This window comes from Triticum aestivum, chromosome 1D (assembly GCF_018294505.1).
Source record: "Triticum aestivum cultivar Chinese Spring chromosome 1D, IWGSC CS RefSeq v2.1, whole genome shotgun sequence".
NCBI lineage: Eukaryota > Viridiplantae > Streptophyta > Magnoliopsida > Poales > Poaceae > Triticum > Triticum aestivum.
The window spans coordinates 485,788,344-485,860,158 of NC_057796.1; the positions used below are offsets into that span (position 1 = coordinate 485,788,344).

General features: G+C 47.5%; 3 protein-coding genes, 1 long non-coding RNA gene and 1 pseudogene across 4 annotated transcripts; 2 read left to right on the forward strand and 3 right to left on the reverse strand.

Annotated features, from left to right (window-relative positions):
* Positions 1 to 5,915: 5,915 nt before the first annotated feature.
* On the forward strand, positions 5,916 to 12,969 carry LOC123161296 (uncharacterized; annotated as a pseudogene).
* A 2,547-nt stretch (positions 12,970 to 15,516) lies between these two features.
* Positions 15,517 to 16,372, reverse strand: LOC123183296 (uncharacterized). Its single transcript, XM_044596071.1, has 3 exons — positions 16,167 to 16,372; positions 15,938 to 16,037; positions 15,517 to 15,851 (listed from the first exon to the last, which is right to left on the reverse strand). The coding sequence occupies exons 1-3, from the start codon at positions 16,171 to 16,173 to the stop codon at positions 15,755 to 15,757; spliced, it is 204 nt and encodes a 67-aa protein (XP_044452006.1). The 5' UTR covers positions 16,174 to 16,372; the 3' UTR covers positions 15,517 to 15,754.
* Positions 16,373 to 33,029: 16,657 nt separating this feature from the next.
* Positions 33,030 to 39,434, reverse strand: LOC123178147 (uncharacterized). The gene is made up of 3 exons (XR_006489356.1): positions 37,377 to 39,434; positions 35,864 to 36,029; positions 33,030 to 33,545 (listed from the first exon to the last, which is right to left on the reverse strand). It is a non-coding gene; the product is annotated as an uncharacterized lncRNA (long non-coding RNA).
* Positions 39,435 to 41,419: 1,985 nt separating this feature from the next.
* On the forward strand, positions 41,420 to 43,904 carry LOC123183297 (mitogen-activated protein kinase kinase kinase 7). The gene is made up of 2 exons (XM_044596073.1): positions 41,420 to 43,533; positions 43,612 to 43,904. Exons 1-2 carry the CDS (start codon positions 41,478 to 41,480, stop codon positions 43,788 to 43,790), a joined length of 2,235 nt encoding a protein of 744 aa, XP_044452008.1. The 5' UTR covers positions 41,420 to 41,477; the 3' UTR covers positions 43,791 to 43,904.
* Positions 43,905 to 44,115: 211 nt separating this feature from the next.
* LOC123183298 (mitochondrial adenine nucleotide transporter ADNT1) lies at positions 44,116 to 49,147 on the reverse strand. Its single transcript, XM_044596074.1, has 8 exons — positions 48,807 to 49,147; positions 47,175 to 47,223; positions 46,479 to 46,642; positions 46,221 to 46,258; positions 45,296 to 45,408; positions 45,054 to 45,167; positions 44,620 to 44,958; positions 44,116 to 44,533 (listed from the first exon to the last, which is right to left on the reverse strand). Exons 1-8 carry the CDS (start codon positions 48,971 to 48,973, stop codon positions 44,453 to 44,455), a joined length of 1,065 nt encoding a protein of 354 aa, XP_044452009.1. The 5' UTR covers positions 48,974 to 49,147; the 3' UTR covers positions 44,116 to 44,452.
* Between the last annotated feature and the right edge of the window lie 22,668 nt (positions 49,148 to 71,815).

Consider the following 71,815-nt stretch of genomic DNA (forward strand, 5'->3'; position numbering starts at 1 on the left):
ATGAACTCCTGAGCGGTGGGCGCTCCTCGCCCTGTGTTCTCCTAAGGGAAACGTGCCGTGAAACACGCCTCCAAGTGGTGCCCGAGCGCCTCCCTCGTGATGTTGGCAAGGTCTGAGGCCCTCCAGAAGAGAGCCCTCGATCCCTGCCCGAGAAGGGCGCCGGGCGCGCCTTCCTATGCAATGGAGGGAGGCGCCCCTGGCGCGGGTGCTGATCCTGACGAGGTTCCAGTCGCGACGCCACCCTCTTGAGGTCCTGCACGGCGCAGCTGCTTCTTCTTCTTGGGGGTGGCCTCAGGAGGGCACTCGCCCTTGCTATCGGGGTCGTCGATTGCTGCAGCTTGGAAGGCACGCTCAAGGGACCACACCGCATCTCTTTCTTCGCATGGGACCATGATGATTCCGCCGCTTCCCGGCATCTTGAGGACATTGTAGCCGTGACGGGTCACCGCCATGAACTTGGCCAGGGCTGGATACCCGAGGATGGCATTGTACGGCAGACGGATGTGCGCGACGTCGAAGTCGATGAGTTCGGTGCGGTAGTTTTGCGTTCTCCGAAAGTGACGGGAAGGCGGACCTGCCCGATCGGGGTAGTGGAGACGTCGGTCACTCCTGAGAAAGGCTTGGTGGGCTGAAGCTGGTCATACGGCACTTGGAGGTTGTCGAACGTGTCGACGGACAGGACGTTGAGCCCTGCACCGCCGTCGATGAGGGTCTTGGTGACTTGCATGTTGCTGATGACTGGGGAGCAAAGCATCGGGAGGGTGCCTGCGGTAGCAGCGCACTTGAGTTGATCTGCCGAACTAAAGGTGATGGCGCACTTGGACCACCTGAGCGGGCGTGTGGCCTCGAGCTTGGGGAGGACTGCATTCACTTCACGAGCAAACTGTCTGAAGATACGCTGCGAGGCTGGGGCCTAAGCTTCTCCCAAGATGCAGGCGATAGCACGCGGCTCCTAGAAGCCCCCAGCCCCCTCATCTTGATGGTGGTCGTCGTTCCTTCTTGCCGGCGGAGGTAGTGGGGGAAGACCGGCGTTGCCCTGAGGACGATCCTCGCGAGGCTGGTCCCTCCAGGCGCCCTCGCGAGGCTGATCCTGCCAGCAGTCCTCACGAGGCCGGTCGCGCCACTCCTGGCGCGGGCCACGGTCGTCCCAGCGTCCGCCACCACGTCCTCCTCCTTGGTCATAGCCCCGGTCGTTGCGCTCGGGGTGTCGACCGAAGCGTCCTTCTCAAATGGCTCTGAGCTCTTGACAGTCGCTGGTGTTGTGGGTATGCAGGTTATGGAAAGCGCAGAACGGTCGGCTGCTCTTGGATGACTCGGGCTGGTCTCTGCCGCGCTTGGTGTCCGGCTCTGCCGCGAGCACGGCTGCTCCCTTGCGCTTCACGTCCTTGGCCTTGGCTTTCTTCTCCTCCGGGTCCGCAGCCGGGAGCTCAAGGAGGGAGAGGCGCCCCTCCTCAGCTCTTGCGCACTTGGTCGCCAGGTTGAACAGCTCCAGGGACGTGCATAGCTCCTCCTTCATCTTGACGTCACGGACGCCATCGGAGAACGCGGAGATGATGGCCTCGTCCATCACCTTGGGGATCTTGAGACGAATGTTGTTGAAGCGATGGATGTACTTCTAGAGGGTCTCTCCTGGTTGTTGCTTGACACGATGCAGGTCACCCGCGGCCGGTGGGCGGTCGTGAGTGCCCTGGAAGTTGGCGACGAAGCGGTCGCGCATCTCGTCCCAGGAGGAGATCGAGCCTGGAGGCAGGTTCAGGAGCCACGAACGAGCGCCGTCTTTGAGCGTCATGGGGAACCAGTTCGCCATGACCTTCTCGTCGCCGTTGGCTGCCTCGATGCTCAGCTCGTAGAGCTGCAGGAACACCGCGGGGTCGGGGGTGCCGTCGTAGCGAGGAGGCAGATCCGGCTTGAACTTGCCCGGCCAGGCGATGCTACGCAGCTCGGGAGTGAAGGCGCGGCAGTCGGCCGTGGTCACTGGGGCCCGTCTTGGAGGTGGAGCTTGGTCTTGGCGCCCGCGCGCCGCTACAACAAGCGGCGTGGGGCCTTGCCGCAGAAAACGATCTTGGCGCGGCGGTGCGAGGAGTGGCGGAGCGTTCTCTTGCGTTCGAGGGACTTCTTGACAGCTTCTTTCTTCACGCGCGGGCGCCGGACGCGGTGGGTCGCGCCGTGGAGCCGCGCGCTAGGGCGCCGTCTTGGTGCAGAGGTGGTGGAGGTGCTCCGTGAGCTACGTCGCCCGTAGCTGGCGGAGGGCGAGGCAGTGAGAGGGACGGCACAGGGGAGCCCCCTGCGGCGCTGACAAGCTCGGCGATGCGGTCGAGCCAGTCCTCGTAGAGGTCGTCAACCGAGCGGTAGCGCAGGAGCTCGTGCGCCATGAGGAGTGTGGCCCGTGCGTCCGTGGGAGCGCGACGAGCGTGAGATGATGAACCAGCGGGAGTCATCGATGGAGTGGCGGTGCGGCCATCCTGTCGCACCGAGGGGTGCAACGAGGACGCTTGCTGCTCATTCCCCACCGGGCCGGTGGCGGCGTTGGTGGCAGGCGACTGATACGTCTCCGTCGTATCTATAATTTTTGATTGTTCCATGCCAATATTATACAACTTTCATATACTTTTTGGCAACTTTTTAAACTATTTTTGGGACTAACATATTGATCCAGTGCCCAGTGCCAGTTCCTGTTTGTTGCATGTTTTATGTTTCGCAGAACCCCATATCAAACAGAATCCAAACGGGATAAAAATGGACGGAGAATATTTTTGGAATATTTGGAGAATTCCGGAAGAAGAATCAACGCGAGACGGTGCCCGAGGTGGCCACGAGGCAGGGGGCGCGCCTGCCCCCCTGGGCGCGCCCCTGACCCTCGTGGGCCACCCGTAAGGTGGTTGATGCCCTTCTTCGGCCGCAAGAAAGCTATTTTTTGGAAAAAACATCACGGCGAAGGTTTCAGTCCAATCGGAGTTATGGATCTCCATATATATACGAAACGGTGAAAGAGCACGAGGGCGAGAACGCAGAAACAGAGAGAGATAGAGAGACAGATCCAATCTCGGAGGGGCTCTTGCCCCTCCCACGCCATGGAGACCAAGGACCAGAGGGGAAACCCTTCTCCCATCTAGGGAGGAGGTCAAGGAAGAAGAAGAAGGGGGGCTCTCTCCCCCTTCTCTTCCGGTGGGGCCGGAACGCTGCCGTGGCCATCATCATCACCGCAATCGTCACCAACAACTTCACCGCCATCATCACCAACTCTTCCCCCCTCTATGCAGCGGTGTAACCTCTCTCTTACCCGCTGTAATCTCTACTTAAACATGGTGCTCAACGCTATATATTATTTCCCAATGATGTATGGCTATCCTATGATGTTTGAGTAGATCCGTTTTGTCCTATGGGTTAATTGATGATCGTGATTGGTTTGAGTTGCATGTTTTATTATTGATGCTGTCATATGGTGCTCTCCGTGTCGCGCAAGCGTGAGGGATTCCCGCTGTAGGGTTTGCAATATGTTCATGATTTGCTTATGGTGGGTGGCGTGAGTGACAGAAGCACAGACCCGAGTAAGTAGGTTGTTTGCGTATGGGATAAAGAGGACTTGATGCTTTAATGCTATGGTTGGGTTTTACCTTAATGATCTTTAGTAGTTACGGATGCTTGCTAGAGTTCCAATCATAAGTGCATATGATCCAAGTAGAGAAAGTATGTTAGCTTATGCCTCTCCCTCAAATAAAATTGCAATAATGATTACCGGTCTAGTTATCGATTGCCTAGGGACAAATAACTTTCTCGTGACAAAAAGCTCTCTACTAAAACTAACTTAGTTGTGTCTTAATCTAAACAGCCCCTAGTCTTTATTTACGTGCTCTTTATATTCTTGCAAACCTTTCCAAAAACACCTACAAAGTACTTCTAGTTTCATACTTGTTCTAGGTAAAGCGAACGTCAAGCGTGCGTAGAGTTGTATTGGTGGTCGATAGAACTTGAGGGAATATTTGGTCTACCTTTAGCTCCTCGTTGGGTTCGACACTCTTACTTATCAAAAGAGGCTACAACTGATCCCCTATACTTGTGGGTTATCAGCGACGGAGAACGACGGGATGGCCCGCCGACAGGCGCCGTCTGAGCAATGCGGGTGGCGAGGGCAGCCCGGCGCTCGGCGCGGGCGTGGCGTGCGTCCGCCATGGAGACGATGAAGCGACGGAAGGGAAGCTTCGGCGCACCCCTACCTGGCGCGCCAAATGTCGGATCACGGGTTCCGGCAAAACCCTTAAGGTTCGAACTCTGGGGTGCGCGCGAAGTTCTCCTCCTACCGATCCACGTCCTAGCTTGCTAAGATCTCGAGGGTTAACTCCACGAACTCACGACACAAGAGACACAAGATTTATACTGGTTCAGGCCACCGTTGTGGTGTAATACCCTACTCCAGTGTGGTGGTGGTGGATTGCCTCTTGGGCTACGATGAACAGTACAAGGGGAAGAACAGCCTCCTGAGGTTGAGGTGTTCTTATGCTTGGTGTGCGGCTAAGGCTCAGCTAAAGATCAGATGCCCCCTACGGTGGTGGCTAGTCCTACTTATATAGGCCCTGGTCCTCTCCCCAAATATTGAGCGGGAAGGGAGCCAACCACGGCCAATTTGAAAGGGGACAACTAGTACAGCTTATCCTGACAAAAGCGGTCTTCGCCTGCAAAAGGCTCTTGTGGTGACGCCGCCTTGGGCTCCATGGTGACCTCCGTCTTGCCGTCCTGCTGGTCTTGGTATCGTTGCACCGATATGGAAACCTTTCCATGACGCCTCGGTACTCCGTGCCTGCGCTTGCTTCCTTAGCACCAAAGGGGAAACAAGGACACTGCGCGCGCTGGCGCCCGCCTGGCGCCTGCCTGATCTCGATCGTCATGGCTCACATTATGAGAACCTCGCAAGGTTTGCCTTGCCTTGATCTCTCCGCCCCTCACGAGCCAACCTGGTGAGGCCGCTCCTGAGGAGGTCTTGTGTCGTCCGCCTCGCGAGACTTGGCCCCTCGCGAGGGTCTTGAATGCTTGTTGGTGAAGATGGGCCGTACAGGTCCACACGCAGAGCCACGCCGTGGGCCGCAGGCAGGCAAGTCTGGGGACCCCCGTTCCCAGAACGCCGACAGAGTATTCTTCATCAACCTTGTTGCCTCCATGATGATGTGTGAGTAGTTCTATCATGACCTATGGGTCTGTAGTAGCTAGATGACTCTCTCTCTCTATGGCCCTGTTTGGTTCGGCTGTGGATTTCTAAAAGCAGCTGTGAAAAATCTGTTGTGGAAAAATAGCTGTAGAAAATCTGATGTGAAAAATATGTAGGTCATTTGGCAAACCAGCTGATACAGCTTTTTCAGATTTTGGCCCGCGGCGGAATCAGATTTTGGAAAGCACGTCCTGGGCTGCTTTCGCTTTTGGTTCAGATTTTGGCAGCGGATTTCTGGAATCGGATTCTGCTGGGTTCGCCCTTTGGTTCAGATTCTGCTGCGCGGCAGCGGAATCCGTCGATAAAAGCTGAACCAAACATGGCCTCAATACCATGTTCCCGTGAGCTTTCTCACATCATCAAGATCAATTCGATGTAATCGGCGGTGTGTTTGTTGGGACATGATGAATTGTCACTTTATGACCAGATTGTTCATTGAAATCAGTTGAATCTTTTGAGCTTTTACTTGTTGTATAATTAAATAGCTTTGCATGCTCTCCGATCTATATATCTTTTTTGGTCAAGTTCGATGGGTTTTTCTTTAGAGGGAGTGGTACTTTGTAGTGGATTTAATCTTGTGGTGATCTAGCCCATGCCGTTGCTCTAGCACTCCAATCGCCGCCCAGGCCTTGCCGGACACCCACCTTAGACTACACCACCGTCCACTCCAGATTCGTCCGTAGCCAGGTATCCTCTGCCCCTGGCGACACTGTCCATGGCGGACACCACACCCGGCAAGTTTTTGGCCAAATGTCAATGAGATTTTTTATGTTATTGTTGTTTACTTTCAAGCAAGCACAATGGCTGCGTACTTGATGAGGGAGGATGAGTTGTTGTGGCGATGCTTGGTTGGCTAGAAGTGTAGACTTTGTAGGCCTGGAGCAAGAGGGCATGATATTTGGGGGAAATGTGCATTCTTGGTTTATGAGCAAAAACAGTTTGTGCCCTACAACTTGCACATGATTCGTGAGTGCAATCTGAAATCGCTAACCCATCGATGGTACACCATCTCAAACTCCTTATGAAGTATTGCAGTGCGATCGCATAGATGGAAAGTGGGTGACCATCAGGATCGTCAGACATCGAGATCGTAAGTTCTCTTCTAGTTGCTCTACATGTTGGTCAGTTTAATTAATATTTTTCTGAGAAAAACTTTCAATCTATTCATCAACTATCAAGGTAGTACAAAGAACACTAGAAATAAAGATTACATCCAGGTCCGCCGACCACCTAGCGACGACTACAAGCATTGGAGCGAGCCGAAGGCGCGTCGCCGTCATCGCCTCTCCCTCACCGGAGCCAGGCAAACCTTGTTGCAGTAGACAGTCGAAGAGTCGTCGTGCTAAGGCTCAATAGGACCAACGCACTAGAACATCAACTGCCGCCAATGGAGAGAAGCATAGATTAGAAGGATCTAACCTGTAGACACACGAACAAAGACCGAATCCAGGTGGATCCACCTAAGACAAACGCCGACCGAATCCCGTAAGATCCGTCGGAAACACATCTCCACACGCCCTTCGATGGTGCTAAACGCGTCGCCAAAACAGGGGCTAGGCGGGGAGAACCTTTTTCTATTTTCAGAAAGTCGCCGCCTCCTCGTCTTCCCAAGCAGGACACAATCCCTAAACAAACACACACAAAACCTAAAAACGGAGCAAGAGCCCTTCCGCCGGCAAGGACTCGCCTCGTCTCCATGGCCTTAAGGCCACAAACGGCGAGGTAGATCGGCGGTGCCACCGACGGGAGGCGAGCAAACCCAAGTCTCCCTCACAAGAAGCAGAGGAGGAGGGGTACGTTGGTCAATTTATTAGTTCACTCAATGTCATAACTTGGTGTTCATATTATTATATAGCTCGGACGCGCTATCGTGCTATACCAAACAACGGAGTGGTGGGCCATTCATATTAATGCACTGTTGGATGAAGTTTAAGGGGCACAATGTCTGGATGAACAACACTTTGTCGTGGGATTATTTCGGGCGTAATATTTATTTTGAATTATGGATGAGCAACACTTGGCTCAAGGCGCACTAGAATATTTGCATGCTATTCATGGATTATTTTTGTGGTATTCTTTATGGTTTTGAGTGGTTCGAAGATAGAAAAATACATAAGCGAACTCGTATTGGGTGGCCGACTCCTGTATGTTGTGTCAGTATAAACGTATCCGGACGCTTATGTAGATGATTTACTGTGTCCGATTAAGATACGATGAGTTTTTTTTTTTCTTCTTGCCAAGGCAGCAAACCGATCAGAATCACAATTCACAGATGACAAGACATAGAGACAGACGGGCCGGGCCTATATACAACGGAGAGCGACCGACGAAGAAGAAGCGGATCGATCGAGTCGGCGAGAGCGATGGCGGCGCTCCGGCACGCGGCGAAGGGCTCTGCGAGCGTGCGCTCCAACAGCGAGGAGCGCAGGCGAGCTCTTCGGTCGTGGCGGAGGAACCTCGGCGGCTCTTGCTAAACGGCGCTTCCCCTGGCCGCCGGCTCATGTCCACCTCCTCCATCAGTCGCAAGGTACTTCTTTTCTCCTACCTTCGATCCCTCTCCCTCCCAGATCCGGCGGGTTTGCCGTCGGAGACCTCCGAGGGTACGGCTGCCCTCTCAAGCAGTAGCAGCGCTGCCGGCGTGGGGACCAGATTAGGGTTGTTGCCGATTCGTCCCCAAAAATCTTTGGCAAATCTTGGGACCTGACGACTTGGGCCAAAGAAATTAAATAAAAAATCTTCGATTGCCGGCGATCAGGAGTCACTTGCAGCCATTGATTGATTGCTCTTGAGATCCGGCGATCGATTGCCGGTGATTAAGACCTCAACCTTGTGTGAGAAGTTAAGAATGATGATAGCATTTTGCAAGTTATAAGGCCATGCATAAACATATGTTGATTAGTTCTGAGGACAAGGATATATAAATCGATATTGTAATGTCAAATTTTCTTTCAGCAAACCAGTAATTATATGACAGACACAATTCTGTGAAGGAAACTATGCTAATTAATATTAATTTAATCATGTTGTGTATTTTGTGGCCAGCCAACATCTAGTGCCGAGCTGGAATTGCTGGAAATGCGATTCAAGAAGACGAAGGAAGAGTTGTTTGATTTGCTCGTAGCAGTGAAAAGGGCAGAACTTTACCCACAGTTTTTTTTAAAGCAAAGCAAAGCTTTATAGATTAACGGTGTGCAGGCAAATCGCCCAACACACGAGCAGCCACTAAGGGCGGTACATCATTCTCCCAATGCATACATATATCAGGTAAACACATACGGCCAATTTGGCCCAGCTCATGTGCTACATTGTTCTCACTCCTTTTGCATGCTCGCACACTATGTTTTGCAAACCAGAGCTTTAACTGTAGCTTGATATCTTCAAGGATGACAGCATACGGCGAGGAGTCAGTCTTGTGAACGTCGAGCGCCTCTACCAGCAACTGACTGTCAGTCTCAAAAGTAGCCCGGACTACGCCGATATCAGCTGCAAGGGCGATCGCTCCAGCCATGGCCCGAACTTCCGCTCCAAAGGCATCTGTAGTCTGCTCCTGTCGTCCTGCACGGGCCGCAATAACTTGCCCTTCGGAGCCGCGAACCACAGCGCCCCACCCACAGAAGTTGCTACCCGGCACAAAGGCTCCGTCGATGTTAATTTTGAGCTCATCTGGAGATGGTGGCCGCCATTTCCCCTCTTGTAATTCCTTCTTCTTAGGCACAAATCTGTCTGCATACTCCATGGCACTACATCTCACCCTTCGGATAGTTTCAGTGATCTCCGGCGCCAACTCTCCTTCCCTGATCTTGTTCCTAATGTTCCACCACTGCCACCAGAGTGTGATGATTAGCACTCTTTTAGTTTCAGAGAAATCCCACAGGGCGTCCAGCATGTCATGCACACTGGTGAATGCCTCCAACTTACTTCTTTCCTCCTCCAACCCCAGCTCCCTCCAAGCTTGCTTGACATGCTTACATTTTATGAACAAGTGCGCCCCATCTTCATCAGCTCTACCACAGAAAAAGCATTTTGACTGATCTAGCTTGAGGCCCCTCCTCATCAAGTTTGCACATACAGCCAGCGATTCATGGCGCATTCTCCATACAAACATCTGAAGCTTCCGAGGACACGGCACTTTCCATATCCTTTTCCAAGATTGATCGGTCACCGCATCCAGATTGCCCCCACGTGCTGAGCTCGCTCCCGGTGCCCCATTCTGTTGTTGCTTGTGGAGTTCAACATGCAGCTTATAGGCGCTTTTTAGCGAGTGGTTACCTCTACTATCAAAATGCCAAGCAATGAAATCGTCTACACCTTGCCTTAGGGGAATTTGCAGGATCTGTCGGGCATCTACTTCACAGAAAGTGTCTCGCACTAGTTCTTCATCCCACCGTCCGGTTACCGGGCTTATAAGCTCATCGACCCTAGTCAGCAGGCTCGGCCCCCTTGGTGTAATGACTCGCCTCGACCAGGCCCTTGGCAGCCACGGGTCATTCCAAATATTCACTGAAACTCCATCCCCAATTCGCCAAATATAACCTTGCTTGACCAGATCGAGCCCATGTAAGATGCTACGCCAAGCATATGAGATGCCATCATGAGCTACTGCTTCGAGCGCAGTACTATTCGTAAAGTACCGGGCCTTTAGGATTCTAGCACACAAACTGTCTGGGTTTTGGATCAATCTCCATCCCTGCCTCGATGGCATAGCTATATTGAAGCTGCGCATCTCTCGGAACCCTAAACCTTTCCTCCTAGAGCGGCCAACATGTACCGGGAGCCCGAGGTACTTCTCATTCCAGTTTTCACTCCGTATGTTAAGTGTGTTCTTGATGCTATCCTTAACTCCGTCCTCCGTATTGGGACTAAACATGAGGGCTGATTTCTCTACATTGATACACTGGCCCGAACATTCCTCATACAGCTTGAGTATGTCACGTAGTGCCTCGGCTTCCTGTTGCTTCGCTTTCATCAATAACATGGAGTCGTCCGCAAAAAACAGATGGGATACACATGGTGCTCTCGGGCATTACCTTGATCCCACTGATCCTCCCTCTCTGCTCCGCATCGTTGAGCAGGGCAGACAGACCCTCAGCACATATCACAAACAGGTAAGGTGATGCCGGATCCCCCTGGCGCAGTCCTCTCGATGGGCAAAACTGATGTGTCAACTCCCCGTTCACTTTAACCTGATACCGGACTGTCCTGACACACTTCATGATTAGGTCAACCCACTCCCTCCTAAAACCCATCCTGCACATCATCGCCTCGAGGAAGCACCATTCTACCCGATCGTATGCTTTGCTCATGTCAGCCTTCACCGCCGTGTACCCATCCTTCCCTGACCTCTTATTCATGACATAGTGAGAAAGCTCGTATGCGATTAGCACATTATCCGTTATCAATCTTCCCGGAACAAATGTGCTTTGGTTGTCAGAAATAAGCGATGGAAGGATCATTTTCAGCCTATTGGCTATCACTTTAGAGACTAGCTTGTAGAGAACATTGCATAGACTGATCGGCCGGAGATCCTTTATTCTCTGTGGGTTCTTTACCTTGGGGATGAGGACCACATGGGTATCATTCCACCCCTCGGGCATGTCTCCTCCATTAAGCACTCGCAGCACCTCCTCCACAATCTGATCCCCCATGAAATGCCAGTGTCTTTTGAACACAATCGATGGCATGCCATCCGGTCCCGGGGCCTTCAAGTCTCCAATGTGATCTAGTGCCGCTTTTACCTCCTCGCGAGTGAAATCAGCCAATAAGACATTGTTCATGGCCTCAGTAACCCATGGCTGCACTTTTTCAAGTAGTTCCGGCAACCGTTGAGGATTAGATGAAGCTGAGAATAGTTCCTGAAAAAACGAACAAACATAGTTAGTCATCTCCTCTCCTGCCTCCACCACCGACCCGTCCTCCTTCCTCAACTCCTTTATTCTGTTTGTTTTCTTCCTTGCCGAGGCTACGGACTCCAGATATTTTATGTTCCTATTGTCATCCTTTAGCCACCACATATGGGCCCTTTGTTTCAGCTGAGTATGCTTCTTCTCCTCCAGCTCCTCAACTAGACACCGTAGCCTTGCTTCTTCATTAATTTTATGCTCCGTCACTGCCGTCCTCATGCAACCTTCTAGCTCCTTTTTCACCCTTTTTAACCTGCCTTCCAGCTCCCCGACTACATCTTTGCTCCATGTAGAGATATCTCCCGCCACCTTTTGAAGTGCAACAGCCACTGTAGCATCCCCCATTTCCCTGCTCCTCTCCCAGGCTGCACGTACAACCTCCTCACACCCTTCCTCCTGCAGCCACCGCGCTTCAAACCGAAATCTCCCATCCCCTCTCCTCCATTCCTTATCAGGGCCTTCCGTATCAACAATAATTGGCCGATGGTCTGAGTGTCTAGGAGGGCCATTAACCACTGTATAAGCCGGGAACTGCTCGCACCATTCCTCATTCGAGGTGGCCCTGTCCAATCTCTCACAAATATATGTTCTTAGTTCCTTACTATGGTTCCTCCAAGTGAAAATGTCCCCCTCGAAGCCAATATCACCCAGTTCGCAGATTTGTAGTGCCTCCCTGAAGCCATCCAGGTAGTGTTGTGGCCGGGCTGCCCCTCCTGCTTTCTCCAAACTTGTCAAGATCTCGTTAAAGTCACCAAGGCAAAGCCAAGGCCTTCCACCCTGGTGTTGCTGTTTCAGGAGACGCATCATTCGCCATGTCTCCTTCTTCCTGTCCATCTCCGACTCGCCATAAACTCTAGTAAGCCTCCAGACCAATCCATCATCCCTCCTTACATCAACGTCAATGTGCCTTCTCCCGAACGATCTCAACGTAACATCCACCTCCTTTCTCCAAAACACTGCCACTCCTCTAGTTGTTTGATTTACTCGTAGCAGTGAAAAGGGCAGAACTTTACCCACAGTTGTCCTGGGAAGACATCCAAACTCATCGGCTGATCACTCACCTTGCTGCTCAAGTGGAGCCTAGGCCTCATGACCCCAATTGGTATAAATCTGAAACCTATCATATATAACTATGCTCTGTTTTCGCCTTTTCTTGTCTGAGAGCCTTTTCTGCTCTTGTCACCCCGCAGGCGCATGTTTGGACGAACAAGAAGACTCAACGATTTTAACACTATAACCGTTACTCTGGGATATTTTGGTCTGTTTGCCTACTGCGTGGCAACTAACATGAGAGAAGATGGCGCTACAAGCAAGAATAGTGAAGCCAATTTCGTCTCCGAGCCAGAGAACAATATGAACTAGCTTTATATCAGAAGTCTAGATGGTCTATGATACGAACTACCCCCTCCGTTCCTAAACAAGTGTCGTTTCAAATATGAACTAGCTTTATATTAGAAGTCTAGAAAGTCTCCTGAGCATATGCAATTAGTAATATGACATCTAGTTGTCGTTGTAGGTTTTGCTGGATGCTGGCAACGGTAATGGAATCAGCCTGAAGTTTGAGTGGTGGTGCAAGTCCTTTTAAATTAACTTTTTATGTGACGAAAGAGAACAGAAAATCCAGCGATATCTTTAGGTAACTTGTCGTGTTTATTTCTTGTGAGCAGAAAACCTCAGGGTGGTCCCTCTTGAACTAAGCTACCAAGCATGTCTATATATTGTCATGCCTGTTTATTATATGGAAACATGTGAGCTTTGTTCAAATGTTGAAACCTTCTGAAATTTGATTTCTCTGCTTGTTGTATCATCCTAAATCCCTTCTGGTATCTTAGTTGTTACGTGGAATAAAACTTTTCCATCACTAGAACATATTAACTCCAAAATGTCGGTTATCTTACATGTAATTGGCTATAGATCAAGTATCATCGAATTCTTGCCATGGTTTCTGCAGTCCATCTTTGTGTGACAAGTCTTGCCTTCCATGCCAGATGAACATTTTTTGCGAGCAGGTATACTTCATGCAGTCCTCCGGAGCGATGTTAGCTTGGGATGAAACATCACACCACACATAACTTTCGATAAAAACATAACTTCCAAAATATAACCACAGAAATCACAAGAACAAATATAACCACGGAGCGATGTTAGCTTGGGATAAAGAATTCATAACTTCAGGTTATCCTTTTGGCAATAAGAGTCTTGCAAAACCCTTGGCATCACAAGAACAAATATAGGTTGCAGGAAGACACTAAAATAAAACATAACCACTACGCATGTATATTTCCTTCAGAAGTGCATCAACATAGCTATGAACTAGAGGGTGTTAACTTCACTTCATATTTTGTCCATGTTGGACACACCCCAAAGCTACAGAATTTTAACTGATATCAAAAGTACAGACTTCACATAAGACACCACTGCTTCCTTTTCTGGAAATAGATAAATGGTAACAACAACAACTTCAGTCCCAAACAAGTTGGGGCTAGCTAGAGTTGAAACCCATAAGAAATCGAAATCAAGTCATGGTTCCGCCACGTGGATAGCTTAGTAGATAAATGGTAAGCTAAAGGGTAAAATTGCATGAACATAGCTGTAAGCATATAAGTTACTTATGCCGTCAAAGATGAATGGGATTTGAACAATTGCTATCAAAAGTACAGATTTCGCAGACAGCACTACTGCTTCCTTTATATTGGACAAAAAGGGTGATAGTACCCAGAACAGCTAGAGGACTAAACTAAAGGGACAATTATGCAAACTAGGACACCCCTTGAACTAGAACATGCAACAATGACAGTACAGAGAAGAAACTGGAAATGACTCGTGCACAATGCCCTTTCAGAAAATAGATTCACAACCAATTGGAGAAAATATAACATGCAACACCTCCGGCCATCCAATATATTTACAGTGATTTTTCTGCAGTGATGTTGTCGGTCCAGAATTAAGTTTCGAGTGTACTTGCTCGATACAGCGGGAACGGCATCAAGTCAGCTTCTCAAGTTCTTAACAATGCATGTATGCGTTAAGCAATCGGCAGAACTTAGTGAACTTACATTTTTTTTACCACTCATATTGATCAAATTGACCTGCACAACTAAAACCAAAATGGTAGATCGCATGAAAGCTCGAGTGGATAAAACTCATGAGGTCAATACTGAAAGTACAAATTGGAGCATAATTCAGTACCACAGGTAGAAATATTTTGGCAAAGATAAAGCAGGGTGTCCCAGCAAACCTACAAAGGAAAGAAAATGTTGAATGATTGTATTATACAAGAAAAGTAACAATTTATAGAAGGAACATTAAGCAAATGTGTACCTTCACATGGTTCTCTCTCTCCACTAAGTTGTGCAGGACTTCACATGTGCGGGTGGTGACTGGTGACACTGAAAAAAAATGTTGGGATAACACAAACTAGTTCTAGCTCCCACCAACTGATTACACAACAGATATATGTGACTGGAACACAAATACCTCGACAATGAATCAGACTGCAGAGCAGAGAACATACAGAGAAGCAGTGAAATAAAAATCCAAACCTAGAGAACGGAACTATGCAACTCATATAACTGATTTTTTAGCCTCCATTGTTTCTGTCCTAAAAAATTAGATATTGTTCAAACAGCAGTGAGCATGACAGACCATATGGTGTGCACCAGAACCTAGCTTAACTCAATTGTGAAGCCAAGAAAAAATTGATGAAGTTCTAAAGGAGTGCAGCTTCATAGTAGTAAATAATGTAGCCAGTACCAGATTGAGCCAAGGACCTGGTAGGCTGCTAAGTCCATCTCCCAGTCAAGTTCTAGAGTTTGAGACACAGATGCATATGTTACACATGAGCACAGTCCCAGTAGCCTCTATTCTCAAAGCATAAATAACAATATGCAGCAATGAAATATGCTCAACATCTTCTGCCGTCTGAGACTGTCTATCTAAGAATGATCAACATTGTAGCATCATTTATTTATAGTATGACAATAGCAATACAATAGCATTACAGACAGCCAAAACAGAGTAGAACCGGGTTCAGGACTGCATTACGGCCATTTCCATTTCCCCAATTTCCCAGTGGTTGGTTTAGGGTCCAGAGTACAGTTTTCATTACAATCACAATCTAAGCCTGATAGTATCATATAAAAGGATTCAACAAGTTAGCAAAATAACAATCAAAGTGTGGCAGAAAAACAACGTAGAGTGAGCAAGACACGACGCACAGAACCAACCGGAACAATAGCAACATGATAGCATTAGAACCGGATTCAGGACTGCATTACAGCCATTTCCGTTTCCCCAATCTCACACCGGTTGGTTTAGGGCCTAGAGTACAGCTTACCATAATCGCAATCTTAGCCTGGGCTGCAAGATTCCACAAGCTAGCAAGGCAACAACGAAAGAGAGGCAGTAAGAGATAACTCGAGAGTGAACACTGCTGCTTATTATTATTATCATGGTGACTTGAGGATTTCATCAGAGTACAACAAACTCATGCAACAAAGATTTGCAGCCAACGACAGTTTTAACCAACCATACACGATTAAGGCACAAGGATCCGCAGATGCTGCGAGCAAACAGGGTACAAACGCATGGCAATCGTGGTGGCGCCGGCGTCCCATCCCGGTGGCGGGGGCGGGATCCGGCGGCGCCTCTCCTACTACTTCTTGCCGTCCTTGCCCTTGGCGTCCGTGGAGGTGCTCCCGGAGGCCTGCGCCGCCTTCTTGGCGTTCTTCTCCTCCAGCGCCTTCTTGTCCCTGCGGATCGGCGCCGCGTCAGGTCAGGCCAAGATTGGATCCGATCGGGGAAAGGAAAGGGGAAGGGGAAGGGGAAGGGAACGAACCTCTCGCGGCGCTGCTCCGGGGTGAGGCCGTCGCCGCCGTTCTTGGAGTTGGGCTTCCGCGCCGCCGCGCGCTCGCGGTCGCGCTCCCTCTGGCTGCCCCGTGCCCGCCCGCAGAGAAGAAAGTCAAGGAGGAAACAGATTGAGCTGGAGGAACAAGCAAATCACCACGACACAGATGCAGGCAAAGATGATAATAACAGATCTGAATTGAGATTGATGTGGAGGATATGAGTCATCTTCTTGCTTGATTCCCTTCCGCCGGCGGCGACTCTGTTCTTGTTGGGGGTTCTTTCTCTCCTCTGTCTCCCCCTTCCTCCTGCTTGATTCCCTTCACGCGGATTGGGTTGTAGACCACCGCGGGAGAGAGGCAAGCGGCAGTAGCCGGGCCTGGGCCTGGGCTGGCACCGTGCAACAAACGCGGCCCAGCAGGCAGGAGCATGGGCCCGGGAGGAGGCCGAAGTATTTTTAGACGAAATCACTAGTTATGAGTTAGGACATCTTCGACCCTGTCCGTCCCTCAACCCGCCCGCATCTGTTTGGGCCAAAGTGATCCGGACGTATTTTATCATCCAACATGGGTATCCTATTGGTTCGCAGGCCGGTTCGAAAGTCCGTTTGCCCATAAATCAGAGGCAAAGTTTGGGGGGAGGGGGGAGGGCATTGCAGGACACGCCCAAGTCCTCCTCTCAGTTCACTTTTCTTTCACTCTGCCACTGCCAGCTCTCCCCTTCTTTGCATCTGCACCCTTCTCATTCGATGTCGTCGATGTACCTCTCCGGCCGCCACCCACGCATCGTAGGATATTGACAGCCCCCAGCAACGCGCCTACCTGCCTTGGGCTACATCGATGTCCACCCAGGATCCCTCCGCAGCCAGGTACCTTCCCCTCCCTCGGCAGACGACCTCCATGGCGAACACCAGACCCGACAGGTGTTCGGTCAAATGCCATTCAACTCTTTTGTTGAACTTCTCGTTGTTTTCTAAAGTAATTTGGCGGCGTACTCGATGATGGAGGGTGAGTTTCTATGCTATGTGTGGCTGGTCACATTTTCGGACTTGTAGGCAGGAACTCAAGGGGCTCGCTCTTTTGGCAACGCGTGCATAATTCGTTTCATGAACAAAAGAATTTCGCACCCTGCGACATGCACGTCATCCATGAACGCAATGTGAAGTCGATATCGCATCGATGGTACATCGTCTACAACTCCTCATGAAGTTTTACCTGCGATTCACCGAGTGGACACAATGTGGCCATGGGGCTCGTCAACCATGGAGATTGTAATTTTTCCTTCATGTTGCTCTATATGTTGGTTAATTCATTCATTCACTCAATGGGGCTCTATACATTGTATAGCCTGCTCACGCTGCAGTGATATGATGTACTACAGGACCAAGGACAGGCCATTCACGCACATACAGTGTTGGATGAAGCTCAAGGGGCAGTATGTGTGGGACAACATGTGCCAGCCCTAACTCTACTGTCGTTGAATTTGGAATCAAAGAATTTCGAAGAATTTGAAAAACTTGTTGAACATCCAATTATCTCAGATGTAATATTTACATTTGAACGATATTTACATGTTATTTACGGATGAATTGTGTGAAGGAAATATGCCCTAGAGGCAATAATAAAGTTGTTATTTATATTTCCTTACATCATTATAAATTTTTATTATTCATGCTAGAATTGTATTAACCGGAAACTTAGTACATGTGTGAATACATAGACAAACAGAGTGTCACTAGTATGCCTCTACTTGACTAGCTCGTCAATCAAAGATGGTTAAGTTTCCTAGCCATGGACAAGAGTTGTCATTTGATGAACGGGATCACATCATTAGAGAATGATGTGATTGACTTGACCAATCCGTTAGCTTAGCACGTTGTTCGTTTAGTTTGTTGCTATTGCTTTCTTCATAACTTATACATGTTCCTATGACTATGAGATTATGCAACTCCCGAATACCGGAGGAACACTTAGTGTGCTATCAAACGTCACAACATAACTGGGTGATTATAAAGATGCTCTACAGGTGTCTCCAATGGTGTTTGTTGAGTTGGCATGGATCGAGATTAGGATTTGTCACTCCAATTGTCGGAGAGGTATCTCTGGGCCCTCTCGGTAATGCACATCACTATAAGCCTTGCAAGCAATGTGACTAATGAGTTAGTTACGGGATGATGCATTACGAAACGAGTAAAGAGACTTACCGGTAATGAGATTGAACTAGGTATTGAGATACCGACGATCGAATCTCGGGCAAGTAACATACCGATGACAAAGGGAACAACGTATGTTGTTATGCGGTTTGACCGATAAAAGATCTTCGTATAATATGTAGGAACCAATATGAGCATCCAGGTTCCGCTATTGGTTATTGACTGGAAGTGAGTCTTGGTCATGTCTACATAGTTCTCGAACCCGTAGGGTCCACACGCTTAACGTTCGATGACGATCGATATTATGAGTTTATGTGTTTTGATGTACCGAAGGTTGTTCGGAGTCCCGGATGTGATCACGGACATGACGAGGAGTCTCGAAATGGTCGAGACATAAAGATTGATATATTGGATGACTATATTCGGACACCGGATGAGTTCCGGGGGTCACCGGATATATATTGGAGTGCCGGAAGGGTTATCGGAACCACCGGAAAAGTAATGGGCCTTATTGGGCCTAGGGAGAGAGAGAGGGGCTGCCAAGGGCTGGCCGCCCCCCCCCCCAGGGGCCTAGTCCAAATTGGACTAGGGGGAGGGGCAGCGCCCCCTCCTTCCTTCTCTCTTCCCCTCCTTCCTTCTTCTCCTAGTAGGACTAGGAAAGGGGGGAGTCCTACTCCTACTAGGAGGAGGATTCCTCCCCCCTTGGCGCGCCTATGAGGGCCGACCGGCCTCCCCCTTCCTCCTTTATATACGTGGGGAGGGGGGCACCCTAGAACACACAAGTTAACAGTTGTCTTAGCCGTGTGCGGTGCCCCCCTCCATAGATTTCCACCTCGGTCATATCGTTGTAGTGATTAGGCGAAGCCCTGCGTCGGTAACTTCATCAAAACTGTCACCACGCCGTCGTGCTGACGGAACTCTCCCTCGGTCTCAGCTGGATCAAGAGTACGAGGGACGTCACTGAGCTGAACGTGTGCAGATCGCGGAGGTGTCGTGCGTTCGGTACTTGGATCGGTTGGATCGCGAAGACGGTCGACTACATCAACCGCGTTACTAAACGCTTCCGCTTTCGATCTACGAGGGTACGTGCACAACACTCTCCCCTCTCGTTGCTATGCATCACCTAGATGGATCTTGCGTGTGCATAGGAATTTTTTTGAAATTACTGTGTTCCCCAACAGTGGCATCCGAGCCAGGTCTATGCGTAGATGTTATATGCACGAGTAGAACACAAAGAGTTGTGGGCGATAATAGTCATACTGCTTACCATCATGTCATACTTTGATTCGGCGGTATTATTGGATGAAGCAGTTCAGACCGACATTATGCGTACGCTTACGCGAGACTAGTTCTACCGACTTGCTTCGCACACAGGTGGCTAGTGGGTGTATGTTTCTCCAATTTTAGTTGAATCGAGTGTGACTACGCCCGGTCCTTGTTGAAGGTTAAAACAGCAAACTTGACGAAAAATCGTTGTGGTTTTGATGTGTAGGTAAGAACGGTTCTTGCTAAGCCCGTAGCAGCCACGTAAAACTTGCAACAACAAAGTAGAGGACGTCTAACTTGTTTTTGCAGGGCATGTTGTGATGTGATATGGTCAAGACGTGATTATATAAATTGTTGTATGAGATGATCATGTTTTGTAACACAGTTATCGGCAACTGGAAGGAGCCATATGGTTGTCGCTTTATTGTATGAAATGCAATCGCCATGTAATTGCTTTACTTTATCATTAAGCGGTAGCGATAGTCGTAGAAGTTGGCGAGACGACAACGATGCTTCGTAATCGTTATTGGCTCCCACATATTGGCTCCCACATATTCTACGAAGATCTTTATTGGTCAAACCGCATAACAACATACGTTGTTCCCTTTGTCATCGGTATGTTATTTGCCCTTTACCGGCAAGTCTCTTTACTCGTTCCGTAATGCATCATCCCGCAACTAACTCATTAGTCACAATGCTTGCAAGGCTTATAGCGATGTGCATTACCGAGAGGGCCCAGAGATACCTCTCCGATACACGGAGTGACAAATCCTAATCTCGATCTATGCCAACTCAACAAACACCATCGGAGACACCTGTAGAGCATCTTTATAATCACCTACGTTGTGACGTTTGATAGCACACAAGGTGTTCCTCCGGTATTCGGGAGTTGCATAATCTCATAGTCTGAGGAACATGTATAAGTCATGAAGAAAGCAGTAGCAAGGAAACTGTAATGATCATATTGCTAAGCTAACGAATGGGTCTTGTCCATCACATCATTCTCCTAATGATGTGATCCCATTCATCAAATGACAACACATGGCTATGGTTAGGAAACATAACCATCTTTGATAAACGAGCTAGTCAAGTAGAGGCATAGTAGGGACATTTTGTTTTGTCTATGTATTCACACATGTACTAAGTTTCCGGCTAATACAATTCTAGCATGAATAATAAACATTTATCATGAAATAAGGAAATAAATAATAACTTTATTATTGCCTCTAGGGCATATTTACTTCAGTCTCCCACTTGCACTACAGTCAATAATCTAGTTCACATCGCCATGTGATTTAACACCAATAGTTCACATCAGCATGTGATTAACACCCATAGTTCACATCGCCATGTGTCCAACACTCAAAGGGTTTACTAGAGTCAGTAATCTTAGTTCACATCGCCATGTGATTAACAACCAAAGAGTACTAAGGTGTGATCATGTTTTGCTTGTGAGAGAAGTTTAGTCAACGGGTCTGCCATATTCAGATCCGTTTGTATTTTGCAAATTTCTATGTCAACAATGCCCTGCATGGAGCTACTCTAGATAATTTCTCCCACTTTTAATATGTATCCAGATTGAGAATTAGAGTCATCTGGATCAGTGTCAAAACTTGCATCGACGTAACCCTTTATGACGAACCTTTTGTCACTTCCATAATTGAGAAACATATCCTTATTCCACTAAGGATAATTTTGACCGTTGTCCAGTGATCTATTCCTAGATCACTATTGTACTCCCTTCCCAAACTCAGTGTAGGGTACACAATAGATCTGGTACACAACATGGCATACTTTATAGAACCTATGGCTGAGGCATAGGGAATGACTTTCATTCTCTTTCTATCTTCTGTCGTGGTCGGGCTTTGAGTGTTACTCAATTTCACACCTTGCAATACAGGCAAGAACTCCTTCTTTGATTATTCCATTTTGAACTAATTCAAAAATTTGTCAAGGTATGTACTCATTGAAAAAACTTATCAAGCGTCTTGATCTATCTCTATAGATCTTGATGCTCAATATGTAAGCAGCTTCATCGAGCTCTTTCTTTGAAAAACTCCTTTCAAACACTCCTTTTATGCTTTCCAGAAAATTCTACATCATTTCCGATCAACAATATGTCATTCACATATACTTATCAGAAAGGTTGTAGTGCTCCCACTACTTCCTTGTAAATACAGGCTTCATCGCAAGTCTGTATAAAACTATATGCTTTGATCAACTCATCAAAGCGTATATTACAACTCTGAGATGCTTTGCACCAGTCCATGGATGGATCGTTGGAGCTTGCACATTTTGTTAGCACCTTTAGGATCGACAAAACCTTCTGGTTGCATCATATACAACTCTTCTTTAAGAAATCCATTAAGGAATGTAGTTTTGACATCCATTTGCCAGATTTCATAAAATGTGGCAATTTTCTAACATGATTCGGACAGACTTAAGCATTGCTACGAGTGAGAAAATCTCATCGTAGTCAACACCTTGAACTTTGTCAAAAACCTTTTTCAACAAGTCTAGCTTTGTAGATAGTAACACTACTATCAGCGTACGTGTTCCTCTTGAAGATCCATTTATTTTCTATGGCTTGCTGATCATCGGGCAAGTCAACCAAAGTCCACACTTTGTTCTCCTACATGGATCCCATCTCAGATTTCATGGCCTCAAGCCATTTCGCGAAATCTGGGCTCATCATCGCTTCCTCATAGTTCGTAGGTTCGTCATGGTTAAGTAACATGAACTCCAGAATAGGATTACCGTACCACTTTGGTGCAGAACGTATTCTGGTTGATCTACGAGGTTTGGTAGTGACTTGATCTGAAGTTTCATGATCATCATCATTAACTTCTTCACTAATTAGTGTAGGCATTACTGGAACTGATTTCTGTGATGAACTACTTTCCAATTCGGGAGAAGGTACAATTACCTTATCAAGTTCTACTTTCCTCCCACTCACTTCGTTTGAGAGAAACTCCTTCTCTAGAAAGGATCCATTCTTAGCAACGAATATCTTGCCTTCGGATCTGTGATAGAAGGTGTACCCAACAGTTACTTTTGGGTATCCTATGAAGACGCACTTCTCTGATTTGGGATCGAGCTTATCAGGATGAAACTTTTTCACATAAGCATCGCAACCTCAAACTTTAAGAAACGACAGCTTAGGTTTCTTGCTAAACCACAGTTCATACGGTGTCGTCTCAGCGGATTTAGATGTTGCCCTTTTTAACGTGAATGCAGCTGTCTCTAATGCATAACCCCAAAATGATAGTGGTAAATCAGTAAGAGACATCATAGATCGCACCATATCTAATAAAGTACGGTTATGACGTTCGGACACACCATTACGTTGTGGTGTTCTAGGTGGCGTGAGTTGCGAAACTATTCCACATTGTTTCAAATGAAGACCAAACTCGTAACTCAAATATTCGTCTCCGCGATCAGATCGTAGAAACTTTTTCTTGTTACGATGATTTTCCACTTCACTCTGAAATTCTTTGAACTTTTTAAATGTTTAAGACTTATGTTTCATCAAGTAGATAAATCATCTGTGACGGTCAGAAAATAACGATACCCGCCGCGAGCCTCAAGACTCATCGGACCGCATACATCAATATGTATTATTTCCAATAAGTCAGTTGCTTGCTCCATTGTTCCGGTGAACGGAGTCTTAGTCATCTTGCCCATGAGGCATGGTTCGCAAGCATAGCATGGAGTTTCTTCATGCGCTTCACACCAATATGACCTAAACGGCAGTGCCACAAATAAGTTGCACTATCATTATTAACTTTGAATCTTTTGGCTTCAATATTATGAATATGTGTATCACTACGATCGAGATTCAATAAACCATTTATATTGAGTGTATGACCATAGAAGGTTTTATTCATTTAAATAGAACAACAATTATTCTTTGACTTAAATGAATAACCGTATTGCAATAAACATGATCTAATCATATTCATGCTCAACGCAAACACCAAATAACATTTATTTTAGGTTCAACACTAATCCCGAAGGTAAAAGGAGTGTGCGATGGTGATCTTATCAACCTTGGAATCACTTCCAACACACATCATCACCTCGCTCTTAACTAGTCTCTGTTTATTTTGCAACTCCCGTTTCGAGTTACTACTCTTAGCAACTGAACCAGTATCAAATACCGAGGGGTTTCTATAAACACTAGTAAAGTACACATCAATAACATGTATATCCAATATACCTTTGTTCACTATGCCATCCTTATTATCCGCCAAGTATCTAGGGCAGTTCCACTTCCAGTGACCATTTCCTTTGCAGTAGAAGCACTCAGTTTCAGGCTTGGGTCTAGCTTTGAGCTTCTTCATGGGAGTGGCAACTTGCTTGCCATTCTTCTTGAAGTTCCCTTTCTTTCCCTTGCCCTTTTACTTGAAACTAGTGGTCTTGTTAACCATCAACACTTGATGCTTTTTCTTGATTTCTACCTTCACCGATTTCAGCATCGCGAAGAGCTTGGGAATCGTTTCCGTTATCCCTTGCATATTATAGTTCATCACGAAGTTCTAGTAACTTGGTGATAGTGACTAGAGAACTCTGTCAATCACTATCTTATCGGGAAGATTAACTCCCACTTGATTCAAGTGATTGTAGTACTCAGACATTCTGAGCACATGCTCACTCGTTGAGCTATTTTCCTCCATCTTGTAGGCAAAGTACTGTCAGAGGTCTCATACCTCTCGACACGGGCATGAGTATGAAATACCAATTTCAACTCTTGGAACATCTTATATGCTCCATGGCGTTCAAAACATTTTTTAAGTCCCGGTTCTAAGCCGTAAAGCATGGTGCACTAAACTATCAAGTAGTCATCATACCGAGCTTTGTCAAACGTTCATAACGTCTGTATCTGCTCCTGCAATAGGTCTATCTAGCGGTGCATCAAGGACATAATTCTTCTGTGCAGCAATGAGGATAATCCTCAGATCACGGACCAAGTCCGCATCATTGCTACTATCATCTTTCAACTTAGTTTTCTCTAGGAACATATCATAAATAAACGGGGAGCTACATTGCGAGCTATCGATCTACAACATAGATTTGCAAATACTATGAGGACTAAGTTCATGATATATTAAAGTTCAATAAATCATATTACTTAAGAACTCCCACTTAGATAGACATCCCTCTAATCATCTAAGTGATCACGTGATCCAAATCAACTAAACCATGTACGATCATCACGTGAGATGGAGTAGTTTTCAATGGTGAACATCACTATGTTGATCATATCTACTATAAGATTCACGCTCGACCTTTCGGTCTCAGTGCTTCGAGGCCATATCTGCATATGCTAGGCTCGTCAAGTTTAACCCGAGTATTCTGCGTGTGCAAAACTGGCTTGCACCCGTTGTATGTGAACGTAGAGCTTATCACACCCGATCATCACATGGTGTCTCGGCACGACGAACTGTCGCAACGGTGCATACTTAGGGAGAACACTTATACCTTGAAATTTAGTGAGAGATCATCTTATAATGCTACCGCCAAACTAAGCAAAATAAGATGTATAAAAGCTAAACATCACATGCAATCAAAATATGTGACATGATATGGCCATCATCATCTTGTGCTTTTGATCTCCATCTCCAAAGTACCGTCATGATTTCTATCGTCACTGGCACGACACCATGATCTCTATCATCTTGATCTCTATCAACGTGTCGTCATATGGTCATCTCACCAACTATTGCTATCGCATAGCGATAAAGTAAAGCAATTACATGGCACTTGCATCTTATGCAATAAAGAGACAGCCATAAGGCTCCTGCCAGTTGTTGACAATTTCAAAAACATGATCATCTCATACAACAATTTATATCTCATGTCTTGACCAAATCACATCACAACATGCCCTGCAAAAACAAGTTAGACGTCCTCTACTTTGTTGTTGCAAGTTTTACGTGGCTGCTATGGGCTGAACAAGAACTGTTCTTACCTACGCATCAAAACCACAACGATTTTTCGTCAAGTATGTGTTGTTTTAACCTTCAACAAGGACCGGGCGTACCCACACTTGATTCAACTAAAGTTGGAGAAACTGACACCCGCGAGCCACCTGTGTGCGAAGCACGTCGGTAGAACCAGTCTCGCATAAGCGTACACGTAATGTCGGTCCGGGCCTCTTCATCCAACAATACCGCCGAATCAAAGTATGACATGCTGGTAAGCAGTATGACTATTATCGCCCACAACTCACTTGTGTTCTACTCGTGCATATAACATCTACGCATAGACCTGACTCGGATGCCACTGTTGGGGAACATAGTAATTTCAAAATTTTCCTACGCACACGCAAGATCATGGTGATGCATAGCAACGAGATGGGAGAGTGTTGTCCATGTACCCTCGTAGACCGGAAGCGGAAGCGTTATGACAACGCGGTTGATGTAGTCGTACGTCTTCACGATCCGACCGATCCTAGTACCGAAAGTACGGCACCTCCGCGATCTGCACACGTTCAGCTCGGTGACGTCCCACGAACTCTTGATCCAGCTGAGTGTCGAGGGAGAGCTTCGTCAGCACGACGGCGTGATGACGGTGATGATGAAGCTACCGGTGCAGGGCTTCGCCTAAGCACTGCAACGATATGACCGAGGTGGATTATGGTGGAGGGGGGCACCGCACACGGCTAAGACAAAGTCTATTGTTGTGTTCTAGGGTGCCCCCGTATATAAAGGAGCAAGGGGGGAGGCCGGCCGGCCCTTGGGCGCACCAAGGAGGGGAGGAGTCCTCCTCCTAGTAGGAGTAGGACTCCCCTTTTCCTAGTCCTACTAGGAGGGGGAAGGGGAATGGAAGGAGAGGAAGACAAGGAGGGAAAGAGGGGGCGCCGCCCCCCTCCTTGTCCAATTCGGACTCCTCAATGGGGGGGCGCGGCCAGCCCTAAGCCCCCTCCTCTCTCTCTCTCACACACACAAGGCCCATGTTGGCCCATTAGTTCCCCCGGGGGTTCCGATAACCCCCCGGCACTCTGATAATTATCCGGTGACCCCCGGAACTCATCCGGTGTCCGAATATAGTCATCCAATATATCAATCTTTATGTCTCGACCATTTCAAGACTCCTCGTCATGTCCGTGATCACATCCGGGACTCCAAACTACCTTTGGTACATCAAAACACATAAACTCATAATACCGATCGTCACCGAACGTTAAGCGTGCGGACCTTACGGGTTCGAGAACTATGTAGACATGACCGAGACACGTCTCCGGTCAATAACCAATAGTGGAACCTGGATGTTCATATTGGCTCCCACATATTCTACGAAGATCTTTGTCGGTCAAACCGCATAACAACATACGTTGTTCCCTTTGTCATCGGTATGTTATTTGCCCGAGATTCGATCGTCGGTATCTCAATACCTAGTTCAATCTCGTTACCGGCAAGTCTCTTTACTTATTCCGTAATGCATCATCCCGCAACTAACTCATTAGTCACAATGCTTGCAAGGCTTATAGTGATGTGCATTGCTGAGAGGGCCCAGAGATACCTCTCCGATACACGGAGTGACAAATCCTAATCTCGATCTATGCCAACTCAACAAACACCATCGAAGACACCTGTAGAGCATCTTTATAATCACCCAGTTACGTTGTGACGTTTGATAGCACACAAGGTGTTCCTCCGGTATTCGGGAGTTGCATAATCTCATAGTCTGAGGAACATGTATAAGTCATGAAGAAAGCAGTAGCAATGAAACTGTAACGATCATAATGCTAAGCTAACGAATGGGTCTTGTCCATCACATCATTCTCCTAATGATGTGATCCCGTTCATCAAATGACAACACATGTCTATGGTTAGGAAACATAACCATCTTTGATAAACGAGCTACTCAAGTAGAGGCATACTAGGGACACTTTGTTTTGTCTATGTATTCACACATGTACTAAGTTTTCGGTTAATACAATTCTAGCATGAATAATAAACATTTATCATGAAATAAGGAAATAAATAATAACTTTATTATTGCCTCTAGGGCATATTTCCTTCAGTTTATTGCAATACGGTTATTCATTTAAGTCAAAGAATAATTGTTGTTCTGTTTACATGAATAAAACCTTCTATGGTCATACACTTAATATAAATGGTTTATTGAATCTCGATCGTAATGATGCACATATTCATAATATTGATGCCAAAAAGATGCAAAGTTGATAATGATAGTGCAACATATTTGTGGCACTGCCGTTTAGGTCATATTGGTGTAAAGCGCATGAAGAAACTCCATGCGGATGGCTTTTGGAACCACTTGATTATGAATCACTTGATGCTTGTGAACCATGCCTCATGGGCAAGATGACTAAGACTCCGTTCTCCGGAACAATGGAGCAAGCAACAGACTTTTTGGAAATAATACATACTGATGTATGCGGTTCGATGATTGTTGAGGCTCGCGGCGGGTATCGTTATTTTCTAACCTTCACAGATGATTTGAGCAGATATGGGTATATCTACTTGATGAAACATAAGTCTAAAACATTTGAAAAGTTTAAAGAATTTCAGAGTGAAGCGGAAAATCATCGTAACAAGAAAATAAAGTTTCTACAATCTGATCGTGGAGGCAAATATTTGAGTTACGAGTTTGGTCTTCATTTGAAACAATGTGAAATAGTTTCGCAACTCACGCCACCTGGAACACCACAGCATAATGGTGTGTCCGAACTTCGTAACCATACTTTATTAGATATGGTGCGATCTATGACGATTTACCACTATCGTTTTGGGGTTATGCATTAGAGACAGTTGCTTTCTCGTTAAATAGGGCACCATCTAAATCCGTTGAGACGACACCATATGAACTGTGGTTTGGCAAGAAACCTAAGCTGTCGTTTCTTAAAGTTTGGGGCTGCGATGCTTATGTGAAAAAGCTTCAACCTGATAAGCTCGAACCCAAATCGGAGAAATGCATCTTCATAGGATACCCAAAGGAAACTGTTGGGTACACCTTCTATCACAGATCCGAAGGCAAGATTTTCATTGCTAAGAATGGATCCTTTCTAGAGAAGGAGTTTCTCTCGAAAGAAGTGAGTGGGAGGAAAGTAGAACTTGATGAGGTAATTGTACCTGCTCCCAAATTGGAAACAAGTTCATCACAGTAATCAGTTCTAGTGATGCCTACACCAATTAGTGGGGAAGTTAATGATGATGATCATGAAACTTCAGATCAAGTTACTACCGAACCTCGTAGGTCAGTCAGAGTAAGGTCCGCACCAGAGTGTTACGGTAATCCTGTTCTGGAGGTCATGTTACTTAACCATGACGAACCTACGAACTATGAGGAAGCGATGATGAGCCCAGATTCCGCGAAATGGCTTGAGGCCATGAAATCTGAGATAGGATCCATGTATGAGAACAAAGTGTGGACTTTGGTTGACTTGCCCAATGATCGGCAAGGCATTGAGAATAAATGGATCTTCAAGAGGAAGACGGACGCTGATAGTAGTGTTACTATCTACAAAGCTCGAATTGTCGCAAAAGGTTTTCGACAAGTTCAAGATGTTGACTATGATGAGATTTTCTCACTCGTATCGATGCTTAGAGTCTGTCCGAATCATGTTAGCAATTGCCGCATTTTATGAAATTTGGCAAATGGTCAAAATTGCATTCCTTAATGGATATCTCAAAGAAGAGTTGTATATGATGTAACCAGAAGGTTTTGTCAATCCTAAAGGTGCTAACAAAGTGTGCAAGCTCTAGCGATCCATCTATGGACTGGTGCAAGCATCTCGGAGTTGGAATATACGCTTTGATAGTGTGATCAAAGCATATGGTTTTTTATACAGACTTGTGGTGAAGCCTGTATTTACAAGAAAGTGAGTGGGAGCACTACAGCCTTTCTGATAAGTATATGTGAATGACATATTGTTGATCGGAAATGATGTAGAATTTTCTGGAAAGCATAAAGGAGTGTTTGAAAGGAGTTTTTCAAAGAAAGACCTTGGTGAAGCTGCTTACATATTGAGCATCAAGATCTATAGAGATAGATCAAGACACTTGATAAATTTTTCAATGAGTACATACCTTGACAAGTTTTTGAAGTAGTTCAAAATGGAACAGTCAAAGAAGGAGTTCTTGCCTGTGTTGCAAGGTACGAAGTTGAGTAAAGACTCAAAGCCCGACCATGACAGAAAATAGAAAGAGAATGAAAATTCATTCCCTATGCCTCAGTCATAGGTTCTATGAAGTATGCTATGCTGTGTACCAAACCTATTGTGAACCTCACTATGAGTTTGGCAAGAGGGTACAATAGTGATCCAGGAGTGGATCACTGGACAGCAGTCAAAATTATCCTTAGTGGAATAAGTAAATGTTTCTCGGTTATGGAGGTGATAAAGAGTTCGTCGTAAAGAGTTACGTCGATGCAAGCTTTGACACCGATCTGGATGACTCCGAGTCTCGATTTAGATAAATATTTAAAGTGGGAGCAATTAGCTAGAGTAGCTACGTGCAGAGCATTGTAGACATAGAAATTTGCAAAATACATACGGCTCTGAATGTGACAGACCCGTTGACTAAACTTCTCTCACAAGCAAAACATGATCACACCTTAGTACTCTTTGGGTGTTCATCACATAGCGATGTGAACTAGATTATTGACTCTAGTAAACCTTTTTGGTGTTAGTCACATGGCGATGTGTACTAATCACATAAAGATGTGAACTATTGATGTTAAATCACATGACGATGTGAACTAGATTATTGACTCTAGTGCAACTGGGAGATTGAAGGAAATATACCCTAGATGCAATAATAAAGTTGTTATTTATATTTCCTTACATCATGATAAATGTTTATTATTCATGCTAGAACTATATTAACCGGAAACTTGGTACATGTGTGAATACATAGACAAACAGAGTGTCACTAGTATGCCTCTACTTGAGTAGCTCGTTAATCAAAGATGGTTAATTTTCCTAGCCATGGACAAGAGTTGTCATTTGATGAACGGGATCACATCATTAGAGAATGATGTGATTGACTTGACCCATCCGTTAGCTTAGCATGATGTTCGTTTAGTTTTTTGCTATTGCTTTCTTCATAACTTATACATGTTTCTATGACTATGAGATTATGCAACTCCCGAATACCGGAGGAACACTTAGTGTGCTATCAAACGTCACAACGTAACTGGGTGATTATAAAGATGCTCTACAGGTGTCTCCGATGGTGTTTGTTGAATTGGCATAGATCGAGAATAGGATTTGTCACTCCGATTGTCGGAGAGGTATCTCTGGGCCCTCTCGGTAATGCACATCACTATAAGACTTGCAAGCAATGTGACTAATGAGTTAGTTACAGGATGATGCATTATGAAATGATTAAAAGACTTACCGGTAATGAGATTGAACTAGGTATTGAGATACCGACGATCGAATCTCGGGCAAGTAACATACCGATGACAAAGGGAACAACGTATGTTGTTATGCGGTTTGACCGATAAGAGATCTTCGTAGAATATGTAGGAACCAATATGAGCATCCAGGTTCCGCTATTGGTTATTGACCAGAAGTGAGTCTCGGTCATGTCTACATAGTTCTCGAACCCGTAGGGTCCGCACGCTTAACGTTCGATGACGATCGATATTATGAGTTTATATTTTTTGATGTACCGAAGGTTGTTGGAGTCCCGGATGTGATCACGAACATGACAAGGAGTCTCGAAATGGTCGAGACATAAAGATTGATATATTGGATGACTATATTCGGACACCAGATGAGTTCCGGGGGTCACCGGATATATATCAGAGTGCTGGAAGGGTTATCGGAACCACCGGACAAGTAATGGGCCTTATTGGGCCTAGGGGAGAGAGAGGGGCTGCCAAGGGCTGGCCGCGCGCCCCCCATGGGCCTAGTCTGAGTTGGACTATGGGGAGGGGTGGCGCCCCCTCCTTCCTTCTCTCTTCCCCTCCTTCCTTCTTCTCCTAGTAGGACTAGGAAAGGGGGGAGTCCTACTCCTACTAGGAGGAGGATTCCTCCCCCCTTGGCGCGCCTATGAGGGCCGGCCGGCCTCCCCCTCCCTCCTTTATATACGTGGTGAGGGGGGCACCCTAGAACACACAAGTTGACAGTTGTCTTAGCCGTGTGTGGTGCCCCCCTCCACAGATTTCCACCTCGGTCATATCGTTGTAGTGCTTAGGCGAAGCCCTGCGTCGGTAACTTCATCAACACCGTCACCACGCCATCATGCTGACGGAACTCTCCCTCGGCCTCAGCTGGATCAAGAGTACGAGGGACGTCACCGAGCTGAACGTGTGCAGATCGCGGAGGTGCCGTGCATTCGGTACTTGGATCGGTTGGATCGCGAAGACGTTCGACTACATCAACCGCGTTACTAAACACTTCCGCTTTCGGTCTACAAGGGTACATGGACAACACTCTCCCCTCTCGTTGTTATGCATCACCTAGATGAATCTTGCGTGTGCGTAGGAATTTTTTTGAAATTACTGTGTTCCCCAACATTGTGTTATTTCTATAATTGTCGGATCAGCGTGGCTATCAAATCAGGCTCAAAAGAGTTCCTCTTATTTTCCTCCCCAAACTCTCCCCTCCGGGCTTCACTGGTGAGGCCATGGATTCACCTTCCCTCTGCATGTCGCTTCGGCAAACGGTGGCGGGGTGGGGAATCGCGATGACTTTGCTCTGGTTAGTAGTTTAGGTTAGGGTTTTTTAGTCCTCACAAATCCGGCGTTCGGGTGGATGGTAGCGCTTCTTCTTCGAGTTTGTCTTTTGGGCTCCGATCCTCCTTGAGTTCGTCTGTCTGGACATAGTCCACGGAGCTCTGACATAGATTCCTAACGTCTCCTTAGGGCGGTGAGGTTAGGGTTTCTCGTTGTGTAGCGAGATTTGGTCCAGATCTATACAAGGCTCCAGGGCGCTAGTCCTTAGGGGCACATTTATGAAGACTTCCCAGCTCATTCTGGCGGCAGTAGTGGTTGTTCGGTGATCTTGGAATCTCAATGTAAATTTTGTTATGTTTGAGATGCTTTGTACTCCCTCCGATCCATATTACTTGTTTTAAATTTGTCTAGATACGGATGTGTCTAACATGTCTAGGTACATCTGTATCTAGACAAATCTAAGACAAGCAATATGGATCGACCGGAGTACCATATTATAATAGATTTGTTCCTTTTCAAAGAAAAAAAAGCATGGCTTCCAATCGAAGGATCTTGTTGGTCGCGAGATCTTATAGGTTTCACCTCTAGCCTACCTCAACTTGTTTGGTACTTGGCTTTGTTGTTGTTGTTGTTGTTGTTTTGTTGTTGTTGTTCCAATCGAAGGATCTTCTCCATCGAGCACACGTGGATTCATTTAGAGCATCTTCAAGAGCTTCCCAATAAATATCCCCCAGTAAGTCCCTAATAACTACAACGCTCAGGAGATTTTCTAGACTTCTAATATAAAGCTAGTTCATATCATTGTTTGGGTCAGAGACGATATTCGCTTCATAGTTCTTGCCTTTAGCGCCATCTTCTTTCATGTCAGATACCACGTAGTAGGAGAGCAGACCAAAAAATCCCAGAGTGGTGTATATACTGGTAAAATCATTGAGTCTTCTTGTTCCTCGAAACCTACGCCTGCAAGGGTGATAACAACCAAAAAAGCTCTAAGACAAGAAAAAGGGGGAAATAGAGCATTTTTTAGAGGAAAAGGGCTCGAGAGCCCCGGCTCCATTGCATTGATCAATGAAACCAGACCAAATTCAGTTTTACACCATCCTCAAGTCTCAACTAGGCAGCACTAAAAGAGGCTACCCTTCTACACCACTCCTCTAAAGCAGAACTAAAACAGCAGAAAGAACCCAAAAGCCGCACACTCACGGCCTGGCAAGTTGATACGCCTAAAATTACACAAATTTATCGCACCATTTGAGGTGTTACATCATCTCCTTCAGGCTCACTGGCCATGCAGTGCAGGCCTCCAGGGGTGGAAGAGAAAGTTCACCGCGTTCATCTTCCCCACCAGGCGTAGTGATCATCACATTGCAACATCTTTGTCCTACCCAGGGTCCGGCCACATGAGCAGAGGAGGCTCTCTTATCTTTTGTTCCAGCCTTGCAACCAGCCAACGCACTCTGTCATTGACAAGCCCTGAGTATAGGATCTCCCATGCAGATAGCATAGCTGCCATCTTTCTCCACACACCCTGCATATTAGACCACATAGCGCGACCAAAATACATGTCATTGCGAAGTTTCCACAAGGCCCACATAGCTGCAGCCTGGTAAATCTTAAGAGAAGTATTCGAGTTGCTATGCCACCACTCTAGCATGGAAGCAATATTAGTAATATTAGCCATATCTGCTAAATCATTAATATCTCTCCAGATCTCCTTCGCAACCACACACTCAAAAAACAGATGTCTCCCCGTTTCATGCTCTGCACAAAACAGACAGGATAGATCATCCACATGTTGTCTCTTACTGAGATTGTCTCTAGTAAGCAGCTTATTATTAAAAGCAAGCCAAATAAAAATCTGAACCCTAGGTGGAATTTTAACTTCCCACACTTTGGGTCCTTTCCCAGGGATAGCCCCTCTAAAATTAACTATCTTATATAAAGAACTAACTGAGTAAATACCATTAGCCTCATAATTCCACACTAAAGTATCAGCATCACTCAACAGACGAACATTTTTAATGCATTCAAACAAAGCATTCCAGGACTGCATCATGTCCTGAGAGAAACATCTCCTGAAATTAATCTTCAGGTTAGTTCCATCAACACACTTGCAACAGTCACATTATGCTCCTTGGCGATATTGTAAGATCCCAGAACTGAGTGGCCAGACTACTTTGACCACACCATTTATCTTCCCAGAATCTAATAGATTCACCATTACCCACTTTCCAGGGGTACCCAATATTGGCTGCTTTAGCAACCCAAATAACATTCTTCCAGAATGGGGAAGCCCCATCCGTGGTACAACTAAAAATATTGGGATTATGAGTATCATACTTATCATCAACAATTTGTTTCCAAATCTTACCATCCCCCAAGGCATATCTTTTGACCCAGGAGGCTAGCATACAAAGATTAAAATCAGCTAGGTTGGTTATGCCCAAGCCCCCATACTCCCTCCTAAGAGCAACAGCTCCCCAAGCAGCCAAGTGATACTTGTGGTGTCCCTCATAGTTATCCCAAAAGCAATGGGATAGTTGGGAGTTAATCATATTTAAAGCCCATTTAGGGAATTTAATAATCCCCATTAAATAAGAGGGGATACTGGCTAAACAGGCTTGCACTAGTATAAGCCTCTTGCCATAAGAAAGCAATCTCCCTCTCCACCCAGCTCCTCTCTTAATGATCTTATCAATCACAGGCTGTAGGTCCTCTCTTCTAATTTTGGAGTGGTGTAGGGGGATCCTAAATATTTAATAGGGAAGGCCCCAATTTTACAGCCAAAACACTGGGCAAGTTTAACAGCCTCATCATGGTCTATGTTAATAGGGACCAAATCACATTTATGAAAATTAGTCCTCATCCCCGACATCTGCTCAAAGCACGACAAAAACCACTTGAGGTGCTTAGCATTCTCTAGATTATTATCCAGAAACAACAGTGTGTCATCAGCATATTGCATGCTGATCACTCCAGCAGGTGTATTAGGAGAAAAAATACCAGAAATATAATTATTATCACCTGCCTTAACTAGTATTCTAGTAAAGACATCTGCAACTATATTAAACAATAAAGGGCAGGTTGGATCACCCTGCCTAACCCCTTTACCAACCAGAAAATAATCACTGTTGGTGTCATTTATCCTGACCCCAACAGAACCTTTATTAAATAGAGACTTGATCTTGTTTATCCACTTAGAGCTAAAGCCCCTATTGTGCATAACCTCAATCAAAAATTCTCTATTAATTTTGTCATAAGCTTTCTCATAGTCTAGCTTAAACACAAAGCCTGGTTTATTATTCTTAGCAGCCGAATGAATAATTTCATGAGCAGCTACTATGCTCTCCGCAATAAACCTGCCTTTAATAAAAGCAGTTTGGTTCTGGGCAATAATATCATTACACATAGGACCAAATCTGTCACTAGTGCATTTAGAAAAAAAATTGAAGCTACAGTTAGTCATGGCTAGAGGTCTGAATTTTTCTAACCTCACAGCCTCATTTTCTTTAGGAACTGGAGTGAGGAGGGAGAAATTCAATATGTAAAGATCCAATTCCCCCTTCTCCCAGTCTCTAAATAAAGAGAAAAGATCCTCCTTAATGACCTCCCAGAATTGTTGATAAAACAAAAAAGGAAAATCATCAGGACCCGGAGCACCTTCAGCATAAGAGCCAAAAACAGCTTCCTTAATTTCTTTTTCAGAGAAAGGAGCATCTAGCCTAGCATTATGAGCATCTGTAACTTTGCTACTATGGTCCCAGAAATCATCACTTAGATTAATATCTAGTTTATCCTAGAAACCAAAAAGCTTGCAGTAAAAATCTACAGCAGTTTTCAAAATACCTGGAGTGTCTGTGACCATTCCATCTTCACTTTCCAGCATTAGTATCTGCTTCTTTCTTCTTTTTTGATTAGCCACCGCTTGAAAATACTGTGTGTTCTGCTCTCCTTCTAGAATATCTCTGTCTGGATTTAATCTCTTCCCTCCTCTAGATTTCATTTAGTTCACCTGAAATACATTTTATCCTTTGTTTAGAACTAGGACAAAGAGGGTTAGTTTCTGTAGAAATATCTAAACAATTGTATTCAGCCACCAAGGCTTGCTTCTGTCTATTCTGGGCAGCCTCATAATTAAGCATCCAGCCTTTAATAGCTTTCCTGGTAACTCTAATTTTAAATTGCCAAACATCAATGGCTGGTGTTACATTTAGTATTCCAGGCTTTGCAGACCATATCTCTGAAACCCTTCACTTCTAAACACCACTTTTCAAATCTAAACATTTTACTCTTAGGAACAGGAATAACTTTAGTGTCAACCACCATGGGGGTGTGATCACTGCCCACTCTAGGCAAAGCTTTAAGTTGGGTAGCAGGAAACATAGCATCCCATCCAACAGACATAAAAACTCTGTCAATGGTAGCCATGATCATGTTGTCTTGGTTATTACCCCATGTATATTTTCTGCCAGAATTCTTAAGTTCAATCAGGCCAAATTTTTTCACCCAATCATTGAACATATCAGCCCAATGATGGTTAATCTGGCCAGTACTTTTATCCCCAGCTTCTCTAATGAGATTGAAGTCCCCACCTATAATAGTAGGACCATCCCAACCAGCTAGGATATTATGCAATTCATTAATAAAATCCAGCTTAAGAGCATCATAAGTAGACCCATACACAGACAGCAGCCTCCATTCTTTTTGATCTTGCTTATTCTTCAAGGACATGGAGATACAAAAAGTATGAATATTACAGAAGCTAATATCAAACAAGTCTTCTTTCACTCCTATCAAGAGCCCCCCTGCTGTGTTATCCGCAGGGAGCCACTTCCATAGGAAACCACATCTATTGTTAATGGCTTCCAATTGTAAGGTAGCGAAAGTTTCTTTCTTAGTTTCAGAAAAAACAAATAATATCAGGGCATTAAGTCCTAATCAACTCTTGCACTCTTAGAATTTTTCCAGGGCTATTTAAGCCTATGACATTCCAAAAGATGACTATCATTTAATATTAAATTCAACTTTCCTCCTACTTCTACTTTTCTTACTACTAACCACCTCAGTCCAAGAGTTGTCAAGGTCCTGGTCCACTTCTATTTGTGCACCAGGGGAATCCCCTGATCTACTCTCACCTCTTGGTGGATACATATTAAACTCCTCTCCAGTGATATCAATATCCGGAGGGAGAAACATATCTGGATTTTTTCATGGAAAATACCTAACCTCTCTCTCTCCACCTCTTTAATGATAGCTACATTGTGAGAGGCAGAAGATGTATTTCCCAGATTTATTCCAGATCTATTTGCAATATTAATTAAATGCTCATTATCTAAGCAAGCAAAAGAGTTAGCCATACCTTTATCCTGCTTGTATTTGGGTATTTCCAAATCCCTCATTCTCTTTAGTTCTTGAGCTTTTTGCAGGGCAGGTTTGCAATCTCTCTTCACCCTATCACTCATTCTGGTAGCTACTACAGGGCCCCATTTTCCTTTTTTATCCTTTGTAGCAGCATCAGATTTTTGTCCATTAGTATCACTTCTCCCTTCAACAGCTTCAAACTGAGGCAAGAGATGGACACCAATGTTCTCCACAGGTTTCTTCTTCACTATTTCCACATAACTCTTGGCTATAGGAGCCTCTTGTAGTTTAGCAAACACTGTTTTCTCTAGGCTTGATTTTACCTCATCAGCGCATACAGTATTGCTCTTTGACTTGTGTCTGGGAGTAGCAGAAGGCATGGGGGGTATGATTTGTCTTGCTGACATTATTATCATGACTAGTATCCATATCTTCCCCTAGGAGATCATCATTTTCAAATTCATCCTATTCTCCCTGATCAGTCCCTTTATCTCCCTTCTTTGGATCAGATGGGTCATCAGTACTTTGTCCAGCCACTGCTTCCTCCTCCATAGTAAACTTCAGTAAATACAGTTCATGGTTTATTTCAACTACTCTATCAGTAGGAATTTTCTTGGGATATCTGACAGCCACCTGAATTCTCACTTTTTCATAGAAGCTTCTGAAAATTAGGTGCCAGTCCACATTAACCAGAATCCCCAGAATGGTGGCTATTTGCACAAAGGTGTTCCAGCTAAACTATTTAGGAGGCAGTCCCTCAATCACCACCCAGGTCTCTGTTAATGAATCATATGATGGTAGATCTCCTAGCCAGTCTTCAAAGGAAATTGTAACCCCTTTCTTCTTCAGGTTGATTGAGTCATACTCCACCAATTTTGCAATCCTTTTGTTTGGAGGAAATCTCACAAGGAACTTACTTTTGTTGAATGGCCTTATCTGCCAAGGCCAGTTAGTCTTCCACATATCTGAAAAACATCGCCCCAGCTCCTCAGCAGTGATAGCTCCCTCTTCAACTATAACCAACCCCACATTACCAATATTCAACCAATCATTGTCATTTGTTTCCCCTGTTTCCACATGAAAGAAACCCAGCCCTGTATTGGCACTCCCCCAATACTGAGCAGCAGGGTAGGTCTTGTACCAAGCAGGTCAGACATCCATGTGATGTCCAGGAGTTTTACACATGAAGCAAACTTTAGGAACAGGGCACATACCAACAAAGTGACCTAGTACCCCACAGTTGTAGCAGATAGCCCCAATGAACTTAGAATCCACCTGATAGCTACCTGCCTCATCAACAGTGTCAGAAGTTTGATTTATCCCAGCGCCAGCTTCTTGATTTTTCAGAGTCTTAGCCTTCTGCTTCTTCTTGGACTTACTAGTTCCAGGTTGCCCCAACTACACAGGCTGCATGCTCCCCCAATCTGCCCACTGCTGCTCCTCGCAGGCTGCTGTTGGTAATTGATTGGAGGACCAACAGGCGGTGGGATATACTGGTACGAAAACTGCATCTGTTGTGGCCACTGCGGCATCTGATTGTAGTGGTTGCCCCAGCCCCCTCCATGGTAACCAGGGAACATGTGGCCGGGAGGAACCATATTCGGTCCAGGCATCAGCGGCGCAATCGGTGGTCTGGAGAAGATATTCACAGGGGGGCCTGAATTTTGCGCACGGGGCCTAGCTGGAGGAACAGTGGGGACGGTCGTTGGAGCTGTAGGTCTCCCCAACTCATTCCTCCCCCTTCCTGCCGCATATTTTCCTCCTCCCCTTGAATTTTCTCGACCTCCTCCGCCAGCCATCTTCTTAACAACCTCCGCAAACGCAATTCGCCCAGTCTGCCTAGACCACAGATCTCTCAAAAAACTGAATTGCTTTGGTGGTGGTAGCCGATCTGATCTCCCTATAGGGTGGCAGTCATCGGCAGAGAACTCGCCCTTCTCTACCAACTCCTTCCTGATCCAGACCAGGTTTCGGTTAGAGGCCCTCTGGCGGCGAACCCTAGCATGGGGGGATTTATTGGCCTCTCGAGAATTTCCACTGGAAGGCGTATTATCATTATGCGCCTGCTTCGTCACCCCACTAGCATCGGCGGTCACCACTGCGCCACGTGGCCCCTTCTCGCCCCGTCCGATTTCACCTCTCCCAAGCAGAAGAGCCCTCCTAGCTTTGCCGTTGACTATTCTACTCGGCGAGGTCATCACCAACGGCGGCGGCGAGACCCGCCTACTGGCCGGCGAGGCCCTTTTCCCCTGACTTGCAGATCCTGGCGGCGTGGAACGCACCGTATGGGCAGCCGAGCTCAATCCCGACTGGACGCCGGTGGCCAGGATGAGATTTGCAGCGGCGCACCTGATGCTATCACTCCCAGCAAGCACTCCCATCGCAGCGCCCTCCGGGGATCCTCTGACTTTGCCTCCGCCCTCGCCCACATCACGAACGCGGCCGACGAGGAGTGAGGAAAGGCAAGCATCCTCATCCTCTCCTCCGCCGTGGCCTCGTCGTAGATCTGCTTCGCCAGGATCCTCTGCTCTCCCTCTGCTCTCGTCTGGCAAACCTCTGCATACCTGGCCGCCGCGGCTCGTGTGTCCAGATCCCTCGCCGCCGCCACCGCCTGATCTGCCACCTTCCACTCCTGAACATGCCGAATCCACGCCGCAGCGGCGTCGCGAATCCTGGTCGCACGCTCCACCCACCCCTGAGCCCCAGTCGCCATGAGTACCCCCTTCGGAACCGGTGAAATCAACCTCACCATCTCCGCGAAGGCTTCGTGGATGTGGGGAGGGAATCGAGAGGGGGAAGGGGGAGGGGGAGGGGGAGCGGCCTCGGCCGCCGTCCTCAGGCCTCGCCGCCGTGGAGGCATGCCGCGAGGTCGGAGCGGCTAGATCTGCGGTGGGGGCAATGGCGAGCGGGAGGCGTGGAGTCGCCGTGGTTGCGCGAGTGTGGGAGCGTGTAAGCGCGTGAGCGTGAGCCCTCAGGGGAAATAGAGCATAGTTATGCATATGTTTGAGATTATACCAAATGGGGTCATGAGGCCTAGGCTCCACTTGAGCAGCAAGTTGAGTGATCAGGCAATGAATTTGGATGTCTTTCCAGGACAACTGGCGGTAAAGTTCTGCCATTTTCACCTCTGTGAGCAAATCAAACAACTCTTCTTTCTTCTTGTCAAATTCCCTTTCCAGCTCGCCGCGAGGCCTTGCACCAGATGTCGGCTGGCCACACAACATGATCGGATTCATATTAGTATGGTTTCCTTGATAGAAATGTATGCCATACTATGAGATATATTGTCAGAAAATTATATAAAAACAAACCCTGTCATACATAGTTCAGAATTGGTCACACCTGGAATCAATTAGCGGCATGGATATTAACCTTTTAGGAGAAAAAAATAAAAATTTCCCAAAAATACCCACACACACAGAAAGAAAGTAGGAAGGGGAAGGCTTGGTCACACCTGGTAATGGGCTTCGGTCCACTAAGGAATTGACTGACAAAATATGTGGTCAGTATATTTAACACAGCAAAGACAGAGAACAAACCCCAAAAAAAAGAATGTAGCTAGGTCCCGGTCTACTAGGACTGAACCAAATATCAATCGAGTAACATAACATGTAAGAAAAAAAGACAAATAATTGATTTTTTTTCCTTTTGCACGGATCTCATGTAAGATTTGACTAATATAATATCGACTGCCAAGACTGAAAAAGAATAACAGATGAGTCGTAAAGCAAGATCATTAACACACAGCACGGACTGACACAAAATAAAATTCCAGACAACATACATGCAGCTAAATGAATAAAATAGCAAAGACCTTCTATATACTTCCTCTGTAATGAAATATAAGAGTGTTTAGATCACTCACTGTTTTAGTAATTTAAACGCTCTTATATATCCTTATATCCTCTGAGGCAGTACTTAAAGAAAAAGTAAGCAAGCTTGTGTAATACGATTTTTTTTCCCACCGTGCGGGAGAGAAGAAAAAACAACGAATGCATGCATGCATGGCTGCATTCGTATCCGTCCACCACCCATCTTTCTTCTCGTTCATACGAGCCGAGCGAGCGAGCGGGCGAGGCCCCAAATTAAGGATCCGTCCATGGAGCAGCTCCGGCAGGTGGGCGAGGCCCTCGGCGGCATCGCCGCCCTCATGGCCTTCCACCACGAGCTCCGCGTCAACCCGCGCCAGTGCCGCCTCCTCGCCGACGCCTGCGAGCTGGCCTTCGACGCCGTCGCCGCCGAGGTGCGCGCCTGCCTCCGCTTCGACGACCGCCTCGCCGGCAGGTGGAAGCCCCTCGAGTCCCCGCTGCGCGAGCTCTGCCGCGCCGTCCGCGACGCCGAGCACTACATCCGCCTCTGCTTCGGGGACCTGCACGGCGGCGGCGGCGGCAGCTGGTGGGCGCGGGCGGCCGCGCTCACGCACGGGGTCGAGTGCGTCCAGCTGCACCTCCACGGCCTCCTCTGGTGCGTCTCCGTCGTGCTGGAGTCCGTCGAGGTCGTCGCCGAGGCCACCGCGGCGCTCAACCCCGACGAGCTCGCGCGGCGGCGGGTGCTCTTCGCCCGGGACTACGACAAGGACCTCCTCGATCCGGCGCTGTTCCGGCGAAGCAGGGTGGGCAGGGCGTACCTGGCCACGCAGGAGCTCGCCGCCCGGATGGACACGGCGTGGGCGGAGGACAGGTGGCTCCTCTCGCAGCTGCTCGACGAGATGAGATCCAAGCCCTTATCGCGGCAGGAGCACCGGATCGCCGACCTCCTGGCCGCGCCGCGCGGGGAGCCGCACCCGGCGTCCGCGCTCCTCCTCGGCGACTTCCACATGCGACGGCGCCTCGGGGGCAGCCTGAAGGAGGTGCAGTGGATGGGGGAGGCCTTCGCCGTGAAGCACTACGTCGGGGTGGACGCCGACGACGCCGCGGTCGGCGCGGAGGCCGCGCTGCTGACGTCGGTGGCGCACCCGAACGTGGCGCACTGCCGGTACTGCTTCCACGACGAGGAGAAGCGGGAGGCGTACCTCGTCATGGACCAGATCATGAGCAAGGACCTCGGGAGCTTCTTCAAGGAGGCGAGCGGCAGCGCCAAGCGGCCGCGCGCGCAGCTCCCACTCGTCGTCGTCGTCGACGCCATGCTGCAGATCGCGCGCGGCATGGAGCACCTCCACTCCAAGAAGATCTACCACGGCGAGCTCAACCCGTCCAACGTGCTCGTCAAGACGCGGGGCGGCGCCGCCGACGCGTACCTGGTCGTCAAGGTCGCCGGGTTCGCCGGTGACCCCGCCGCAGCGGCCGTGACCAGCCCCGGCCGGAAGGCGTCGCACGCCGCCGCCGCCGGCGCAAACGCAAACGCCAATGCGAGTGGCAATGGCAGCGTCAACCCCTGCATCTGGTACGCGCCGGAGGTGCTGGAGAACGACGAGCCCGGGCAGGCGGCGGCGAGGCGCACGGAGAAGGCCGACGTGTACAGCTTCGGCATGATCAGCTTCGAGCTGCTGACCGGCAAGATCCCGTTCGAGGACAACCACCTGCAGGGGGACAACATGAGCAAGAACATCCGCGCCGGCGAGAGGCCGCTCTTCCCGTTCCAGGCGCCCAAGTACCTGACCGGCCTCACCAGGCGCTGCTGGCACGGCGACCCGGCGCAGCGGCCGCCGTTCAGCTCCATCTGCCGCGTCCTCCGCTACGTGAAGCGGTTCCTGGTCATGAACCCGGAGCAGCACGGCGGCCAGGGCGACGCGTCGACGCCAGCGCAGCCGCCAACGGCGATGCCAACACCGCCGGTGGACTACCTGGACATCGAGGCGCTGCTGCTGAGGAAGCTCCCGGCGTGGCAGAAGCAGGCGGACGCGGCGCCGCGCGTGGCCGACGTGCCGTTCGAAATGTACGCGTACAGGGTGGTGGAGAGGGAGAGGGGCAAGGCGGCGATGCTGCACATCGGCAGGGGCTCCGACTCCGGCAGCGAGGCCAACTCGCTGTGCGGCGACGAGGGCGTGCACAGCGGCGCGACGGTGCCGGAGGTCGTGGAAGCGGCCCCGACGTCGAGCCCGCGCGCCAAGGCGTGGTCGCGGTCGCCGTCCTCCAAGAGCACCGGCAGCAGCAGGTTGGCGCCGTCGGCGTCGTCGCCGCGCAAGCCGGCCGGCAGGGTCGCCGCCGCCAAAGCAGGCAAGTGTCTGTAGCTGCGTCCTTCTTGGAGCTCGCCGTTGAGCATGATGATAATGGCGTGCGTGCGTCTCTATGCAGGGTCGCCGCAGAAGTCGAGGTCAATGGGGGTGGTCCGGCAGGTGGCGCCGCCTCAGCAGGTCGGAGCCCTACGACGGACACCGAGGATAATGTCCGACGGGCAGCTGCAGGCCGCCGTGATCCCACAGTCCCGGCGGCGCGTGGCCGGGGGTCACGCTTCAGACTCAGAACTAGGCTAGAAACGCAATATTTTTTGATGATACTCAGTAGAAAACGCATCTTAGACAGAAGAAGATTTTACATAAATTCAGAAGCAGATTTTACATAAATTCGGTACGTGCATCAGAAACTCTAATTGCTCGTCATATGGAAACTACTGATACACGTAGTAGATGGAAACAATGGGTCATCAATTGCAAATAAATAGACTAGGAAATGCAAATGCATGTTCAGATAGCAGCATTGATGTCAAAGAGTTTTATTCAGACACATATAAGCAGCAACACTCAACAAATGAGACATGCCAGTCACAAAAGGGATAGAAATGAGACGTGCAACAAAGAGTGAAGAAAAGAAGAGAATCATGAAAATCAACTATTAGCAGCACACAGCATGCAGCTTATGTTTCAATCAATCTCAATACAAGGTTCCTCACTGAATAAGACTTTATGAGTCAGGCAAATGCTTTAATGCTTTACAGCCAACTTATTACTTTCCGAATCGAGAGCAATTAGGGTTCCGGAGCCAGTAGTAGGATATATCGACAAGGGCTGAGAGGGCCTTATGCTGAATGGAGCCTCGGGTCCTATTGTCCTTCTACTCGCCCTGCCTAACAAAAAAAGGGAACTCGACACCTACAAAAATAGAAGTTGATAACACGGACAGCGCTAGGTCCGATTCTTCAGTCTATCCTCATCTCTACTCCTAGAACATCCTTCACGGCCTCGTACGTGACAAACGCAATGGCGATGGAAGGCACCACCTGAAGAGCCAAAATACAGGGGCAGTGAATTAGAGAAGAACAATATTGAGATATCCGGGAAGCTTATTGCTCATTAGAAGCATTACCTTCACCGAGTTGGGCACAAGACCCTTGTACAGAGCACCAAACCCTTCGTGGCGAACAGTTTTCCTGAATGCATCAATCATACCATTGTACTGGAGTGCCTCTTTGCCCTCTCCAGTAACAATAGAAGCAGCGTGACTCCAGCCAACCATCTGCATCCTTCTCCTGACAACATCAAGAGGGTATGCCACAGTCTGGCCGATGGTTCCAGCCACAGCTCCGCATCCAAGCCTTGTTACTACGTGCAGCTCATTGTCCTTTGCAAGATCAAATGCATTTGACTGGAGGAGCCAGTCCTTCAGAGACTCGTACACAGCAAAGTTAAGGCCAACATAAGGGACCTGCAAGAAGAAGAAAACAAAGCATTGAGAGGTAAGTGCCCATCAGCAAGACGCATCACACAAATAGATTACAGTACTAGGTAAGAGGAACCTACAACTCCAATCACTGATGGAAGCCAGCCTCTGTATAAAGCACGGAAGCCTTCTTCACGGTACACTGTGCCCAATGCATGAAACATACCACGGTACTGGTAGGGAGATTTCTCTGTCTGCAGAAGTGATATTATTGTCCATTCAAATAGCATATGGAATGAAATTTAAGCATGTAATAACTTGTATTAAACTATTGATGTTCACAGTATCATGATGACAGAAAGCAATGAAATCTAGACGGTACCTGAACAGTAATCCTACCCCTGACCATATCCATGGGATAAGTAGCAGACATGGCTATGATACCAGCTGTGGCTCCAGCTCCAAGGCGCAAGATTGGACTAAGCTGAGCATTCTCTGTTCACAATAATTAACATGTGACCAAGTGTTAAATCCACAGGACTTCCAGCAATTTATATCTATATGTGAGACAACAATTCCTAAAACAAAAATGTATGAAAAGACAGTCAAACATGAATTCTTTAAGTAGTTGAGCAAAATCAGTCTGATATGTATGACAGAGATCTTGAACTATATGTAACCACTAACAGAAGGGTATTCAACTCGGGGACTTCTTTATTCCACATTAACCTATGGATTATAAATTAATAAAAATACAATTTCACGTTCAATTTGGTGAGCAGCAACCTTTATAATGCTTAGGCCTCGAGCAGTGACCGGAGTTGGATTAAAGCAACATGTGACTAAGGAGTAAATGCCATATAGGTCAAGAAACAAATGTTATGATAAAATAAACACTACTAGGACACACAGTTCATGCAGAAATGATACTTCCATTTCTTGCATCGCAATAATTATTATTTTAAAGCAACGAATACAATATAGTGGTTGGATTCAGATTCAATGAAGTGCCTGTCAAATTAGATTAAATAATAAGAACCTAAACAATTTCATGACTTCTAGTTAATGATAGACAGGCCGCCAATGCCATGAGGTGGAGAATCTGAGTACACCAATTAAATTTCTCTTTTAATTATTTCCACAAAATGGCAGAGCAAGTACAGCTGCGATTGTAGACATGACCAAACACTAGAATCATGTGTACAGCTGCAATTGTAACATGAGGTATGTTTTCACTTCTAAAGAGACGAAGATGCCAAACTCAGGAAAACTAATTTATGCAGTAAGGACAAGGGAAAACGGCATACCATCCCCAGTCTGTTGCCGGTACAGATACAAAATACCCCTGTAAGAATGGTACAGAAGGAAATAACATATCAAATAGAGCTTGCATGAAACAAGAACATGTCAATACATGGTAATAAGAAATGCTCCTAACCAATTTCAGGTCAAAACTGTCTCATCGTGCAACAGAGATAAGTTCTGCAAATTGCAAACTACAAATAACTAGGTGGTGGAACGCAAGTGGTTATGTAAGGCAAGAGTAATTGCAACCAAAAACCCACCTTGATGCTTGCTCATAGCTGAAGAATTTCACAGCAGAATTTGGGACAATCCTTGCACAGTTAGTTCCATTGCCCTTAAACAGTCCACGAAGGCCTTCTGTTCTCCATATATACTTAAGCCCTTGAACGGTACCATTGTACTTGATACTGTGAGGATTTTGAACCTGCAAGGAAGGTGATATAAGAAAAGGTCCACACAGTGAATTTAACAAAACATTTCCTTTTCAATTTTAGTAACAAAAGTATTGGGATCCGGTAACAAGGGTGAACGGAATATTATTAGCATTATTTTCTCATGATGTCTCAGAACTGAAAACGTGAGCAATTAATGTGCACTCAAAGAAGTTTAGTTTGAGTGGCCACCACAAATTAGAAATGGTTCCATGACTGCAACAAATGTTAATAACTAGCTATAAGACAAAACATGGCTTGAATTATAATAGACAGACCATATCTAACACACTGATATGGTGGATATGTACATTGCATCACATTCACATCAATGTTAGCTGATATCATTAATAGAAGAAACTTTTGAAATAATCAAAGAATATAATATTGCTATTAATTTAGTCATCTGATGTCTTAGTACATGGTAAACAGAACAACTTAGGCAAAGACAATTCCATCAATTTATCATTCAACCAACATGAACAACAACATGCCACAAGATAAAAGCAAAATGATGATCTACACCTGAAGCAGGATCTTCAATCGCTCAAGCGGAGCAACAGCAGTCCTCGATCTGTGCAAAACAACAAAATAAACAAAACTCATAAGCATACACACCTACCATATCATTGACACGCAGTAATCGGTAAGTATTTTTTAAAAGATAAAACAATTATGCATAACATAATCACGTAAATAGCTTGTAACCTTTCATGTGTGTTTCGAGTATGTTTGCAATGTTCTTAATGGCCAGCACAACAGAAGAAGAGGAATTCAAGCTTTGACTTCAGCGAATTATAACAACATTTTCTAGCTAGAGTACTAACTAAGGAAGAAAAGATCAACCTGCCATAGTCTTGTACCCAACAAATATACTATAACATCACATCATGTAACCACAGATAGGCAATCAGGGGCTTGGCTTTACAATCATGACATCATGGAGAATCACATGCTTGCAAGTGCACCACTGATTAACACATCGAATTAAGAATGCACCAGTAATTAACATTCAATCCAGATTCTTAAAGCCTGTGGTTAATCGATACTTCTGTGTGTGTTGGAGTGGGTGTAGTTTAGCAACTTGTTCTCAAGAACGCAATGTTTCCAAGTGGCTAAAAAGCAAAGCAAAAGGCAAAGCCAGCTTTGACTCCAGCAACTATAACAACGTTGATAGCTAGAGTCCCAACCAAGGAAGACAAGATCAACTAGCCATATTCCTGTACCAACCAAATATATAGTACTACATCAAGTAGGCACTTAGATGCTCAGCTTTAGATAATGGGATTTCATGACATCATGAAGAACCACATACTGAAGAAGGCGCCAATAAAGAATGCACCAATAATTGACACCTCAAATAAAGAATGCGCCAGTAATTAAGATCCACAGATCATAAAGCCTGGTGGATCGACTTATTTGGGGGGTTTAGCAACTTGATACACTAATCTTGGATATAAAATGTCCAGCCCCAAAGTAGCTCCAATTAAAGGAACTCATTGTGCAGAATATTAGAGATAGCAACTTAATAACAATGAAAAACAACAGCATACAAATTTGACATTGAATTGACGGTAACAGGATGGGGAGAAATTCTAATATAACCCCATCCAATGTTTTTCACCTCAGACTCAAGGTCTATCGCTAGGGTTTAAGCGTCAGCAAACTGATCCAAACAAAACAATTAGCATTAGTCAAAATGCTCGACAGCAGATTCTGCCTGACGTACTAGAGATCACGAAGCGGTCATGTGTGCACAGGGAAATGGTATAGATCATAGACGAAATTAATCAATCAGATGCGAAACTAATCGAGACCAACAACTCTACCAACCGAGATCTGAGCGGCGCGCGGCAAGGGTTTAAGCGTTCCGAATCCCAGCATCGCAGATCGCCCTCGCCCCCACCTAACTACATGCATCGACTCGCATGCCAGGCGAATCACGCGCATACCACGAGACCAATCGCGTCCACTTAGAAACCTCAATTGCCCCGGGGGAACACGCGATTCCGACACGGGCCAAACGCCAATCTAATTACAGAAATCGCCACGAAATTGCGCCGAATCTGGGAGTTGCATCCCGTTGCGAGAGACCTCGTGGAGGGGAGCGAATCGAGGAAGGGGAGAGAGGGGAAGGAGGAGGAAGGGGGGACTCACAGGCCCCCGGCGACGCCGCCGGCGAAGAGGGACTTGCAGACGGTGAGGACCTGGTGGCCGGGCCCCTTGACGCCCTCGCGCGCGAGCTTGGCCTCCTCGGCCAGGTTGACGATGGTGTTGACGGCCGTGTCGCCCCTGCTCTTCCCCACCACGTCCTCCGATGCCATCTCCTCTCCCGCGCCCGCCTCCCCTCTCGCCCTCCCGGATCGCGCGCGGCGGCGACGACCTCCCCTCGCCGCGCCTCGGAGGAAGATGCCTGCCCGGGGTTTTTGCGGCGGCGGCGGCGCGAGGAGGGAGGGGGCGCGTGCGTGGGCGTGCGGTGGGGAGAGGCGCTGGTGGCTGGCTGGCTCCCTCCCTCTATTAACCCATTCCCGGCGTCTCGTTGCGCTATTAGCGCCGCTGCTGTTACGTGCACCCCACTCACCACCAGCTCATCTCCCACTGCGAGTGGGACCGACAGGGCCTCCGGTCCCGCATGGCATGGAGGTAACCGTCAATCTCGCGTGTGCGTGCTGCGTTTCTGCGTGGCTCGCTGGTTTGTGGGAGGTGGCGGGCGGGGTGATCCTCGCCGTCCATGCTTATCCCCCGAAAGCGTCGGCCTCGGGATCAGCGACTGGGGCCCAGCTGTCGGTCACTGAGATGGAATAGTGTATTGGCGAGACAGAGGGGAAAAGTGAGAGAGAGAGAGAGAGAGAGCGGGTTAACGGAAACCTAGATCCGTCGCGATGGGGAGGGAGGGGGGGAGCTGCTGCGGCTGCTTTTTCCCGCGGCCTGCTGCTGCTGGGCTCCGATCCCATCGCGCATGTCCATCTGGTGGCCCTCTAAAGACACCATCCAAAAAAACTGGCCCTATAAGGGTACAATGGTGGCATATGGATACATATGCCCCATGACAAAAGGTAATTTAAGGCACCTATATTTATTTTTTCTCCCCAATGCAAGCTATCATTAGTGGGCCTCATTAAGAAATAAAAAATAAAGACTCTAGTACACATGCATCTCTATTTTTCACTTCAACCTTTTCAGTTTTTGTCACCGGACCACAATTTTTCTTTTCAAGCACCCGCCTCCTGGAGAGGATCCCGCTTCCCTATCCGAACCTACTTTACGTCATATCCGATCCTACATGGCATACGAGGCATTACCTTGAGGCTATGCATTGTGCATGCCCTAAACGCTTTAAAAGAAATTATTTGGTGTTTACTCCCTCCATTTTTATTTAGTTTGCATATTATATTTGACTAAAGTCAAACTTTGCAAAATTTGACCAAGTTTAGAGAAAATAATAATAAACATTTATCATATAACAAATTTATATGATGTGAAAGAACATTTAATAATGAATCTAATTATTTTGATTTGTTAGTGTATATGTTAATATTTTTCTCTTTAAACTTTGTTAAAGTTTACAAAGCTTGACTTTGACCAAAACTAATACGCGAAGTAAATAAAAACAGAGAAAGTATTAGAGCAACTCCAACGGGCCGACCCAAACGGACGGCGCATTTGTCCGCTTTTTGTCCGTTTGGGTCGGCCGCCCGCCCGTCGTCCGCCCAGTTTTTCATTTGGGTCGGCAGTGCGCCCAACGCGCCGACCCATTTCATGACCGCGGGCGCTGTAGATCATGCCAGCGGCCATGTCGTCGCCCTGATTTTGGCGCTCCAGCGCGCAGGAAAGGTTCGCGCGCGCGGGCGAAAATCGGGCTAGAGCGCGCTGGTTTTGGCGCTCCAGCACGCGGGAAAAGTTCGCGCGCGCGCCGCGGTCGACCCTCGTTATAAGAAGGCGCTCCCTCCACACTCTGTCCGCCGCAAACTCGTCTCGCCCCCTCTCACTAGCCTCGCCGCCTCTGCGCGACCATGTCGATTCGCCGCCTGGGCGCTTCGGATTTCCGCGGAGTCTGCGAGCGCCGCTCCGGCGCCTTCTCCTCCGAGATATGTTTTGGCGAGAAACGCCTCATCCTCGGCACCTTCGACACCGCAGAGGAGGAGGCCCGCGCGCACGACGCGGCGGCCTGGCGGCTCCTGAGGCCTCGTGGGGAGATGAATTTTCCCGACGTGTCGAGCCAGCGGGCGCAGGATCTAGCGCCTCTCCCGCGGCTTTTCACCGACGAGGATCGCCGTGTCCACCGGAGGCGGCAGCGTCGCCTCGCCATCGCCGAGATGGACATGGAAGCCATGATGGTGTGGCGCGACCGCTTCCGGCAAGACATCGTCGACGAGCGCCGGTTCTACAAGCAAACGAGGACGGAGCGAGCCGCCTATCGGAAGGACAAGCATGCGCGGAAGCAGGCCGCTCAATTGAAACTGAAGCTACGAGAAACGTCGGGTGGTACTTCGAAGACGAGCAGTATGCCGACGCCTACATTCAGACATCGGAGGAGGACATTACCGAGTCAGAGTTGGAAAGCGACGACGAGTAGTTGGTCTTTTTTCTTTTATCTGTATACGCTAGAACTATCTATGTATGTATTCTAGTTCTATCTAAAAAAATGGCCGGCAGCGTCGGCGACGAAGCAGGCGGCGACGGTGTGCTGTTGGATGTGGAGAGGCCAATATGCCACCGACCAGCAGGCCCGGGAAGGAGAGAGTGCGAGTGCGCGCGTGTCCACCTTGTGTCCGCGCCGACACAAATCCGGCTCAAAATGGGCCGGAAATGGGTCGGCACGTGTCCGTTTTGGTCGGCGCGTTGGGCCTGCTTTTGTGTCCACGCCGACCCAAACGGACGGCGGCGGACGAAATGGGTCATCACATTGAAGTTGCTCCAGGCTAGTCATTTCGACCTTGCTTGGGTCGAAAGGCACGGGAGTTTGGTGCCCGATCATTCATTCATCGCACGCTTTTTTTAAAAAAATCCCTCAACCATAATAATGGCCGTGTACTACTGGGAACAGCGCGCGGTGATGGCGAAGAATGGTTAGTCTGGTTTGGTTCGTGTGGCCGGTCCGGCCGGTGCGTTTGTACTGCGCCCGGAAAACTGTGGACAGGAGCTTCGGATCAAGATGAGATCAGGCGCCCTCCGATGGATGTGGACTGTTTGTTTGGCCTTTCCTGCACGCGTCGGGCCAATGCGCTCGCTCGTGCAACCTCGTTCACGTATCTCAGGTCGTGGCTGGCGACAGTGAAGCTTTTGTTGGACCACCGGCGCAACCTCCCTCCGGAGGTGCAACCGCGATCACACAAACAGGGCGTCGCTCTGCAAGATAAATGCGGCCGGGGAGGAAAAGGAGTGGATGTTGGATCGTGGCCGTGGATACGGTTTATTCGCCGGGCAGATAATTCGGGGCGCATCTTTCGCGGCAAGGGAGAAACGGACGTGCTTGTTTTGGCGACAAGAAATATGTGTTGGTGACTTGGGGTAGGTCCAAAGCGGCGTGGCGATGTGGCGGCCGTGGAGCGGGTCGATCGACCGGACGTTGCTCTCGGTTTCCTTCCACGACTCCGGCGCCACCAGGCACCGGGTGGCGTGGACGCGAGCCGTGCCTGGGATGCGGCTTCAGATAAGGGCGCTGCAGTTATCAGATAAGGAGGAGGCCTACGGTGCACGACAGCTACGCGTTTCTTTTTCTTTTCTTCGTTTTTCTTTTGATTTGAGGGGCTTTACTTAGTCTCTAGTAGAGGGACTGTTTTCGCAACTCTTGCCGGCGAGCCCGATCCGGGGGCGAGCGTTGTAGACAAAGTATTGGATCATGTCAAAATACAGAAACTAGATGAACACATAGACATAAAGGGGAGCCTTTTTCCTTTATTATAACAATTATTGAATTGTATGTATAAAAAAGTAATTACTGAATTGTGTACAATTATTGTTCCTCATCTAAATATACAAGGGTCAAGGGATAAGTACCCACTTAACATAAAGTCTGGAACAGGGACGGCTAGGCGGTGCGCCCACGCCATACCTCTAATGGGCCTAGTTTCCCAACACTCCATTTTGGGTACTTAGCCGTATATTCATGTCTCAAAACTCCTAAAACCCCAGTTGAAATATGTACGAAGAAATAGTGCACAGTATGCGTTGTTGTATTGCACGAATTGCCTCGTCAAAAACCTCGTGTGAGAAACATCAAGATAACTGATTCAAGAAAAAAGAAGTACAATTCACTCAACCATCCAGTTGGGTACTCGATCATCGAGATAGAGATTATAACAACGAGTTTGTGAAGTTTCTTTTCCTGAACCTTGCATCTTCCTAGTCTTATCATGCCGATTCCACGCACTTATCTCTCGAAGGATGATGCCCATAATGATTTACTAGTTAACAAATCGGCAAAATTTTCACAAGACTTGAGCTCCGTTCAGAACCTCGCTGGCTTCAAGCTAGCCAGCTTCATGAGAAGCCAGCGCTAGCAAGCTTCACGAGGAAGCCAGAAGCTTTTGGCAGCTTCGGCTGCATGGGTTGGCTGCCAAGGAAGGCAGCCTGAAGCCCATTCGGGTGGGCTGTGAGGTGGCCCAAATCCGTGGGGAAGGCAGGATGGGCTGGAAAGAGAGCTACATGCCAGATTTTGAAGCTCTTGTATTTTTTCTATGTAGTTTTCTGCGATTTTGGTTGTACAAATAGTTAAAGAATCACAAGTGCAAATAGGTGCAGTTTTGGGTTGTCCAAGTGCAAATAGTGAAACGGACATGTATATTTTTGAATTTCATCAAGTTTAGATAAAAGAATCACAAGGTTTGACATATGTCCTACGACAAAAGCTTCATCAAATTTGCATATGTCTGCAAATCAAAAAGGGGGCACATATCTATGCAACACAAGCATGACTTCACCAACATAGGCATAAATATTTGCATATACGCCCCCGTTCTCCCAATGTACCTCATTTTCTGAGGCCCTTCAGGAATAGAAGCTCTTAGATGAGTCCCATCAATTGCACCAATGCAATCTTTCAGATGTGGATAAGCCCTTCTATCTGTCTTAATGATATCATGCACAAGGTGGAAGTTTGGGTCTTGTGGCTTAAGGTAGGAGTGAGATGCCATGTTGACCACACATAGTAGAACCTCATGGAATTTATGATTGGTTGTATCCGCTGAATGTTTGAAGCGGTTTTGAGTTCTTCTATTTGATTCACAACCTCCCAATGTCCACAAGAACATAGTAAGAGACTCGTAAGTGCTAACAAAGCTTGTCTCTTTTAGACCATAATTGCATACCGACAAGTCATGACACTACAAAAAAAAAGACACATCCGTGACATTTTGGGCCGAACGAATTTTTTTCCTGTCATACTTATGACACTTCTATGACGATAATTATGACAAAACCCGGTATCATCATAGATGTGGTGGGGTCCTACTTCTATGACAAAAAGTCATGACAGAAAATGGGATTTTCGTCCTGGGCGGGCCGGAGACGCAGCTGCATGACATTCTTTGGGTCGTCCATGACGGAAAAAACCGTGGTAGAAGCGAGGGCGCGGAAAATATCGGGGAGTCCCCGGTTACGGTGGGTGGTCGGGGGCCGAGCGATGCGCGTTTCTCTCGTACGTACGCGCGTGTGTGCGAGGCGTTGGGCTCTAACTGAACCCGAGTGAGGCGTTGGGCTCTAACTGAACTCGAGCGATTGCACTGCAGGCTACGCGTTACTGAACCCGAGCGATCGATCGATGGCTGTTAACTGAACCCGATCGAGCGATTCCTTCGCTACTGCTGCTAACTGAAGCCGATCGATGCTGCCTCTGGATGAACAGTGAGCGTTGCTGGGGGGGTTGGATGAACAATTCCCGGTCGGGGTGGATGAACAGGACCCCGTGGCGTTGCCTCTGGATGAACAGTGAGCGTTGCTGGGGGGTTTGGACAAACAGTTCCCGGTGGGGTGGATGAACAGGACCCCGATCGTTCGAGCCGGTTGGGGCTGGATGAACAGGACCCCGTGGAGGGCGGGATGAACAGGACCACCCCGTGGAGGGCAGGATGAACAGTAGGCGGTGGAGGGCTGGATGAACAGTAGCCCGTGGAGGGGTGGTTGAACAGGAGCCCGTGGAGAGGGCTGGTTGAACAGTAGCCGGTGGAGTAGCGCGCGGTGGAGGCTGGATGAACAGGAGCCCGTGGATGAATAGTGCAGGTGGAGGCTGGAGGAGGTCGACGGTGGATGAACAGTAGCCCGTGGAGGCTGGAGGGGGTCGACGGTGGAGATGAACAGTATCCCGTGGAGTCCCGTTTTGCAGTACGCCACACCCCTCCCGATGAACAGGACCCTGTTTCGACCGTCGCGCTCCGACACAAGTCCGTTTCCTCCGTTTTGCGGTACGCCACACCCCTCCCGATCAACAGGACCCCCGTTTCGACCGTAGGAGGTCCGTTTCCTCCGTTTTGCGGTACGCCAGACCCCTCCCAATGAACAGGATCCCGTTTCGAACGTGGCCGGTCGAACACAAGGCCGTTTCCTCCGTTCTGCGGTACGCCAGGCCTCGTTTCCATCGGCTGTTCCGTCCAAGCCGTTTGGCTCACACGCGTTCCGTTGCCTCCCGATGAACACGACGCATTCCGTTGCCTCCCCATGAACACGACGACGACGCTGTTTCTCCATTCCGACCCAGCCATGTACACGAGCCATGGCCGTACGTACGCGTGAGTAGGCGTTCGAGACCCCGCCCGTATGTATGTACGTGGACGTATTTACTTTCTTGCACCCTGGCCGCTGTACGTACGTGTACATGCTACGTGCGCGCCTTTACTACGACACGTGCGCGCCTCTACATCGACCAGTATGTACGTACACGTTCGCGACCAGAATAACAACGCTACGTACGCTTCGATCAGGTGGGTCCCGACTGTCAGGCACTTTCTTGCCTGCGAAGATGTAGCTGGTGGGTCCCAGCAGTCAGGGGGGCGAATCGTTTTTTTTCCCGGACGCACTTCCTTGCGTGCGAAGATGTAGCTGGTGGGTCCCAGCAGTCAGGGGGAAATGTTTTTTCATGAAATACGGTGGCCCGTCCGGTGGGTCCCCGCTGTCAGATGGAGGAATAATTATTTTGCGCGCAATAAGGGGGCACTTCCTTGCTGCGGCCATGGACCCAGTTGTCAGCCTCTCCACGTACAGTCCACGTCCAATGGAAGCCGTTCCTTGACCACGTTGACGACGCCGCGCCGAGAGCACCAGGGCGGTGGACGACGGCGAGGCCTAGGAAGGGGACGACGCGGAGCCGGGGAAGACGTGCCAGTGGATGCCCACGCGTAGAGGAGTACGAGGGTTCATTAGTTCGCTGCGGTGTGAGGCTGTCGTCGCCGCAGAATAACAGGGGGTGTGGGTGAGTAGAGGGATGGCTTGGCCAGCGGTGAGAGTAGTAGGGGGCGGTGAGGCCTCCGCCGCATCACAGCCGGCCACGGGAGGCAGGAGCACGAGGCACGACCGGCGCTGGTTTGGGCGGCTGGAGCAAGAAGACCAGAGGTTGAAGAAGCACTACGGCCGTTGGATGGACATCGTATGGTCACTGGAGCTAGAATCCTGCATATTGACTAAGTTGACAAAGCCCTCCGTCCCCGTCAACTTAGTAGGCCCACAAGTCAGCCTGCCACTATACTGGGTCCCAGCTAACAGGGGGAGTATTCATTTTTTTGTGCGTAATAAGGAGGCACTTCCTTGCGTGCGAAGATATAGCTAGTGGGTCCGAGCTGTCAGCGGCGGTAACATTTTTTTCGCGAAATACAGAGGCCCTTTCGGTGGGTCCCTGATGTCAGGTGAAGGAATCATTATTTTGCGCGTAATAAGGAGGCATTTCCTTGCGTGCAGCCGTGGACCCAGCTGTCAGCCTCTCCACGTACAGTCCACTTCAAATGCATGTCGGTCGTTGACCACGTTGAGCAGGCCGCGCCGAGAGCACCAGGGCGGTGGACGACGGCGAGGCCTTGGAAGGGAACGACACGGAGGCAGGGAAGACTCGGCAGTTGTTTCCCACGCGGAGGGGAGTACGACTGTACGAGGGTTTACTGGTTCGTCTGCCGTCGCCGGAGAATAACAGCAGGTGTGGGTGAGTAGAGGGATGGCTAGGCTAGCGATGGGAGTACGGTGGGGCGGTGAGGCCTGCGCGGCAGCACAGCCGGCCGCGGGGAGGAGGGAGCGGGCAGTCCCGCCGGCGCTTGTTTGAGCGGCTGGAGCAGGAAGAGCAGAGATTGAAGAAGCACGACGGCCGTTGGATGGACATCCAATAGTCACTGCTTGTGCGTCAACCTTTTTTTAGGAAAGCCCCAAATCTGTGGAAAACAGCATACAGCCCATCTGCCATTATTTCTAATAATTTACAGCCCATTTGCTAATTCTTAAGGTCTTTTTGAGCCCATATTCTTTTTGTTAGCATTACAGCCCATATTGTGGCCACGGTTAAAAATTATACGAAATTTTGCATATTTCGGTGCGGTCCGAACTATTTTTAATCCCGAAATTTCGAGCCACATTCAAACTGATTTAAAAAAAAATGTATATCAATATAAAATCCAACAAATTGTCCACGCATAAAAATTAATGTAATTTAAAATTTCGAAATGGAAAAAAGAAATTTGAAACTAATTGCCGGTTTGATGTGTTTTAAAAATGTACAACCCATTTCTCATTACTGATACGCCATTTTTTCGGCCAGCCGAATGAAAGCTCTACTCGTCTTGAAAGATTTGCAGCCCAACAGGCCTGACAAAGCGACTTACTTGGCAAATCACAAAAAACTGGATTGTGACCGTGGACCCAGCTGTCAGCCTCTCCACGTACAGTACTCTTCCGATGGAAGTCGGTCGTTGACCACATTGACCACGCCGCGCCGAGAGCACCAAGGCGGTGGACGACGGCGAGGCCTAGGAAGGGGACGACGCGAAGCCGGGGAAGATGTGGCAGTGGATGCCCACGCGGAGAGGAGTACGAGGGTTCACTGGTTCGGCTGCGGTGTGAGGCTGCCGTCGCCGCAGGGCCTGGCTAGCGGTGGGAGTAGTAGGGGGCGATGAGGCCTCAATGGCAGCACAGCCGGCCACTGGAGGCAGGAGCAGGCGGTCTCGCCGGCACTGGTTTGGGCGGCTGGTGCAAGAAGAGCAGCGATTGAAGAAGCAGCAGGACCGTTCGATTCAAATCCAACGGTTACTGCTGCTAGAATCGTTTGTTGACTAAGTTGACAAGCCATGCGTACGCGTCAACTTAGTAGGCCCACAGGTCAGCCTCCCAACCGGTGCGCCCCAGATGTCAGTGGGAGGAATCATTTGTTTTCGCGTAATAAGGAGGCAGTTGATGCGTGCGGCCAGGCCAGCGGAGGGAGTAGGGTGGGCCGGGGAAGCCTAGGCGGCATCACAGCGGGCCACAAGAGGAGGGAGCAGGCAGTCCCGCCGGCGCTAGTTTAGGCGGCTGGAGCAGGAAGATCAGAGATTGAAGAAGCACGTCAGCCGTTGGATAGACATCCAACAGTCACTGCTGCTAAAATCGTGTGTTGACTGACAAAGCCTTGCGTAAACAAGTCAGCCTCGAAATTTGCGGCGTGTACAGCCCTTTTGCTATTATTTTTATAATTTTTACTCATTTTCTAATTCATATGGAATTTATTGCAGCCCGTTTTCCATTTTTAGAATTGCTGCCCATTTTCTGGTCAGTACCAGGGTTAAAAAATTAACTAAATATGTGGGAAATTTTGAAAATTCGCAAATTTTTGCTGGGGAACAAAATATATTCTTAATCCAAAAATTAGTAGCCATACTAAAATAAATTTAAAAATAAGTTAGTACTATGTCATGTTGAATCCAATAAAATACGTATAAGATATCAGTGAAGAACAAAAACAAAAAAAGAAACTAATATCCCATTTGCTATAATTTTTTGGAATTTTCAACCCATTTTGATATTACTTTTAACAGACACTGACCATACTCTTTGGCTAGGCCGGAATGCATCCCTCCTCGTCTTGAAAAATTTGCAGCCCAGTAAGTCGGAGAAAACAAATAGGCCTAGCTTGGGTATTCTTCAAAAAGAAGTACTGGGCTACCTATTTTCCCAAAGAAAAAACTGCTGGGCTGGTCATGTTGTTAGACGGGCCACAGAGACCGCACAACCCAGTTTATAGCCTGCTCCTCCGAATTACTACTAAAAAAAGTTGTGCAATTCTGTCGTTAATTGACTATACGTTAAAAATGATGTGGGTCCCAGATATCAGCAGGGTGGATTAGAGTAAAAAACGAGGGGTTCATCTGAGTAGTAAAAGAGGCGCTTGCTTGTGTTCGGGAGTGGACCTGGTGGGTCCGTACTGTCATACTCACAACTACAGTCCTCTCCCGATTCACTATGTTGACAGGGACCGTTTCAAAAAAAAACTATGTTGACAGGGCCGGACGGCGGCACCGCGGCGAGCGCACCAAGGCGGAGGATAAAGTGTTGTCGCCAATGTGCTGGGCTGGGTTGGACATTCTTATTGAAAAATAAAAATGGACCGGATCTATTTACGACGTTGACTATGATTTGCATGGGTCCACTGGTTGCAGGAAGAAAATGCTGGGAGAAAGAAGACTGGTCGCTATCTTTGCCGAAGAATAATATCGACTGAATGTAATGACACTATCATAGGAAATAATATCCTCCTGTTAAATCGTGAATTTAAAGAACTGGTGCATGAGCATTTAGCTTTATTTATTTACTTATTTATGTTTAGGGGACCATGAGCATGTACCTGGGCCGGATTCATGTGAGAGCCTCCCTTCCAGTTAATTATGGGCTTCTCTATTGGGCCTTCATCAGTGGGCTGCATGTTATCAACAAGTGGAAAATGTGTTTCGTACGAAAAATAGTATGCGCTACGTACGGTACGAGGCACTAAAGGATCGAACCGTGCAACGACTTCCAAAACATTGTGTTTGTCGTTCTAACAACACATTTATTCAACCAACAGACAAAATATACTACTGATTGTACATTGAAAACAGCAGCAGCAGCAACCAGGGCTGGGGGTGCAACAGAAGCAGTAAGCATGCCAGAAGAGTGAAGACGCATTTCTCTCTTCCAAACCAAACATCAGCCATCATTACAAAAGGGCTACCAAAAAAGAACAAGTGTATGCATCAAACTAAATAAAGGTCCTACTACACCAAGTGTACGCATCTAACTAACTGGCTCAGTTAGACGTTACTATTTATTAAGCTGTGGAGATTGGCTGACGGCTTGAACCAGATGGGTGCCTGACGGGGGAAACTCCAGCCAGCAGGTCAAAGTCTGATACTTGCGACCCTCTCTCCTACTTTGGGCTGCAGAGCGTGGCGGCACATATCAGGGTATGGTGCATGCAGAGACGCATGGTACGCTGTGTACACACAGTTTTGCCTGATGAACGAAACCGTGCTGCCATCATGATCCTTGCCGTTGGTTATCTCCTGGTTAATCGGATAATTCAGTCCGACAAACAGAGAGCGTGTACCAAGGCTACTTACCAACCTCCAGTCAAAAATTCCTGAAGGCCCAGAGAAGCTAGGATCCTGCTCAAAGACCTTGCAGTGACTGTGATTGTATTATGCGAAACAACACGTCCGGTACATGCGAACGATCATCAATCGTTCGCCGTCGTCTGATCGAGCCAGGAACCACCTGCAACTGCCATGCCGCTTTTCTTTGAAAGGTTCTGGGATTAGGAAGGGTAGGGACACCAGGCGGCCTACAACATCATATCAAGTTGGAGTCAAATAACCCTCAAAAAAAAGTTGGAGTCAAATGAAAAAGGGCTCTTGATGTAGTCAATCTTAAGAACAACATGTTATGAGCATGAATATTTTTTCAGTAAATGTTGACAGAAATATAAGCAAGCCATCATGATATCATAGGAAAGTAACATACTGTTGTAACAGCCGTTTGTAGCGATGAATGGAGTAGGCCAGCAATACGTCCAGCCATAGAAGGAGTCGACAGCGTAATTGAAGCCCTTGTGTTCAATGGCATCAGAGAACCATGGAGGATGTATGATCCTGCGATGGACGTGCAGATTTATCCACTTACCGCAGTGACCTGTCAGATAGGCGAGACCGCGGTTGAAGAACGCAATTAGCCTGAAGTCTTTATAATTCGCAGATCTTGTGGGCACTTGGCAGATTACAACCTTGAGCAAATCAAACTTGGTATCATGTTGGCTACTGTAAGACCCCGAGTATTCTGGGCCGCGGTGCCAAAGCAGTGCAGTGTTAATCAAAGGAAGGGGGATCATTTGCTGGGTGTAGACCTCCACGAGCATCCAGCTGCCGCGACCGTCGACGAGCACCGTCCAAGACGTGTTCATGCCGACCCAGTACATACCGTTAATGTAGTTGAGGGTGACGGGGATCGGATCGCAGTCAAGGGGGTTGATGCTCGCCACCCTACGATCGTTATGCTGCGTGACACACCGTTTCTGAAGATCAAGCGGCATCAGCAAGCAAGGAGCTGGCTTAAAAAGCTCCGGCCTGATGGCTTTGAGTAAATGGTACAGCCCCAACGTGCACGCGACGAGCGGCATGGTACTGAGATTGTCCACACGCGAAACAATGAGCTTGATTACCCCTATGGGGAGCGAATTCCAGCCACTCTTTCGGCGGACGCTACTCGGTTCTGCCATCGTTCGTGCTTGGGTTTCGGACAAGGGGGGACGCGCCTTAGCGGGGATGGAAGATTGGACGAGGGGGGGAGACGCCTTAGCGGGGATGGAAGAGCGGACAAAGATGGAGAAGTGAATATGTGCTGCGGGAAGTGGACAGGTGATGATGACTACAACACGCCACTTGACTTACAAGACACATACCAGCAGCGTAGGGTCATATCGAAGTCACAACTTGCTTGAGTGATCACAGTACTGGTACTCCCTACAGTACCTGCTACTATGCCCTAACTTGCTTGAGTAGAGTAGTAGTGGAGTAGGACTCTGCTCTACTACTAGCACCGGAGGAGTAGTATGTTCTAATCTAAAATAGTTACAAACTTCAATGCCCGAGCGTGGAACGACTACGAACTGCCATCGGTGCTAACTCCAATCCTGCAAGTCATGGATTTGTTTCTTTTTAACTTTCGGTACGAATCTGTAGCCAGCCTGCAAGTCATGTACACTGTACTGACAGTGGAACCCACAGAGTACTTAGAATACAAGATTAAGGATGCAATTAACTTTTTATAGAGGGAGAATCATACACGCAATTAACTCAAATGGATTGGACGTGACTCTATTATTCTCCAACGACAACCGGCAAATTTCCTCCCGCGGGCCGGAGTAGGTTTCTCGGTTTGCATGCGGGTTTAACGGAGGGGTTTGATGGAGGCGAGGAGGCGTGTTCAGCCGGGCGTGCAGTGGACGGCGCAGTACTATTCGATTTGACAACTACAACTAGTATATTATAAAAAACAAAGAAGAGTACTAGAGATAGATATAAGAATAGAGACTAGGGAGGAGCACCATCTACTGCTTCGTGGGCTACTCCTGCGCTCCATTCGGCGGCCGCAACGTCCCCTACAACCACTCCCTCCTGCGCTCCATTCGGCGGGCACTGTTGAAATTTGGGGAGCGCACTCTCGCGACTGCTAGCAGCGACGACTTCACCGACAATGACTTCTTCCCCGACCTCGGCAACCTCTTCCTCAACGACATGGGCGACAACCTCAACGCCAATGGTGCTGCTCCCGTTGCACCGTATGTGTTTCTGTCCTTCCTGTTCGAAATCGTGGTAGAATTCATGTTTCTAGTCTGTGTCCTAGATTTGATCTGTTCATCTACTATGCTAGTCCGCATGATTAGTTTAATCTCTGTTATAGCCGTCATGATTTATTTTGTGCTTATTCAGACTAAATCTCGTAGTAACTTGCTCATATATTCAACTGGCGGACCGTCCCCTACAGCCACTCCCGTTTCATGGACGGCCTGGTCGATGCCTCCAAGGAGCCCTTCGTCTACTGCTATGAGTGCCCGGTGCCGTTTTGGGGCTCGCCGGCGGACATCGTGCATCACCTGACGCAGGCGTGCGGTAATCACTACTGGCCCTTGGCGAAGAACATCAAGTACGAGACGTGCTACCCGTTCACCATGCCGGAGTCGCTGGAGGATCAGTGCGGCCTGCTAGTCTCGGAGGAGGACGGTAGCGTCTTCCTCTTGACCGTGGCCACCGGCGAGGCCCGCGTAGGCCGCCGCCACATCTCTGTAGTGTGCGTCAGGGGCGACGCCGCTGACGCTGACACTGACACGAGGCCGATGTACGGGTGCGTGCTCACTATTACTACCCCTCGGAGGTACGTGGGCGGCGACACTGGCTACGCCAAGCATACTTGGACTCTGCCGAGCTGGGACTTTCCCGCCGATGTGGACATGGAAGACGCACGGTATTATTTGACCCCCAACAATGTGCATGGGGACTCCAAGGAGGTTCACCTGGACATCTGCATTTTCAAGTTAAATGTTGATCATTAGTCTTCGCTCAATGTAATCCGCTGTCTAAGCATGTGGAGACTTCCATGCATGATCTTGCTCTATTGGAGTATCGCGCATGAATAAAAGTGTATCCATTTATGGTTTAGTCTAGAATCTTCCATGTACGAATTTTTACTACAGTACTGGTGAAAGACTTATGATGAACCATTTCTTACATATCCTCTGCCCCCTTCCAAGTCATCCTGATTTAATCCCTCCGTCTAGGTGTATAAGGGCATGGTTAATACTTAAATAGTATAGCCAACTGTTGACTATAAGAAAGTGCCATGTCATCTGTAGCCAACATGTATAACAATGGATACTCAAAAACTAATTCTTGAAGATCATTTCCTGCAAAGCACAATAAGAGTTATTTCTTCACAAGTTTTGGATGCACGTTGAACAGCTGAACGCTTTTGTTTGCAAAAGATACTTTTTTATCTATTTCACCTGGATGTTTGTGAGCTCTAGAGATGAAATAATATCCGAACAAACCTATCGATACCCGTTACACATGAGATGACCCCCACATCCTTTGTCAAAATAAACAACTCCCCGATCAATGCATTTCACTCTTCCGTGCAACGCACGGGCACCTTACTATATATATTAGTACGACCAAAAATTGAACTAACATTATATATAGTACGATAAATGATGATGCATGTCACCTAAAATTATATCATTGAAAACTATGTTCAAATACGAATCCAACGATATTGTTTTTGTTTACATGCACTAACATTTTGTCAGTTAAATCTTCAGTCAAATTCAATGGGGGATAAACCACGACCGATGTAGTAGTACTAGTGTAGAGGGCGGCGCTGCACGGGAGTCTCACCCCGCTCGTGGCACGGAAGTAAAGCCGTCATATCACAAAACCCAACCACTCCCAGTAATAAGTGGCTTGGTAAAATAAACGGACAAGCAACTATCACATCCCTCCGTCTTTTTTGCATTTTATCTCTCTGCATTTACTTTCTCTGGTTCATCTCGCACACTCGATCCCTAGCTACTACTCCTAGTATCCCTAGCTACTACTCCTAGGGCCAGTTCTTTTGGCGGCTTCCCTAGCTTTTCCCATAAGACTAGTCATAGTGGAGAGTAACATTAAGGCGCCTCACCCATTTATTTGGGCTTCTAAACTACTACTAGTAGTACCTCCGTCCTAGTTTATTCCTCACCATTGTAATTTGTGCTAAATTTTGATCAAAGATTTAACTGATAAAATGTTAGTGCATGTGACATGCGCTAACATTTCATTAGTTAAATTTATGATCAAAATTTGACACAGATTACAATGGGGACCAATAAACCAGGACGGAGGTAGTAGTTATGGGATTACTAATCTAGAAGCCTAAAAGAACTGGCCCCTGGTACTCCTACTAGTAGTAGTCCTCAAGTTGGAATTCCAATTGCACGGCACAACTTGTTAGGCAAAAAATTCGATATAGGGTGTAGGAAGCGGTTTGGGAATTTGCATGCCTTTCCAACCAGTGAGATACTCCGTACAAAGTACGACAGAGAAATAACCACAGAGAAGGAAGCTAAAAGTAAACAATCAAACGAGCATTTTTGCATTTGTTTTGCATTGAATCGTTTCACAAGCTTGACTACTGCTGTTTTTCTACTTTTACAAAAACCACATCGTAATGTTAAAACGTGCATTTGCACGTACATAAGTGTTGGGAATCTAGCATAATTTTAAAATTTTCCTACGCTCACCAAGATGCATCTATGGAGTCTACTAGCAAGGAGGGGAAGGGAGTGCATCTACATACCGTTGTAGATCGCGAGCGGAAGCGTTCCAATGAACGTGGATGACGGAGTCGTACTCGCCGTGATCCAAATCACCGATGACCGAGTGCCGAACGTACAGCACCTCCGCGTTCAACACACGTATGGTGCAGAGACGTCTCCTCCTTTCTTGATCCAGCAAGGGGGAAGGAGAGGTTGATGGAGATCCAACAGCACGACGGCGTGGGGTTGGATGTAGCGGTTCTCCGGCAGGGCTTCGCCGAGCTTCTGCGAGAGAGAGAGAGAGGTGTTGCAGGGGAGGAGGGAGGCGCCCAAGGCTGTGGTGTGCTGCCCTCCCTCCCCCCTTTATATAGGCCCCCTGGGGGGTGCGCAGCCCTAGGAGATGGGATCTCCAAGGGGGGCGGCGGCCAAGGGGGGAAGGGTTGCCTTGCCCCCCAAGGCAAGGGGGAACTCCCCCCTAGGGTTCCCAACCCTAGGCGCATGGGGGGGGAGGCCCAAGGAGGCGCCCCAGCCCACTAGGGGCTGGTTCCCCTCCATTTTCAGCCCACGGGGCCCTCCGGGACAGGTGGCCCCACCCGGTGGACCCCCGGGACCCTTCCGGTGGTCCCGGTACAATACCGATAACCCCCGAAACTTTCCCGGTGGCCGAAACTGGACTTCCTATATATAATTCTTCACCTCCGGACCATTCCGGAACCTCTCGTGACGTCCGGGATCTCATCCGGGACTCCGAACAACTTTCGGGTTTCCGCATACATATATCTCTACAACCCTAGCGTCACCGGACCTTAAGTGTGTAGACCCTACGGGTTCGGGAGACATGCAGACATGACCGAGACGCCTCTCCAGTCAATAACCAACAGCGGGATCTGGATACCCATGTTGGCTCCCACATGTTCCACGATGATATCATCGGGTGAACCACGGTGTCGAGGATTCAATCAATCCGTATGCAATTCCCTTTGTCAATCGGTATGTTACTTGCCCGAGATTCGATCGTCGGTATCCCAATACCTAGTTCAATCTCGTTACCGGCAAGTCTCTTTACTCGTACCGCAATGCATGATCCTGTGACTAACGCCTTAGTCACATTGAGCTCATTATGATGATGCATTACCGAGTGGGCCCAGAGATACCTCTCCGTTTACACGGAGTGACAAATCCCAGTCTCGATCCGTGCCAACCCAACAGACACTTTCGGAGATACCCGTAATGCACCTTTATAGTCACCCAGTTACGTTGTGACGTTTGGCACACCCAAAGCACTCCTACGGTATCCGGGAGTTGCACGATCTCATGGTCTAAGGAAAAGATACTTGCCATTGGAAAAGCTCTAGCAAACGAAACTACACGATCTTTTATGCTATGCTTAAGTTGGGTCTTGTCCATCACATCATTCTCCTAATGATGTGATCCCGTTATCAATGACATCCTATGTCCATAGTCAGGAAACCATGACTATCTGTTGATCAACGAGCTAGTCAACTAGAGGCTTACTAGGGACAGAATGTGGTCTATGTATTCACACATGTATTACGATTTCCGGACAATACAATTATAGCATGAATAATAGACTATTATCATGAACAAAGAAATATAATAATAACCTTTTATTATTGCCTCTAGGGCATATTTCCAACAGTCTCCCACTTGCACTAGAGTCAATAATCTAGTTACATTGTGATGAATCGAACACCCATTGCGTCCTGGTGTTGATCATGTTTTGCCCTAGGGAGAGGTTTAGTCAACGGATCTGCTACATTCAGGTCCGTGTGTACTTTACAAATATCTATGTCTCCATTTTGAACACTTTCACGAATGGAGTTGAAGCGACGCTTGATATGCCTGGTCTTCCTGTGAAACCTGGGCTCCTTCGCAAGGGCAATGGCTCCAGTGTTGTCACAGAAGAGAGTCATCGGGCCCGACGCATTGGGAATCACCCCCAGGTCGGTAATGAACTCCTTCATCCAGACTGCTTCCTGTGCTGCCTCCGAGGCTGCCATGTATTCCGCTTCACATGTAGATCCCGCCACGACGCTTTGCTTGCAACTGCACCAGCTTACTGCTCCTCTATTCAAAATATACACGTATCCGGTCTGTGACTTTGAGTCATCCGGATCTGTGTCGAAACTAGCGTCGACGTAACCCTTTACGACGAGCTCTTCGTCACCTCCATAAACGAGAAACATATCCTTAGTCCTCTTCAGGTACTTCAGGATATTCTTGACCGCTGTCCAGTGTTCCTTGCCGGGATTACTTTGGTACCTTCCTACCAAACTTACGGCAAGGTTTACATCAGGTCTGGTACACAGCATGGCATACATAATAGACCCTATGGCCGAGGCATAGGGGATGACACTCATCTCTTCTATATCTTCTGTCGTGGTCGGGCATTGAGCCGTGCTCAATTGCACACCTTGCAATACAGGCAAGAACCCCTTCTTGGACTGATCCATACTGAACTTCTTCAATATCTTGTCAAGGTATGTACTCTGTGAAAGACCAATGAGGCGTCTTGATCTATCTCTATAGATCTTGATGCCTAATATGTAAGCAGCTTCTCCAAGGTCCTTCATTGAAAAACACTTATTCAAATAGGCCTTTATACTTTCCAAGAATTCTATATCATTTCCCATCAATAATATGTCATCCACATATAATATGAGAAATGCTACAGAGCTCCCACTCACTTTCTTGTAAACACAGGCTTCTCCATAAGTCTGTGTAAACCCAAACGCTTTGATCATCTCATCAAAGCGAATGTTCCAACTCCGAGATGCTTGCACCAGCCCATAGATTGAGCGCTGGAGCTTGCATACTTTGTTAGCATTCTTAGGATCGACAAAACCTTCCGGCTGCATCATATACAACTCTTCCTTAAGGAATGCCGTTTTGACGTCCATCTGCCATATCTCATAATCATAGTATGCGGCAATTGCTAACATTATTCGGACGGACTTCAGCTTCGCTACGGGTGAGAAAGTCTCATCGTAGTCAACCCCTTGAACTTGTCGATAACCCTTAGCGACAAGTCGAGCTTTGTAGATGGTCACATTACCATCCGCGTCCGTCTTCTTCTTAAAGATCCATTTGTTTTCTATGGCTCGCCGCTCATCGGCCAAGTCAGTCAAAGTCCATACTTTGTTTTCATACATGGATTCTATCTCGGATTTCATGGCTTCTAGCCATTTGTCGGAATCCGGGCCCGCCATCGCTTCTTCATAGTTCGAAGGTTCACCGTTGTCTAACAACATGATTTCCAGGACAGGGTTGCCGTGCCACTCTGGTGCGGAACGTGTCCTTGTGGACCTACGAAGTTCAGTGGCAACTTGATCCGAAGCTTCATGATCATCATCATTAACTTCCTCTCCAGTCGGTGTAGGCACCACAGGAACATTTTCCCGCGCTGCGCTACTTTCCGGTTCGGAAGGGGTGACTATCACCTCATCAAGTTCCACTTTCCTCCCACTCAATTCTTTCGAGAGAAACTCCTTCTCCAGAAAGGACCCGTTCTTGGCAACGAAGATCTTGCCTTCGGATCTGAGGTAGAAGGTATACCCAATAGTTTCCTTAGGGTATCCTATGAAGACGCATTTTTCCGATTTGGGTTCGAGCTTTTCAGGTTGAAGTTTCTTGACATAAGCATCGCATCCCCAAACTTTTAGAAATGACAGCTTAGGTTTCTTCCCAAACCATAATTCATACGGTGTCGTTTCAACGGATTTCGACGGAGCCCTATTTAAAGTGAATGCGGCAGTCTCTAAAGCATAACCCCAAAATGAGAGCGGTAAATCGGTAAGAGACATCATAGATCGCACCATATCCAATAGAGTGCGATTACGACGTTCGGACACACCATTTCTCTGAGGTGTTCCAGGCGGCGTGAGTTGTGAAACTATTCCACATTTCCTTAAGTGTGTACCAAATTCGTGACTTAAATATTCTCCACCACGATATGATCGTAAGAATTTTATTTTCCTGTCACGTTGATTCTCGACTTCACTCTGAAATTCCATGAACTTTTCAAAGGTTTCAGACTTGTGTTTCATTAGGTAGACATACCCATATCTACTTAAATCATCAGTGAGAGTGAGAACATAACGATATCCTCCGCGAGCCTCAACACTCATTGGACCGCACACATCGGTATGTATGATTTCCAATAAGTTGGTTGCTCGCTCCATTGTTCCGGAGAACGGAGTCTTGGTCATCTTACCCATGAGGCATGGTTCGCACGTGTCAAATGATTCGTAATCAAGAGACTCCAAAAGTCCATCTGCATGGAGCTTCTTCATGCGCTTGACACCAATGTGACCAAGGCGGCAGTGCCACAAGTATGTGGGACTATCGTTATCAACTTTACATCTTTTGGTATTCACACTATGAACATGTGTAACATCACGTTCGAGATTCATCAAAAATAAACCATTGACCAGCGGGGCATGACCATAAAACATATCTCTCAAATAAATAGAACAACCATTATTCTCAGATTTAAATGAGTAGCCATCTCGAATTAAACGAGATCCAGATACAATGTTCATGCTCAAAGCTGGCACTAAATAACAATTATTGAGGTTTAAAACTAATCCTGTGGGTAGATGCAGAGGTAGCGTGCCAACGGCGATCACATCGACCTTGGAACCATTCCCGACGCGCATCGTCACCTCGTCCTTTGCCAGTCTCCGTTTATTCCGTAGTTCCTGTTTTGAGTTACAAATATGAGCAACCGCACCGGTATCAAATACCCAGGAGCTACTACGAGTACTGGTAAGGTACACATCAATTACTAGTATATCACATATACCTTGGGTGTTGCCGGCCTTCTTCTTGTCCGCTAAGTATTTGGGGCAGTTCCGCTTCCAGTGACCACTTCCCTTGCAATAAAAGCACTCAGTCTCGGGCTTGGGTCCATTCTTTGACTTCTTCCCGGTAACTAGCTTACCGGGTGCGGTAACTCCCTTGCCGTCCTTCTTGAAGTTCTTCTTACCCTTGCCCTTCTTGAACTTAGTGGTTTTATTCACCATCAACACTTGATGTTCTTTTCTGATCTCTACCTCAGCTGATTTCAGCATTGAATATACCTCGGGAATGGTCTTTTCCATCCCCTGCATATTGTAGTTCATCACAAAGCTCTTGTAGCTTGGTGGAAGCGACTGGAGGATTCTGTCAATGACCGCGTCATCCGGGAGATTAACTCCCAGCTGAGACAAGCGGTTGTGCAACCCAGACATTCTGAGTATGTGCTCACTAACAGAACTGTTCTCCTCCATTTTACAGCTGAAGAACTTGTCGGAGACATCATATCTCTCGACCCGGGCATGAGCTTGAAAAACCAGTTTCAGCTCCTCGAACATCTCATATGCTCCATGTTTCTCAAAACGCTTTTGGAGACCCGGTTCTAAGCTGTAAAGCATGCCGCACTGAACGAGGGAGTAATCATCAGCACGCTGCTGCCAAGCGTTCATAACGTCTTGGTTCTCAGGGATTGGTGCTTCACCTAGCGGTGCTTCTAAGACATAATCTTTCTTGGCTGCTATGAGGATGATCCTCAGGTTCCGGACCCAGTCCGTATAGTTGCTGCCATCATCTTTCAGCTTGGTTTTCTCTAGGAACGCGTTGAAATTGAGGGCAACGTTGGCCATTTGATCTACAATACATAGTGTAAAGATTTTAGACTAAGTTCATGATAATTGAGTTCATCTAATCAAATTATTAATGAACTCCCACTCAGACAAACATCCCTCTAGTCATCTAAGTGAAACATGATCCGAGCTCAACTAGGCCGTGTCCGATCATCACGTGAGACGGACTAGTCAAGATCGGTGAACATCTCCATGTTGATCGTATCTTCTATACGACTCATGCTCGACCTTTCGGTCCTCCGTGTTCCGAGGCCATGTCTGTACATGCTAGGCTCGTCAAGTCAACCTAAGTGTATTGCGTGTGTTCCGAGGCCATGTCTGTACATGCTAGGCTTGTCAACACCCGTTGTATTCGAACGTAAGAATCTATCACACCCGATCATCACGTGGTGCTTCGAAACGACGAACCTTCGCAACGGTGCACAGTTAGGGTGAACACTTTCTTGAAATTATTATAAGGGATCATCCTACTTGCTACCGTCGTTCTAAGCAAATAAGATGCAAAAATATGATAAACATCACATGCAATCAAATAGTGACATGATATGGCCAATATCATCATGCTCCTTTGATCTCCATCTTCGGGGCACCATGATCATCTTTGTCACCGGTATGACACCATGATCTCCATCATCATGATCTCCATCATTGTGTCTTCATGAAGTCGTCACGCCAACGATTACTTCTACTTCTATGGCTAACGCGTTTAGCAACAAAGTAAAGTAATTTACATGGCGTTATTCAATGACACGCAGGTCATGCAAAATAATAAAGACAACTCCTATGGCTCCTGCCGGTTGTCATACTCATCGACATGCAAGTCGTGATTCCTATTACAAGAATATGATCAATCTCATACATCACATATATCATTCATCACATCTTCTGGCCATATCACATCACATAGCACTTGCTGCAAAAACAAGTTAGACGTCCTCTAATTGTTGTTGCAAGTTTTTACGTGGTTTGTAGGTTTCTAGCAAGAACGTTTTCTTACCTACGTATGACCACAACGTGATTTGCCAATTTCTATTTACCCTTCATAAGGACCCTTTTCATCGAATCCGTTCCGACTAAAGTAGGAGAGACAGACACCCGCTAGCCACCTTATGCAACTAGTGCATGTCAATCGGTGGAACCTGTCTCACGTAAGTGTACGTGTAAGGTCGGTCCGGGCCGCTTCATCCTACAATACCGCCGAAACAAGAAAAGACTAGTAGCGGCAAGAAGAATTGGCA

Excerpts from the sequence above, each read along its gene's own strand:
- LOC123183297 (XM_044596073.1), top strand. The coding sequence starts at position 41,478 with ATGGAGCAGCTCCGGCAGGTGGGCGAGGCCCTCGGCGGCATCGCCGCC. Across the intron at positions 43,534-43,611 it reads GGTCGCCGCCGCCAAAGCAG|GGTCGCCGCAGAAGTCGAGG; the intron begins GCAAGTGTCTGT and ends GTCTCTATGCAG.
- LOC123183296 (XM_044596071.1), bottom strand. Across the intron at positions 15,852-15,937 it reads CCGGAGCAGCGCCGCGAGAG|GGACAAGAAGGCGCTGGAGG; the intron begins GTTCGTTCCCTT and ends GCCGATCCGCAG.
- LOC123183298 (XM_044596074.1), bottom strand. The coding sequence starts at position 48,973 with ATGGCATCGGAGGACGTGGTGGGGAAGAGCAGGGGCGACACGGCCGTC. Across the intron at positions 47,224-48,806 it reads GGCGGCGTCGCCGGGGGCCT|ATCGAGGACTGCTGTTGCTC; the intron begins GTGAGTCCCCCC and ends TGTTTTGCACAG. Across the intron at positions 45,409-46,220 it reads CCGGCAACAGACTGGGGATG|AGAATGCTCAGCTTAGTCCA; the intron begins GTATGCCGTTTT and ends TATTGTGAACAG.